General features: G+C 58.6%; 2 protein-coding genes across 3 annotated transcripts; both read left to right on the plus strand.

The window, feature by feature from the left end:
- The first annotated feature begins 7858 nt into the window (after window positions 1-7858).
- On the plus strand, window positions 7859-22121 carry SECTM1 (secreted and transmembrane 1). 2 transcript variants are annotated; one of them, XM_010354365.2, is made up of 5 exons: window positions 7859-8157; window positions 15482-15639; window positions 18297-18605; window positions 20104-20257; window positions 20796-22121. In XM_010354365.2, the coding sequence occupies exons 2-5, from the start codon at window positions 15546-15548 to the stop codon at window positions 20971-20973; spliced, it is 735 nt and encodes a 244-aa protein (XP_010352667.1). In that variant the 5' UTR covers window positions 7859-8157; window positions 15482-15545; the 3' UTR covers window positions 20974-22121. The 2 variants fall into 2 exon arrangements, with proteins under 2 accessions (XP_010352667.1, XP_010352664.1); XM_010354362.2 differs by having other exon boundaries at window positions 20104-20237; window positions 20780-22121.
- Window positions 22122-24306: 2185 nt separating this feature from the next.
- CD7 (CD7 molecule) lies at window positions 24307-27100 on the plus strand. Its single transcript, XM_030923505.1, has 4 exons — window positions 24307-24510; window positions 24931-25245; window positions 25503-25717; window positions 26488-27100. Exons 1-4 carry the CDS (start codon window positions 24429-24431, stop codon window positions 26596-26598), a joined length of 723 nt encoding a protein of 240 aa, XP_030779365.1. The 5' UTR covers window positions 24307-24428; the 3' UTR covers window positions 26599-27100.
- The last annotated feature ends 23707 nt before the right edge of the window (window positions 27101-50807 follow it).

Raw genomic sequence — 50807 nt, forward strand, 5'->3', positions numbered from 1 at the left:
GGATTACAGGTGTGCACCACCACACCTGGCTAATTTTTGTATTTTTAGTAGAGATGGGGTTTTACCATGTTGACCAGGCTGGTCTTGAACTCCTAATTTCAAGTGATCTGCCCTCCTTGGCCTCCCAAAGTGCTGGGATTACAGATGTGAGCCACCGTGCCTGGCCTTTTTGTTTTTGTTTTTCTTTTCTTTTTTTTTTGGAGTAGAGGGAAAACTTACAGGACTCACAAAGAACTGAAATGTTCACAAATGTCAAGCAAAACAAGAGTTGACTAAATGGATGGCACTCAGACAGCAACCTTTTTGACTTTTGCTTGGAATATTGCTGATCCTTATCTTGTTTTTCAGAGTCAAGGAAACTTGAACTATTCACGGCCTTTAATAATTGAGCAAAGCAAACTCCTGTGAACGAAATTTGGAGCATGTTTATTTCTCTGCCGGGTTCCTCTAGAATTTGGAAACTATCTGTGAGTACTCTGATGGCAATACAGTTGTCTGCATCAGTGCAATAAGAATCCATTTTTCTTTTTAACAGGATGCAGTTGGAGAAACTGGTTATTTTATCAAGGCTTTGACTGGAAAAGTATTGACTGGAAGCCCTTTAAGGACTCAGTCTTGACTTGCAGAGCCGATAAAAGCCCCATGGTGAGAACTGGCCTCATACCTGTCTACACAGTCCCTGTACAGGATTCCTAACCTGTGGTCAGTAAAGAATGTCACTTTCAGGCCGGGCGCGGTGGCTCAAGCCTGTAATCCCAGCACTTTGGGAGGCCAAGACGGGTGGATCACGACGTCAGGAGATTGAGACCATCCTGGCTAACACGGTGAAACCCCGTCTCTACTAAAAAATACAAAAAACTAGCCGGGCGAGGTGGCGGGCACCTGTAGTCCCAGCTACTCGAGAGGCTGAGGCAGGAGAATGGCGTGAATCCGGGAGGCGGAGCTTGCAGTGAGCTGAGATCCGGCCACTGCACTCCAGCCCGGGCGGCAGAGCGAGATTCTGTCTCAAAAAAAAAAAAAAAAAAAAAAAAAAAAAGACTAAAGCTTATTCTACAAACAACATGGTCCTATCGTAATTTGTTTTTACCAAAAATGAGGACTGGAGAGATAAATTGTGCCCCAAAACTTATTTGCCATTAAATCCTAGTCTCATGAATTGTTTTTCAGCTTTTTGCCGACATTTTAGATGAACCCTGCTTACTCCCGTGAACCAAGTGGTGATCTCCTGCAGCTTGGAAGAAACAGAAAGGGATGGGTAACGTAAAAACCGGGATCAGTATGCTAGTTCCGGGCAATTCTCCTGCAAATTCTGCCAGGTAAGGAAAGTGAGTAGGGTACCCATAACCCAGGGGTTTCTCTGTTTGGAAAAATAAAACCACAGAACTTTGGGGCCGGGCGCGGTGGCTCACGCCTGTAATCCCAGCACTTTGGGAGGCCGAGGCGGGTGGATCACAAGGTCAGGAGATGGAGACCATCCTGGCTAACATGGTAAAACGCCGTTTGTACTAAAAATACAAAAATATTAGCTAGGCGTGGTGGCGGGTGCCTGTAGTCCCAGTTACTCACTCAGGAGGCTGAGGCAGGATAATGGCGTGAACCCGGCAGGTGGAGCTTGCAGTGAACCGAGATAGCACCACTGCACTCCAACCTGGGTGACAGAGTGAGACTCCATCTCAAATAAATAAATAAATAAAAATAAAACCAAGGAACTCCATAGATCCCCCCAAAGGGAAATGCTATGTCTTGGCCAGTCAGATTTTAGACGGAAATAATCCACTACATCACCCTTGCAGGAATTGCTACAGTCACTCTACTATTCACAGTAGGGTTTTGCATGTGGTGGCTCATGCCTGTAATCCCAGCACTTTGGGAGGCCGACGTGGGCAGATTGCGAGGTCAGGAGATCAAGACCATCCTGGCTAACACGGTGAAACCCCGTCTCCACTAAAAATACAAAAAATTAGCCAGGCGTGGTGGCAGACGCCTGTAGTCCCAGCTAGTCGGGAGGCTGAGGCAGGAGAATGGCGTGAACCTGGGAGGCGGAGCTTGCAGTGAGCCGAGATAGCACCACTGCACTCCGCCTGGGTGACAGAGCAAGACTCCATCTCAAAAAAAAAAAAGTATTTTCTCTCTCTCTCTCTCTGTCTCTGAGACAGGGTCTTGCTCTGTTGCTCAGGCTGCAGTGCAGTGACCTGATCTCGGTTCAATGCTGCCTCGACCTCCCAGGCTCAAGAGATCCTCCTACCTCAGTCTCCCAAGTAGCTGGGGCTACAGGCACGGCTACCACGCCCAGCTCATTATTTTATTTTTGTGAAGATGGGTCTCACTGTGTTGTCCAAGCTGATCTCAAATTCCTGGCCTCAAGGGATTCTCTCACTTCAACCTCCCAGAGTGCTAGGATTACAGGCATGAGCCACCGCACCCAGCCCTAACAATGCCATTCTTTCTAAAATTAAGCTATAACGTCTGGGCTTCGTGGCTCACGCCTGTAATCCCAGCACTTTGAGAAGCCAAGGTGGGTAGATCATGAGGTCAGGAGTTAGAGACCAGCGTGGCAAACATGGCGAAATCCTGTCTCTACTAAAAATACAAAAATTAGCCAGGTGTGGTGGTGCATGCCTGTCATCCCAGCTACTAGGGAGGCTGATGCAGGAGAATCACTTGAACCTGGGAGGCGGAGGTTGCAGTGAGGTGAGATCATGCCACTGCATTCCAGCCTGGGCAACATAGTGAGACTCCATCCCCAGAAAATAAATAAATAAATAGAATTAAAATAAAGTTAAGCTATAAAGACAGTAAGATCCCAACAGAAATACCAAGAAGATTGGCAAGTGAGAGGGGGCTCAGGGCAACATAACTGGATGTTCGAGGAGCACAGCCTTTTCAGGTGGAAAATAACAAGCTGATTTGTGGATTCCATCAAAAGCAGAAACACGTGCTGGGTAAGAATTTAAAATTAGCCTCACATTTTACAACTTCCAAATATTATAAAATAGATAGAATTAGGTTAGCACAAGACAAGAACAAGAGGAACAAAATGACAAAGACCCAAAAGCAAACATTTGAGATAAGATTTTTTATCTGTGGTGTCTGCCTGTGGTCCCAGCTACTCAGAAAGCTGAGGCCGGAGGATTGCTTGAGCCCAGGAGGTCAGGGCATACTAAGCTACGATCCTGCCGGTGAACAGCCACTGCAAGCCAGCCTGGTCAACTACAGGAGACCCCATCTCTTAAAAAAAAAAAAAAAGCCTCCAAATATATGATTAAAAATTCCTAGAACAGGCCAGGCGCAGTGGTTCACGCCTGTAATTCCAGCACTTTGGGAGGCCGAGGTGGGCGGATCACAAGGTCAGGAGATCAAGACCATCCTGGCTAACACGGTGAAACCCCATATCTACTAAAAATACAAAAAATTAGCCAGGCGCGGTGGCGGGCGCCTGTAGTCCCAGCTACTCAGGAGGCTGAGGCAGGAGAATGGCGTGAACCCGGGAGGCGGAGCTTGCAGTGAGCCGAGATGGCGCCACTGCACTCCATCCAGCCTAGGCAACAGAGTGAGACTCTGTCTCAAAAAAAAGAAAAAATTGACAAGTATATAAAAGACCTAACCTACCCCACTGACGCCTTGACAGCAGGGACACCTGCAGAGACCCCTGCTCTCAACAGTCAGAGAATATTACATGTCGCAAGGACCCGTGAGACCCTTCCAGTCAGTGAGCAGTGGGTATGACTGAGTCATGCACAAAACTGCAGGGCTGGTTGGCTCATCTCCCAAGAGGCTGCAAGTCTGTGCGTGGGCCGAGGGCTGGAGAGGCGGCCCCCAGGTGGCCAGGGGTGCGCGGGCAGAATGAGCGGGACAGCGGGAGGGTCAGAGACCCTTCCATAAAAGCGCTCAGAGCAGAGGAGCGATCCCCCTAGATCCCCTGCAGAGGGTCCTGCACCTGCAGCCCCCGCCTTCAGGCATCCTGTGGCCCCTGCGGAGGTGCTGGCCTGGCCAGTCTGGGAGGAGGGGCCCAGCCTGTTGGGGCAGGAGATGGGGTGCGGGTGGAAGGCTCCAAGATGCATCTGGGCTGGGAACGCACAGATATCCCAGGTGGGTTGGAGGTGGGTTGAGGAGGCCTGGAGGACCCGGTGACTGGGTGGGTGGCAGGTGGGCCACGTCCTCCACTAGAACCCGAGGTGGTGGCAGGGTCAAGGATGAGGAGGTCTCTTCGGGACATTAGGAGGAGGCCCCACAGGCTGCAGTCATGTGGGCAGGCAGGGCTGAAAGGCAGGGAACCCAGAGAATCAAGTTACAAGTTGATAACACAAAGAAAAGCAAATGTGGCCTGCGGGGTGGCTCACGCCTCTAATCCCAGCACTTTGGGAGGTTGAGGCGGGCGGATTGCCTGAGTTCAGGAGTTCAAGAGCAGCCTGGCCAACATAGTGAAACCAGTCTCTACCAAAAATACAAAAAAAAAAAAAAAATTAGTCGGGGGTGGCGACAGGCGCCTGTAGTCCCAATTACTCAGGCGACTGAGGTAGGAGAAACGTTTGAACTAGGGAGGCAGAGGTTGCAGTGAGCACTACTGCACTCCAGCCTGGGCGACAGAGCAAGACTCCGTCTCCAAAAAAAAGGAAAGCAAATGCTCCAGGACCTTGGGGATTTTAATTATATGCTGCTGAATAATTTGGAGAGTTAAATAGGAAATCACAACTGAAATCTACAAATTCCTAGAACAGAAAGGAAATGAAACTCCACATGTCACCTGGCACAGCAGAGGCTGTGATTCAAGGCCAGGCCAAGGGTGAAGGAATGAGCCACGTACCCACCCTAAGATGCCTGATCCCAGCATTGTGTAGAAATGGAAAGATATGGCCCAGCGCGGTGGCTCACGCCTGTAATCCCAGCACTTTGGGAGGCCAAGACAGGTGGATCATGAGGTCAGGAGATCGAGACCATCCTGGCTAACACGGTGAAACCCCATCTCTACTTAAAATACAGAACAATTAGCCAGGTGTGGTGGTGGGTGCCTGTAGTCCCAGCTACTCAGGAGGCTGAGGCAGGAGAATGGCACGAACCTGGGAGGCGGAGCTTGCGGTGAGCCGAGATCACGCAACTGCACTCCAGCCTGGGCGACAGAGCGGGACTCTGTCTCAAAAAGAAAGAAAGAAAGAAAGAAAGATACTGCCCAGACGTAGTGGCTCACACCTGTAACCCCAGCACTTTGGGAGGCCAAGGCAGGTGGATCACCTGAGGTCAGGAGTTCGAGACCAGCCTGGCCAACATGGTGAAACCCCATTTCTACTAAAACTACAAAAATTAGCCGGGCGTGGTGACACATGCCTGCAATGCCAACTACTCAGAAGGCTGAGGCGGGAGAATCAGTTGAACCCAAGAGTTGGAGGTTGCAGTAATTGAGATCACAGCACTGCACTCCAGCCTGGGCAACAGAGCGAGACTGTCTAAAAAAAAAAGAAAGAAATGAAGAAACATGAGTGGATGACTGTGCTGTTTGTATGGACCAGGAAAACTTCTAGAAGGATAAGTGAGGCAGTGTCCATAACTCAGCCCTGGGAATTGAAGCCAGGGTGGGGAGGAAAAGGCAACAGTTGGTTTCATTCTATTTTGTTTCTGTGCCTGTATTACTTTCAAAGTAAACAAAATAAACTAGTTTCACTTTCACAACAGGATTGCTTTATCAGGATATGCATTTTCCTCCAACTCGCAAAGGTGTCCCATCACGGGACAAAAGTCTGCCAGCCTTCAGCTGCCCTCCAGGTCCTCACGGTGCAGGTGCTCCTACCTAAGCAGCCGGAACCCCCGCCCCGAGGAACTGGAGCCCCCTCTGAGTTTAGAGACCTAGCGGGCAGGAAAAGAGGAGAAGGAAGCTGTGGCTGCCGGGGCATGTGGCCTCAGAGACAAGCCCCTCTGTGCAGGGGATGTGGGCAGGTGGGATTTCAGCCCCTTCTCCAGCATCTCACTGGCAGCCAGGGTGGCTGGGGGTTCCCCGAGGGCGGGAGCTGGGGAATCTGACCTCTGTGCCCCGGCCATGGTGCCATCTTGCTGGGAGGATGACAGGCTGTGTTTCAGCTGCCAATTTGGTGACACCCTGGGGACTTTGTTGGGTGCTATCCACCTCTGGACCCTGGGTCTGATGGCCGGGCTGCAGGCCCCAAGGTTCAGCGTCCAGTCTGGCCCTGCTCTGTCCATTCCCCAGATTTGAGGGTTTCACAGAATTTGGTTCTGCTTCTTCCTCTCTTCCACGAAACTGGGGGCATTGCCCACACCCCGGTGTCCCCCACCATCTCTCGGGTGGGGACTTGCCCGCTCACGTGACTGCAGCCTGTGGGGCCTCCTCCTAGTGTCCTGAAGATACCACCTCATCCTTGACCCCGCCCGCACCTGCCCGCATGCCCCCTCGGGTTCTAGTGGAGGATGTGGCCCGCCTGCCACCCCGCCATGCACCGGGTCCTCCAGGCCTCCTCAACCCACCTTCAACCCACCTGGGATGTCTGTGCGTTCCCAGCCCAGATGCATCTTGGAGCCTTCCCCCCGCACCCCATCTCCTGCCCCAACAGGCTGGGCCCCTCCTCCTGGACTGGCCAGGCCAGCGCCTCGGCAGGGGCCTCAGGACGCCCGAAGGCCGGGGCCGCAGGTGCAGGACCCTTGCGCGGGAGCTGGGGGGGTCGCTCCTCTGCTCCGCGCGCTTTTATGAAAGGGCCTCTGACCCTCCCGCTGCCCCGCTCACTCTGCCCCGCTCACTCTGCCCCGCTCACTCTGCCCCGCTCACTCTGCCCGCGCACCCCGGCCATCTGGGGGCAGCCCCGCCGCCCCCGCCGCCCCGTCGCCCCCCGCCGCCCCCCGCCGCCCCCGCCGCCCCCCCCCGCCCCGTCTCCCCCCCGCCCCCCGCCGGCCCCGCCGCCCCCGCCGCCCCCCCCGCCCCCGCCGCCCCCGCCGCCCCCCCGCCCCCCCGCCCCCCCGCCCCCCCGCCCCCCGCCGCCCCCCGCCGCCCCCCGCCTCCCCCCCTCCGCCCGCCCCCCCGCCCCCCCCGCGCCCCCCCTCCCCCCCCCCCCCCCCCCGCCGCCCCCGCCGCCCCCCGCCCCCCCGCCCCCCCGCCTCCCCCCCCGCCCCCCCCCCCCCCCCCCCCCCCCCCCCCCGCCCCCCCGCGCCCCCCCCCCCCCCCCCCCCCCGCCCCCCCCCCCCCCGCCCCCCCCCCCCCGCCCCCCCCCCTTCCCCCCCGCCCCCCCGCCCCCCGCCCCCCGCCCCCCCCCCCCCCCCCCCCCCCTCCCCCCCTCCCCCCTCCGCCCCCCGCCCCCCCGCCCCCGCCGCCCCCCGCCGCCCCCCGCCCCCCCCCCCCCCCTCCCCTCGCGCCCCTCCTCCCCCCTCCTCCCCGCCGCCCCCCGCCTCCCCCCCCCCCCCCCCCCGCCCCCCCCCCCCCCCCCGCCCCCCCCCCCCCCCGCCCCCCTCCCCGCCCCCGCCCCCCGCCCCTCCTCCCCCCTCCTCCCCCTCCTCCCCCCCCCCCCCTCCCCCCCGCCTCCCCCCGCCCCCCCCTCCCCCCTCCCCCCCCCCTCCCCCCCCCCCCCGCCTCCCCCCGCCTCCCGCCGCCCCCTCCTCCCCCCCTCCCCCTGCCCCCCCGCCTCCCCTCCCCCCGCCCTCTCGCCCCCTCACCCCCCCTCCCCCTTTCCCCTCCCCCCGCCCTCCTCCGCCCCCCTCCCCCGCCCCCCGCCGCCCCCCGCCTCCCCGCCTCCGCCCCCGCGCCCCCCGCAGCGCCCCCGCGCCCCCGCCGCCCCCTGGACCCGCCCCGCGCACAGACTCGCGGCAGCTGCGAGCGGAGCCAACCTGCGCCGCGGGGAACGCGCGCCGCCCCCTGGACCCGCCCAGGCGCGAACTCTCCGGGAGAAACGCCCCTGGCCGTTTTCCTGCTGCCTTTAGCGTGAACCGCGGGTGCAGTGCCTCGCGTGAAAACAATAAATTCCCTGTCACGCTTGCTGCGAACGCGGGGTGTTCCCGAAACTCGGCGGCTTCCCGTAAACCCCGCTCCTTCCTCCTCGGGGAGGTGGGTCCGGCGCGGGTCCGCCGCCTCCTCCCCGGCCCCTCCCTCCCGTCTGTTTCATTTTCCTGGGGCTCCGGGGCGCGGAGAAGCTGCATCCCGGAGGAGCGCGTCCAGCAGCGGACCCGGTGAGGCGCGCAGAGGGACGGGCCGGGGAACCAGAGCGGCGGTGCTGGGGGCTCGGTGCTGAGGACTCGGTGCTGGGGGCTCGGTGCTGGGTGCTCTGTGCTGAGGGCCCGGTGCTGAGGACCCGGTGCTGAGGACCCAGTGCTGGGGGCTCTGTGCTGAGGACTCGGTGCTGGGGACTCGGTGCTGGGTGCTCTGTGCTGAGGGCCCGGTGCTGAGGGCCCGGTGCTGAGGACCCGGTGCTGAGGACCCAGTGCTGGGGGCTCTGTGCTGAGGACTCGGTGCTGGGGGCTCGGTGCTGAGGACCCGGTGCTGAGGGCCCGGTGCTGAGACCCAGTGCTGGGGGCTCTGTGCTGAGGACTCGGTGCTGGGGACTCGGTGCTGGGTGCTCTGTGCTGAGGACCCGGTGCTGGGTGCTCTGTGCTGAGGACCCGGTGCTGGGGGCTCTGTGCTGAGGACTCGGTGCTGGGGGCTCGGTGCTGAGGACCCGGTGCTGGGGGCTCGGTGCTGGGGGCTCGGTGCTGGGTGCTCTGTGCTGAGGACTCGGTGCTGGGTGCTCTGTGCTGAGGACCCGGTGCTGGGGGCTTGGTGCTGAGGACTCGGTGCTGGGGGCTCAGTGCTGGGTGCTCTGTGCTGAGGACTTGGTGCTGAGGACTCGGTGCTGGGTGCTCTGTGCTGAGGACTCGGTGCTGGGGGGCTCGGTGCTGGGTGCTCTGTGCTGAGGACTCGGTGCTGAGGACTCGGTGCTGGGTGCTCTGTGCTGAGGACCCCGTGCTGGGGGCTCGGTGCTGGGCGCTCTGTGTTAGGGCCTCTCAGTGCACTGGGGTAGCCGGTCCGCGCAGGGATGGGGACTCTGGGGCTGCAGCGCCTCTGCCTCGGGGACCGTCACCCCCCGCTGGCGCTCAGGCCAGGCGGGCGGGGGCGCAGCGGGCGCGCTCCGGGAGGGGCGGGAACGAGCTGCAGGCCGTGTGGGGACCCGCGTCTCTGCCCTGCGCCCCGGGCTTGAGTCTTGAAGGGACAGAGGCGGCGTCTCGGACCCGGGGTTCCCCTAAGTCCAGTGGGTCGGAGCGCCCTCCGCCTTTCCTGGTCCTCAGCCTCACCCGGGGTTCCCTGCGCCGTCGCTGCGACCAAGTTGGGAGCAAAACGCCCTCGTTCACACGAGTGCACACGAGCTGGTGGACACATGCACACATGAGCACACGCAGGCACGCGTGGACTGTTGCACACTCCACAGGCACAGCTTCGTGTGCACTCAGCAAACTCATGAAACAGGAACCGTGAGGCTTCCCCTCACCCAGGCAGGCCCTCAGCTGCCCCTTCTCGCGCTGGTTTTGCTGACTCCGCAGTAATCTCCACATTCAGTTCCTTGCCCACTACTGGTCATTCACCTGCAGCTTGAGAAGCACATTTTCTGCGCGTCGTTGGCAGAAGATCCTTGGCTTCTGGGAGGCCCAGGGTGACTGGCTGCGGGGGCCAGGGCAGGAGGCCTGTCTCCAGCAGGGCAGGGGGTGGTGGCAGGGCCTCTCCAGGGGGCCGCTGCTGAGGCCAGAGCAGGAAGACGAGGCCACCAACGGAGGGGACAGGTGAGCAAATGCTGAGGAGGAAGGGTTAGCCCGATCTGGCCCCCAGGCCTGAGGGGACTTTGCTGACCACCTGGGGTCCCCTCTGGGCCTGCCCCAGCAGAGACCAGGTCAGAGACGTCCACACCGTGGGCCTGGGTGGGCTCCATGGCCTCTGTAGGCTGCAGCTGTCTTCTGAGAGGTGTTGGTGTGCTCATTCTCTCTAGAGACGTGGGGTCACCTGTGTTCCCTGAGCCCCTGCAGCAGCTGGGAAAGCACTGTCAGCCACCCCTCAGGTGCTGTGGGGGTAGAGTCTGCTGATCACACAGGAGGACCCCAGTGAACCCAGCCCGAGGGGACCTGAGCTTCCACACACCCAGCACCTGTGGGAGCCGGGACAGGCCGGCGCCCGGGGCACCAAGGAGCGGGAATAGGCGCGCACAGGCGTGCTGGGTGGTGCATGAACTTTCCTAGGCGTGTCACTGGGAGCGACTCCAAGCCTGTGCGTCAATCCTGGTGTGGGAGCTTTCAGACCCTACTGTGTCTGCTGCCAGCTCCTCAGATGGCAACCCCTGTTTTCGTGGTTTGAGAGAATTCTGATTGCTGCCTCCATCTTTTCCCACTCCAGAAGTTTGTTTTTTGTTTTTGTTTTATTTGTTTGTTTGTTTTTTGAGACAGAGTTTCGCTCTTGTTACCCAAGCTGGAGTGCAGTGGCACGATCTCAGCTCACCACAACTTCCGCCTCCTGGGTTCAAGCAATTCTTCTGCCTCAGCCTCCCGAGTAGCTGGGATTACAGGTGCCCACCACCGCGTCCGGCTAATTTTTTTGTATTTTTAGTAGAGACTTGGTTTCACCATGTTATCCAGGCTGGTCTCAAACTCCCGACCTCAGGTGATCCACCTGCCTCAGTCTCCCAAAGTGCTGGGATTACAAGCATGAGCCACCGTGCCCGGCCCACTCTAGAAGTTTTGAGGCTCCGTGCGCCTAGTCTCCCTGAGCCTGGTCTCCTTGTAGCATAAATGGAGCTGCTGGGCCGGTCCCCGCCTACCTGGCCACTTTCCCTGTGGCTGCACCCTGCCGCTTGCGCTGTCTCTGATTTTTAGCCACTGCACGGTTTTCAACTCGAGCCCATGCCTCTGGTCAGGAGGATGGCAGGAGATAACTCAGGCAGACAGGGGCAGAGTGACAGGGCTGACACAGGATACCCAGCAACATCTGAGTTTGAGATCATTAATCGTGTTTTAATATAAGTGTGTCCCAAGTGTCCCACGGGACAAGCTTTTACGAGGACATCGTTGGTTGTTTCTCTGAGACTCAGATGTGACCAGATGTGCAGGTACACTGATGCCTGATGACCTGAGCGGGGCTTGTGTCGCCAGGGTGCGTTTTCTTCTAATAAACGGAGCAAATTCCCTGCAGCAACCCAATGTCGCTGACACCTGCTGCCCAGACAGAGCTGGGGCCACGCACAGTCCGCAGCCTGAAGCCTCAGAGTAGAGCCAGATTGCCACTCTCCATCCTGTCTCCCCTCAACTCCCTTCCCCCTGAGCCCTTCAAAGTCATTCTCAAGCCAGACAGGGGTCTTCCAGGCCTGGGGCACCCCTCCACGGCTGACTCATTCCACACCTTTCCCGCCACCTGCCGGGTGTGGACCGATGGGGAGGGCACCACCACCTGCTCCTAGTACCCTCCAGCCCAGCCCTTCTGCCCTTCACCCCTGGCTGGGCAAGGGTCAGGGCTGCCAACATCGGAGGGCGCTCAGTGGGGAGCTGGTGAAGGTGCTGGGAGGAAGGGAGGACCCAGGAGAGGCAGTGAGAGGATCCACGTGTGAGAAGCAGCAGCCACCACCATAGCTGGACTGAAGGGACTTGGCGGGGAGGCAGCATCTCCAGAACGGTGCAGTCCAGGCCGCCAGGGGCTGAGACCATGGAGGGGATGAGGCCAGAAAGAGGGACAGTGCCAGCTTCTCACTCCCACCCCCTTCTCCCCAACGAGGGCAGCCCAGGACCCTGGGTCTTCGGGAAGCAATCGGGCAGGGAGGCTGGGAGATGGAGCTGCAGGGTCCACCCGCGGCGGCAGAGGCATCTAGGAGCCGCTGTAGCCCCCGAGAGCAGAGGTTCCACCGCACTGCTGGCCCCATGGAATGCAGAGCGGGCAGACTTGGGACACTCAGGGTGGAGGGGAGGCAGACACAGCCACTGCTAGGTGGGAGGAGCTTGGCATGAAGCCAGGTGCATGCAGCTGGCCCTCGGGGGCCTTCAGGACCCAGCTGCTGAGGTCTGGCTCAGGGTGTAGCTCTTTTCTGAGTCAAGGCTGACTCAGGACACAGACAGGTGGCAGAGTTAGCACCTGGGTGGGCAGGTGGGGTGGATGCAGCACTCTCGGGGCTCTGGGGATCTGTGACCTTTGGCTGTGTGCCCAGAGTTCCCACCCTTAGCACAGTGGCAGGGGCAGTCCCTGGAAGCATTTATGAAACAGACTCAGATGGCCTCCGGGCTCTAGGTGAGGACAGGACCCCCCAGAGCAGCCTGGGGAGAACAGCAGGGCACCCCTCCCGGACACGGTCAACGGGGTGGTGCGAAGAGCAGTGGGAGAGCCCCCAGCAGCCCCAACCCTCCCTGCTGTCCATCTGCATGGCTCCAAGGTGGGCCGGCATCGTGGAGCATGGGGTGAGGGGAGCCGGACCCAAGCCCAACTGCGGTCTCCTTGTGTGAATCTAACCTCCATGCGGGGATCTCCAGGTGGCCTGGGTCTCCCACTGCATTGGGGATGGGGGTTCTGTGGTCGGCTGTCAGTCCCCAAGGATGTCATGTCCTCATCCCAGAACCTGACATGGCAAAGGGACTGTGCAGATGGGATGAAGTCTCAGGTGCTGACCTGGGGCGTGTGTCCTGGGTCACCCAGGGGGGCCCTTGATGCCACCACAGGGTCTCCAGGAGAGGGAGGGAGGAGGGGGAGTCAGGGAGACAAGGAAAGCAGCTGGGGGGAGGTGGTGGGGAGGTGGCAGAGGGGCCGTGAGCTGAGGGATGCGGATGCCTCTGGGTGCTGGAGACTGAGGGACAGATTCTGCCTGGAGCCTACAGAAGGGACCACCCTGGGCCACCCCTTGATTTTAGCCCAGGGAGACCCCATCGGGCTTCCAGCTAATCCAGAATGCTGGATGCATGACGGGAGATGGGGCCCTAGCCTGTCTCCAAGCCCATCTGAGCAGCCCTGAGGGGTCACAGCAGGAAAGGGGGTGTTAGTGAGAGGCCACAAAAGGTCTCAGGTGTGGGTTCCCTCCCCTTGAACCCAGGCCCTGGCAGGGTGGGGTGGGGTTTCTGACAGAAGGGACTGGACTCATCCTGAGCGCAGTAGCTGCCTGGAGTGGGGAACCCAGACCTCGGGACACCCCCACCCTGCGCCAACGTGGGACCATCCCTGAGCCTCAGCAGCACCTCAGGGTTGGTGACGTGCCCACCTGCAGGGACAGTGTCCGCACACCTGCACTCCGCGGCTGGCAGGGGTTTCCGTGTGGAGGCAGGACTATGGTGAGAGTGTGGGAATGACCGGGCGGCTGCCTGTGGCTGTGCAGGGCCCAGAGATGACTAGAGGTAGGCTCAGAGGGGGCTGGGACACTTGGGGCAATGGGACAAGAAGGCCGGAGCCCATCTGCAAGCCTGGTCCTCAGCAGGCCCAGACTCCAGCCTCTGGGAGGACCCCGGTGACATGGGGTCCCCAGGGTTGGTGACGTGTCCTGCTGTGACACTTTCTGGTGGTTTGTTTGTTTGGAGAAACGCACATCTAAAAACTACAGACATCTATAAATAGCTCGTCTGAAGGTCGCTTTACACAGTTCCCTCATGGGAATTCCCTGCAGGTCACCTGCACTCTGGTGTGTGGGGTGCACTGGGAGCTGGGAGAGGCAGGGCTGGAGTCACCACCCTACCGAGGGACTTTTCCCAGCAGAGGTGCAGGGACCCGAGAGGCAGGGCAGCCTGGCCAGGAACCCTTGCCCCAGCCTCCTTTGAAGGCGGTGTTCTCTTGGCTGAAGGGCAAGTCCTGCCAGGGCTCCTGCTGGGCCTTGCCCGCTGCCCTACCTGGAACAGACCCAGGCTGCCTCCCCTCATTTTCCCTTCCCTGGTGCCTTTCAAAGTCCAGCAGGCATGTCAGCAGGTTCATGCAAAAGCACGTCACCTGGTCCAGGTGAGGGCCTGACCTTTGACCAGCGCGGGCATTGGCCCAGACCCCACCAGAGGGACTGATTGAGTTAGGGTTAGGGCACTTTCCTGTGCAAAGCTGAGCTCCTGCGTGGGGGCAGGTGGGGCTTTGTGGAGCGTCCACACAGGGACCTTCATCCCCCAGCTGCTCTCAGGGGACCCAGATCCACATATATCCAGCACCTACTGTATACAGGGCTTGAGTGGGGCCCCATGGGAAGCACAGAAGCTGGGACCTCGCTGGGGCCCTTAGAGGCTCATCCCTGCCTCTCTGACCCTGCCCCTGGCGTGTGTGCACTGCAGCTGCCTCTGCCTGGCGGGAGAGGAGACACACAGCTAGGCGGCCCCTAGCCTTTGCAGGCCCAAGGCAAGATAGCAAAAGGAGGCTCGCATGCTGGAAGCTGCCCAGCAGCCTGCCTTGCCAGTGAGAGCAGCAGAGGTAAAGCTGACTTGTGTGTTAGGAACGCACAGAGGTGTAAACGATGGATTCGAAAGGAACGCAACTGAGCGTTGCCCCGGGAGGGGAGCCGGTGGACGGGCGGGGGGTGGGGTGCCTGTGGACTGGCAGGGGGGGCCAGTGGATGGGCGGGGAGCCGGTGGACAGGCAGGGGGTGCCGGTGGACGGGCAGGGGGGGCCAGTGGACAAGCAGGGGGGCGGTGGATGGGCAGGGGGCCGATGAACAGGCGGGGGGGGCCAGTGGACAGGCAGGGGGGCCAGTGGACAGGCAGGGGGGCCAGTGGACAGGCAGCGGGGGCCAGTGGACAGGCAGGGGGGACTGGTAGATGGGCTGGGGGGTGCTGACTATAGGCTGTGGCCAGCACTGGGCTTGGCTGGGGGAGGCGGACGGTGGGTGCTGGTCATGTGAGGCTCTCTGTGAGTGACTGGAGGTCTGGACAGCACCAAAGAGGAGACAGACACCCGAGGATTGTAATGACGAAGCTCTGTGCTCTGGGCGTGCAGCGATATCACACACGTGCTCCTAAGTAGACGGATAAGTAGGCGGAGGAGCATTGGTGAGGGGCTGGGGTTGTGCCCTGGGCGTGCAGTGATGTTACACACGTGCTCCAAAGTAGACGGAGAATCGATTTCGTGCTTCACGTTGGTGAGGGGCTGGGGCTGGAAGCTGGTCTTCGTACAGTGTTAGGTAGAGGTGGCCACCAAAGCTTCCACCTGTCCTGACCCATTTCTACAGGAAACACCCTCAGGCACAGTCATGAGTAATTTATTGTAAAACAAAAGGACTGACCCACAAGTCAGATGTCCCGGTCGTGCTTCGGGCGACTCTGTCTCCTGCCCCCAGCTCCCAGTGCACCCCACACACCAGAGTGCAGGTGACCTGCAGGGAACTCCCATGAGGGAACTGTGTTTTCGCGCGCAGCCAGCATCGTACACCCTCTACAGTCACAGGGAAGGGAAGGAGGGTAGAGGCTCTGGCATCCCAGGCACAGCCGCTCAGGAAAGAAGTGGGGACCCCCAGCCTCCCAGCCCCCGCCAGGCGACAGCCGCTCCCACTGTCCCCTTTGGCAGCCACAGAGGGCTCTGACCCACGGGCTTTCCTTCCTCCAGGGAGTGTCCCGAGAGCCAGTGACAAGGACCAGGGGCCCCTGAGGCTGCCGAAGTCCCACCAGCCATGCAGACCTGCCCCCTGGTGTTCCCTGGCCCCATTTCCTGGCCCTTTGGGGCCCTCCTGCTCCTGGCTGCCTCCTTGAGTGCTCAGAATGAAGGTAAGTCTCAGGGTCCTGCCTCTCTGCTGGGGAAAGGGGAGCCCGGTGGGGACGTGGCAGGGGTGGGAGGGTTGGACTGAGGTTGGGTCCAGATGCCACCAGGCCCCCGATAATGACTGACTCTGCAGACCCAGGGCCCAACCATGCGGAGCTGGGCTGCTCCAGGTGGTGGTGAGCGGGCCGTGTCCCGCCGTGGATGGAGGGCAGTGGTGGGTGGGCTGTGTCTTGCCATGATGACGGGAGGCGGTGGCCACTGTGGTACCTGGTGGTCACTGTCAGAGCAATTGTGGGGAAGGACCAAGATCATGACCAGTTTCTAAGCGAGAGGGTCTGGGTCAGTTACGACCTGTGCTGTGGCCGGGAAACGGACAGCAGCCCTGGCCTGGGGGTTCCTTAGGCGCATCTCAGGCCTGCCAGGAGTGGATCGGCATTTGAACAAGGTCCCCCAGTGAGATCCTCCCCAGCTCTCTAGACCCCCAACCTGTGCAGCAAAGTCACCTGAGGGGCTTTTCTTTTCTTTTTGAGACAGGGTCTACCTCTATCACCCAGGCTGGACACCCAGGCTGGGGTGCGGTGGTGCAATCATGGCTCATTGCGGCCTTGACCTCCTGGGCTCAGGTGATCCTCCCACCTCAGCCTCCCGAGTAGCTGGGACCACACATATGCACACCCTACCTGGCTAAATTGTGTATTTTTTGCAGAGACAGGGTTTTGCCACATTGCTCAGGCTGGTGTCAAACTCCTGAGCTCAAGTGATCCTCCCACTCGGCCTCCCAAAATGCTAGGATTACAGGTGTGAGCCACTGAGCCACCCGAGGGGCTTTTAAAAGGTGTCAGAGCTCAGCCACATCCCAAACCACATCCCAAAGCAGTTCAGTCAGAATCCTAAGAACAAACAAAAAACAAAACAAAACTGAAACAGAGGAATCCCAGATGGAGGAACCCAGGTTTCGGGAGATTCTGGCCCCACCCCGCAAGAGTGGCTCCAAAGTGCAACTGGCGGCCGGGCGCGGTGGCTCAAGCCTGTAATCCCAGCACTTTGGGAGGCCGAGACGGGCGGATCACGAGGTCAGGAGATCGAGACCATCCTGGCTAACACGGTGAAACCCCGTCTCTACTAAAAAATACAAAAAACTAGCCGGGCGAGGTGGCGGGCGCCTGTAGTCCCAGCTACTCGGGAGGCGGAGGCAGGAGAATGGCGTAAACCCGGGAGGCGGAGCTTGCAGTGAGCTGAGATCCGGCCACTGCACTCCAGCCCGGGCGACAGAGCGAGACTCCGTCTCAAAGTGCAACTGGCTGGGGCCCCCCCGACAGCCGCACGCTGCCCTCTGGACAGTGCGAATTTTTGCAATGGCCTGTAGAGGCCCTGCGGTCCCTGAACACTCAGAGCACCCAGACAGGCAGCCAGCCTGCTCGTCTGAGGAAACTCAGTCTAGCCTGAAGGCCAGGTGCCCCTGAAGCCCACCCCCTCCCATGGGTACCAAGGCCCCTGGCACTTGCCAGCATGTGGCACCTGCCATGTGGTTTTGTATTTAGTGAAATGTGGCCAAATGGTGGCTCCACCCAGCATGCTGTGTGCTCCCCAAGAGCTCACCCTGCCGTCCATCCGTCCGTCCGTGTCCAGTCACAGTGGATGCTGGTGCAGCAGGGACAGTGGCAGCACCAAGACCCCAGGCTGGTACCATGCTCAGGGCCACACAACCTGAATCTCAGGCATCCTTGAGCTGGCTGCTGGGGCAAAGGCCCTGGACCTCTGAGGGAAGCAGCTGCACGGGTTGCTATTGGGCAGGGTGCACCCAAGAGGCGGGAGAGAGAGACTGACACACTGGCTTGTTACAAGAACTTGACCTCCCAGGACTGTGGAGCTGTGTGTGGAGCTGGCCCAGCCGCCTGGAGCTGAGTGGGTGCCCGGGAGGGGAAAGGGGATGTTGGGGACGGCGCAGGCGGGGTCCCACAAGGACAGACTGGAACCTGTGTCTGCTCTGCTGGCCTCTGAGGCTGGCCTGTGGGTGTCTGCAGAAGTCCTGCCCTTTCTCACACAGCCAAGCACCTGCACCTGGCCTAGGCCTTGGAGAAACTGAGGGAGGAGCTGAGGGAGGTGGGGCTTGGTCACTGCTTCCCATGAAGAGGGTGATTCGGCAGGTCAGCAGCAGCACTCCTGCCACAGCGCAGTCGCCCGGCACACCCCGGAGGGTCTGGCTTCGCCCACCCCAGTGGAAATGTACAGGGGAGGGAGTTGATAGGAAATGTCTTCATCCAAGCTGACACACCCCAAGGAACAGACATGGGTATGAGTGCACACACAAACACGCGCACGCGCACACACACATACGCGTGCACACACACACATACGCGTGTGCACACACAAACACGCGCACGCGCACACACACATACGCGTGCACACACACACATACGCGTGTGCACACACATGCACACACACACACAAACACACACAGAGAGCCACCCTTCTTTTTTGCTGCGATTTTATTCTTCCCACACAAGACACATGTGCTGATTGGGTCGGATGGATGTATACATAGTTCATCGTGTCCCTTAGAGGCCCTGTCTCCTGCCCCGGCCCTGGCCCTGGGCACAGCAGCCAGCCAGTGCCCTGAGGCCCAGCCCTGATCTGTGCGTGCCCCTATCCGGCCCCACAGGTTGGGACAGCCCCGTCTGCACAGAGGGGGTGGTCTCTGTGTCTCGGGGCGAGAACGCCATCATGTCCTGCAACATCTCCAATGCCTTCTCCCGTGTCAACATCAAGCTGCGTGCCCACGGGCAGGAGAGCACCATCTTCAATGAGGTGGCCCCAGGCTACTTCTCCCGGGACGGCTGGCAGCTCCAAGTTCAGGGAGGCGTGGCCCAGCTGGTGATCAAAGGCACCCGGGACTCCCACGCTGGGCTGTACACCTGGCACCTCGTGGGACGCCAGAGAAATAACAGACAAGTCACACTGGAGGTTTCAGGTGAGGGGAGGCTCGGGGAAGCAAGGGGGAGGGGAGTGAGAGGGGACACAGGGAGGGGAGGGGGCCTGGGCAGGGGGAGGGCTGAGACTGAGAGAGAAGGAGGAGGAGGAAGAGCAGGCATAAGCGGGGCTGCCAGGAGACGGGGTGCCGGGGTGGAGAGTCGGGGTGGAGGCCTCTTGACCTCCTGGGACAGTTCTCCCTTTGGGAGGGGCAGGAGTCAGGCCGGAGGCTCAGGGGGCACAGACCCACAAAGGGCAGCCAGAGCCCCACCAACAACACAGAACACAAAGCCTCTGCTCCTCAAAGGAGCCTGTCAGGGGTGAGGGCTGCACCCTGCAGCCAGGAAGCCCAGGAACCCCTCGCCTCCCCGTCACTCCTACCCCGGCTGTGTGGGGAAGCTGCATCCCAAATGCCTGTGCTCTGAGAGGCCCTCCAGACCCGCAGCGCCCGGCTTTGAGGCACCTGCCCTCCCTTTACTGGGGTCACCCAGAGGTGCTCAAGATCACCCGCCCACCACCCTTGTGACCATGAACAGGGGCCTCCCAGGCTGCCACGGTCCTGCCCTGCATCTCCCACTCCCATGCTGTCCACCTCAAAAGCGCCTAGACCACACCTGCCCTCGCCCCTCCTGTCTTCAGGGCTGGGACCATCCCCACCCTTCCCTGTCCCCACCCCTCTCCTCCTGCCCTCAGGGGATGCTGACTGCCCCACTCTCTGCCTCAGCTCCCCCAACACAGGCATGACCACCCCCCACCCATGTCCCCGCTCGCCCAGCGCACTGCTCCCTCTGCCTCTTCTCCCCCAACTCAGGGCCCACAGCCGCCACCACCAGCTACTTATTTGGTTCAACCAGAAAGCAGTGATGGCCAGCAGAGCACCCCCCGGCCTCCGTGCTGCCCTCCAAGCCCCTCCCACCTGCTCCCTAGGCCCTGAGCAGCCACACCACTGTGCAGGGCCACAGACCCCTCCAGTCCCCAGACCCACTCCCCACCCCTCCCCTTCCTTTCCTGCAAAGTTCAGGAGCCTCCATGGCCCCTCCCAGCCCTCCCACCTTCACCACACCCGGCTCTGACTCACCCGGGTCACCCAAATTGGGTTCTGCTTTGCTCCCCACCCCCAGGGCATCTGGTGAGCCCTTCCTGGACTCAGGTATGGGGCTTCTCAGATACCTGGCCCTGTGGGGGCCGCATCAGGGCAGGCCCCTCACCTGCCCTTGCATCTCTTCCCCAGAGCCCCAAGGCCTAAAGGACGAGGCCAGCGCACGTCCAGGGGTAGATGTTTCCCTCCCTGCCCCAAGGCACCTGTGCCCCGGGTGTCCTCCCACCTCTGTGGTCCTGCGCCTCCTCTCCTCCTGGCTCCCTCCCACTCCTGTACCTCCTGGGCAAGGGCGGTGCAGTCCTCCGGGGCTCATTCTCACCCCCGGGGAGTGTGCAGGAGGAGGAGGTTGGGGGTGGGGGATGCCCAACCCACCTGTCCACCGCTGAATTGCCTCCTTCAGGTGCAGAACCCCAGTCCGCCCCTGACGCTGGGTCCTGGACTGTGCCTGTGGTGGTCACTGCTATCTTCATCCTCTTGGCTCTTACGGTCATGTTTGCCTGGTACAGGTGCCACTGTTCCCAGCAACGCCGGGAGGTAGGAGGCCCTGCACCCCAGTATGTGCAGGTGGGGAGTCTTGGGTGGGGCTGCCCCAGGTTGAGCTCAGCCTTACTGTCCTGCACCTGCCGGGGCTCCAGGAGAGGGTGGGGGGAGCACCAGTCCCAGAGAGCCCGTCCCCGCCAGGGGCCCAGCCAGCTGTGGTCAAGAATACAGAGCCAGGTTTCCCAGACCCACCCTGCCCTCCCTGCAAGCCCTCGCTGTCCCCAGGACTCCCTGGAGGGCAGCATGGCAGGGCATGTGGTCTCCATCAGGAACAGAACCTGGAGTTTCTGAGCCAAGGGAACCTCTTGCTTAGGGTGCTGTGGGAAGTGGGTTCGACCTCCAGCAGGCTCAAAACCAAAGTGAGGGCTGGGGGTGTGTGGAAGGGGGGTGTGTGTTGTGAGGGCACGTGGTGTACCTGGGGGTGGGAGTGTGCATGTGCATGCAAGCATGCCCATGAGTGTGAGCGCACGCCTGAGGGCAGAGCTGTGGGCACAGGGGATGCAGCTCACACAGGCACCTCCTTCCTCCCCCCGCAGATGAAGGCCTTCCTAGAACCCCAGCCCTCAGACTGGGAGTACAGCAGGGCCTGAGGAGAGCCTCCCCTGGCCTGTGGACCCCAGACCCCAAGCCTACTCCGAGGCCGCCGGCACTGGTGGTCAAATCCTCAGCACTTGGAGCCCTGGAGCTGCTGTCTCCCGAACCCTTGTTTCCAGATGCCGTAGACCCATAACTACCTATAAGGCAGAGAGGACACAGGAGAGCCGGCCCCGAGTGCCGACCTTGGGGGGCAGGGCCTGGGTCTCTAGTCCCACCCAGAGGGCACAGACACCGGCTTGCTTGGGAGGGTCTGGGAGAGCTGGTGGCAGGCTGGGCCTCTGTGTCACCCACTCCAGGGCAGGTGCAGACCCTTCCCCTCCACCCCCCCAGGTCTTCCAAGCTCTGCTTCCTCAGTTTCCAAAATGGGAACACCTCACCTCTGCAGCATGCGACCTACCAGGACCCATGCCCCTCCCTCCGCCCTCATCAAACCCAGAGACCCGGGCTCCCTTTCTGCCACCCCAGCCTGAGTCCAGCCCTAGGTATGGGGTCTGCTCTCTCCACTCCCGGGGCTCCGCACCCAAGTGAGGGGGCCGCTGCTGGAACCTCAGACACACTGCATTTCAGGGCTGTAGAGGCCTTGGCCGCATACGCCTATGACCAATGGCAGGCTTTGGGGGCCCCTCTGCAGGAGCCCCAGGGGCCAAGGTGGGGTGCGGGGGTTAGAGGCTGGGATGGCTCCTGGCCCCACCGCCAGGGGGCAGTGCAGGCCGGGCCAGGAGGAGGCGGTGGCCGCTCGGGCTGGGGGTCAGGTGGACGCTGCCCTCCGGGGCTTGACATGCATCCCTCAGTCTCTTGGTCGCCCGGGAATCGCTCCCTCGTGCCCACCCCACCTGCCAGGCCTCCTTGGACCCAGATCTGTTCCTGCTTTTGTCTTCGTCACTGCGGCGGAGCCCTCTGACGTCTTGATATGTATCGGGTGAAAAAATAACTTCGGGAATCCCCCTTCAGTTCTTTGAAAAAGTTCCATGACTTGAATCTCTGAAATGAAGAAAACAAACTGACTCACAAACCTGCAAGTAGCTGGGAAATGCAATTTTTAAAATGAAAAACAAAAATCTGAAAGAAACGTCTTCAGTGGCTTTAAGCCCCCAAACGTCCCTAAGGTGTCCTCAAGATGAAGACACGGGGAGCCCCCAGCCAGCTGGAGACCCCGCAGGGACACCGCGTCGCCCGGTGACCAAGACCTCGCGGAGCCGGCCGCCCGGAGGGTCAGGGCTGTAGCCAGGGTCCAGAAGATGCACGTTTGTGTCTCAGGTTAAAATAAAGTTCCCGTCCGCGTGCTGGGTTCGGGACTCTGCTGGGTCAGATCATGTCCTGTGGGCACAGTGCCCGGGATCCCCATGCGGCAGGGACCCCCGTGCACCCGGGACCCCTGTACGGGGATCACACCTGCCTACACAGGCTGAAGAGCATTGGCGTGTCTTCAGGTCAATCAAAGTTTTCTTTCTCTTTTTTCTTTTTTTTTTTTGGAGATAGGGTCTAGATCTGCCGCGTAGGCTGGAGTGCAGGGGCGTGATCACGGCTCGACCTCCTGGGCTCAAGCGATTCTCCAACTCTGGCCTCCCAGAGTGTTGGGATTATAGGCATGAGCCCCTGTGCCCAGCCTCAAGGTCATTTTGAAATCGGTGGTCTGGGTGGGGCACACGGTGGTCGCCATGTCCCCTGCATACCCAGGCAGGAAACCCAGGAGGAGAGCCTGGGGCTGGAGTCCCTGAGGATCTTCATCTTTTCCTGGTGGCTTATCTCTGTGTCTGTTTTCCCTACTGGGATTTACTGCTGGTCCTCACGCTGCCTTCCCCCGCGGTGTGTGGGGGTCTGTGTCTCCCTCTGCACCCCCCAACCCTACCCGGCCCCATGCTGTCCTCAGACACCGGGCACGTTCTGGCCTCAGGGATTCTGCCCTGCTGATCCCTCTGCCTGGAATGCTGTTCTCCGGGGCCCCGGTTGGTTTCACCCACGACCCCTTCTTGGCTTGGCCTTTGAGGGCTACACCCACGTCCCGTGTCCTGCTGGCTGTCCACCTGGCCTCCCTGAGGTCAGCTCCAGGCGGGAGGGCCCCTGGTCCACACTGTCCCCTGCTCCTGGCACAGAGGCTGGCATAAAGACGCTCGGTGAACACTGGTGACCCAATGCATGCATGGAGCAGAGGCCAGAGGAGGGGCTGCTCTGTAAAGCGCAGTTACCCACCGCCTCGCGCCACCGCCTCACACCACCGCCTCGCGCCACCGCCTCACACCACCGCCTCGCGCCACCGCCTCACACCACCGCCTCGCACCACCGCCTCACGCCACCGCCTCGCTAGGGTGCTCCAGGGCCTCTGGGCAAGATTCTGTCCCCCAAATCCTCTGTCTCTTGTTTATGGAGAGCCTGGGGGTAGGAAACCGGCTCCTGCAGGACCCTCAGCCCAGCAGAAAACCTGCACCACCCCGCAGCCCCACCAGTGTCTCCACACCAACTGCTGTGGCTGGGACCTCCGGGGAAGCAGCTCAGGGCTGCAAGTCCATGTGTGAGTCATGGGCACGTGTCTGCACACATGCGTGAGTCACGCACACCCGTCTCTGCACACACACGTGTCCACACGCACCCATCTGCACACATGCGTGGAGTCACGTGCACCCGTCTCTGCACACACACGTGTCCACATGCACCCGTCTCTGCACACACACGTGTCGACACGCACCCGTCTCTGCACACACGTGTGTCCACACGCTCCTGTCTCTGCACACACGTGTGTCCACACGCACCTGTCTCTGCACACACGCGTGTCCACACGCTCCTGCTCATGTGCTGCACCTGCTGGCTTGGGCACCGACGTCAATGCTTTGTCATTGAGGCTGTCAGGACAGAGAAGTGCCCTGTCCCAGAGGACTCAGTCCCCTTGGGGTTAGAGGCCAGGCACAGGTCTCCCTCAGCCCCTGAAGCTGGGCACTATGGCCTGATACACTCCTCCCAGGGAGGTGGGGGAACCTCAGGCCTGGACCACGGCTCAGCCCTCTCGTCCCCAGGACATGGAACACAGAGCCACGGTTGGCTGGTCGGCTGCAGTGTTGGGCAGGGGCACAGGCCCAGCCTCCTTCCCCACGGCTAAACCGGGGGGTGCTAATTCTGGCCTACCCTGCACTCCTGTGCACTGTGTGGGTGACTCATGGGTGACTCCAGATTTCTGGGCATAAATTGGGTTCCAGCAGAAAGTACCCCAGAGGACCAGGCAGGCTGAGGGGGGGCAGCCCTGCCCCTCACCTCCAGACCCTGTCGCCCGTCCCCAGCCAGGGGGTCCCTTCTCTGTCCTTTCGTCTGCCCAGCCCCAGGCCTTGACCTCCTCCCTGTGGATTTGCAGGGGCGGGGAGGGACAGGGACACCCTGATCTCAGGGCAGCTCTCGGGGAAGCAGTGCTGGGGAGGGGTAGGTGAGGCCGCCCCTCCCACCGGGCCCACATCACTACCCTGGTCTGAGGCACCGCCTCCAGGAAGCCCTCTCTAAGCTCTGAGCGCCTGCGGTCTCCTGTGTGCTGCTCTCTGTGGGGTCCTGCAGACCCAGAGGGGCTCAGGTGCACTCATCAGGCTGGGAGAGCTGGGTGTGGGGAACATGGCCAGGCCCCCGAGGCTCCTGCTGCTGCCCCTCCTCCTGGCACTGGCTCATGGCCTGCCTGGGGCCCTGGTCGCCCAAGGTAAGAGCTTCCCAGACCCTCCATGGCCACAGCTCCGGAGCTCTCCCTGCCCCGTGAGCTCAGTGACCCCAACCTGGGCCACAGCACAGCCCCCAGGAAGCGGGTGGGGTGCCGAGCGGCCTCTAGTGTCTGGGGACTTGTTTAAGAGAAGGAAAAAGGGTGGGCCCCGTTGGGGAGTGGCCGGGGCTGTCCAGGCAGGGCCGCTGCTTTGGGAGGAAGAAGCCTCTCAGTGCCTGAGCACAACACCGCTGCGGGTGCCCAGGTCTGCTCCACGCCCCTGAAAGGCACCGACCGTGTCTGTGGCGACATGTCATCCCTGGGCTGTCCCACGGCCCCACCGTCCCCACCACTGTCCCCTGCAGGAAGGACATTCTCTGTCCTTCTGGCCAGACTGGTGGTGACAGCCCAGGTCCTCCCTAGAGGTGCGGCAGTCTCCCCACTGCACGATTGCCCCCGCGGGAGGCTCCGTCAACATCACCTGCTCCACCAGTGGGGACCTGCATGGGATCTACCTAAAGCAACTCGGGCCACAGCCCCAAGACATCATTTACTACGAGGACAGGGTGGTGCCCACTACGGACAAACGGTTCCGGGGCCGCATTGACTTCTCGGGGTCCCAGGACAACCTGACTATTACCATGCACCGCCTGCAGCCGTCGGACACTGGCACCTACACCTGCCAGGCCATCACGGAGGTCAATATCTACGGCTCTGGTACCCTGGTCCTGGTAACAGGTAGGGAATGCGCCTATCCCAGACCACCCCCCCCAACCCAGGCTGCTGGCTAGGCTCTGCTCCCCCAGCCCTTGTTGGGGGACCCTCCCTCCTACACGTGCCTGAACTGTTCCAGCTCCCAGCCCACCGCCCCCAGCCGCCTCCTAGATAGCTGCCCCTCCTCTGCTCCACAGCTTTCCCTGCCCTGAACCCCAAACCCCGGGGGCTCTAACAGGTTCTCCATTGGGAGGATCCCTTCCTTCCTTCTTCCTTCCCAGAGGAACAGTCCCAAGGATTGCACAGATGCTCGGACGCCCTGTCGACAGGCTCTGCCCTCCCTGCCCCGCCGACAGCCTCTGCCCTCCCTGCCCTGCCGACAGCCTCTGCCCTCCCTGCCCTGCCGACAGCCTGTGCCCTCCCTGTGGCCCTTGTGGTGATCTGCTTCCTCCTCGGGCTGGGCCTGGGGGTGGCATGTGTGCTGGCGAGGACGCAGGTCAGTGTGAGCCCCAGCTGCCACTGCACCCCCACAGATGGTTCCCTCTCCTGAGAGCAGTGTGGAGAGCGCCAAAGCCCCAGAGGAAAGCCCCAGTACCCGCTGCCTCCTTTGCAGGCCCTGGAGCTCTCAGGGTGGAAGTGGCCTTGGCAGGGAGGGAGGGAAACCAGCACCAAAGCGACCCGAGGGGGAGGGAGAGGCCCAGGTGCTGGTCCCGCATGTGCACGTGTGCGCATGTGCCTGTGTGAGTGTGGGGGGGGTTCTCTGAGGACTGTGTGTGCTTGTTGGAGTGCGTGGGTGGAGAAGGGAGCGCCCAGGCTCTGGGCCCACACGTGCACGTGTGCGCATACGCAGGTGTGAGTGTGTGGGGGCTGGTCTCTGAGGACTGTGTGTGCACACTGGAGTGTGCGGGCGTGCTGTGTGGCTGTGGGAAGGGAAGGGAGCCTCAGACAGACACAGAGTCTAGGCCGTGGCCCCTGCCCTCGGTCCCTGCTGTTTGTCTGGGGCTGGAGTAGGGGCCCCACTTGGCCTGGCTGCGGGGGCCAGTCCAAGCTGCTTCCACTGTCCTTCTTCAGAGGCGCCCTGGGGTCTGACCCAGCCCTGTCCGGGGAAGGCTCTGCTGGGAGGCCCTGGGGCTCAGGAAACCTGGGGGCCGGCCCAGAGGAGTCCCATGGGGGTCTCGCGTTAAAATGAGAAAGCTGACCCGAGTGGGGTGGGGTCCAGGACACCACGCTGGCCACTGGTTGGAAACAGCAGGTCCTGTCTTTCAGATGAAGAAACTGTGCTCGTCGCGGGATAAGAATTCGGCGGCGTGTGTGGTGTACGAGGACATGTCCCACAGCCGCTGCAACACGCTGTCCTCCCCCAACCAGTACCAGTGACCCAGTGGGCCCGGCCACGCCCCACCCATGGTTCCCCAGCATCTTCACTGCCCCACCATGCCCCCCACCCTGCCGCGCCCCCCCCACCCCACCACACCCCCACCCAGCCACACCCCTTACCCCGCCACGTCCCCCACCCCGCTGTCCTCCCATGGCTGCAGCAGAGTTTGAAGGGCCCAGCCCTGCCCAGCTCTGAGCAGACACACAGGCAGTGGCCGGGCCCCACAGTGCTTCTCAGTGGACAATGACACCTCCTCCGGGAAGCCTTCCCTGCCCAGCCCCGCTGTCACGAGAAGGAAGCCTGACTGTCCTTTGGCTGCATCTCCCAGCCATGGCCAAGGAGGGCTTCTCTGTGGGATGGGCCTGGGCACGCAGCCCTCTCCTGTCAGTGCCGGCCCACCCACCAACAGGCCCCCAAGCCCCGGCAGCCCGGCAGAGGACTGGAGAGCAGTCCGCCACCCAACCGTACCAGAAATAAAGGCTTCTATGCTTCCTTTTCTGACTTCTGCATTTATTTCTTATCCAGCAGGAGCCAGGGAGGGCAGGTGGCTGAGACTGCAGACCCTCCCCAGGCCTCCGCCTGGGGCTCTGCAGCTGCAGCCTTGAAGGTGGGGAAGGGAGCACTTTCCCACCCCAGCCCTGAAAGGAGCCCTGGGGGCCCCTGACCCTTGAGAAGAAGCACATCCACCAGTCCAGGTGGAGGCCAGACCCAGGGGCCCTTCAGGAGCCTCAGAACAGCCTCCCCATCCCCCCATCCCCCCCACCTCCACTCCAGCAACACAGCCTCTGAGGCCAACCCCAGGGCACACTGGGACCAGCAAGCTGAGCACAAGGCCTGCCTCACTGGAGCAGCCTGGTCGCTTCACCTCTCTGCCCCGAGGTGCAAGGTGCCTCCTCCTCGTTCTCAGAGGCATGGGGGAGATGCAGCCCGACTCTCCGGACCTTCCCTGGCCAGCGCAGCTCCCATGCTGCACGTGAGGATGGGAGCCACCATTCGCCCATTCCTGGGGGAGACAGAAGCACTGGCCCTCAGCCACTGCCGGGGAGCTGCTAGGGCCCCAAACACTGCACTTCACTGCCGCCTGTGACACAGGCGGAGAGCAAAGGTGGGGCCTTTGTGCAGGCCCCTCACCCACCCCTCACACCGGCCCCTCACCCACCCTTCACCCACCCCTCACAACTGCCCCCACCCACCCCTAACACCTGCCCCTCACCCACCCCACACCCACCCCTCACCCACCCCTCACCCTCCCCACACCCGCCCCTCACCCACCCCTCACACCTGCCCCTCACCCACCCCTCACACCTGCCCCTCACCCGCCCCTCACCCACCCCTCACACCTGCCCCTCACCCAACCCTCACCCACCCCTCACACCTGCCCCTTACCCACCCCACACCCACACCTCAAGCCCATCCTCCTGCCACACTGGCACGTTAACCCGGGGTCCTCCTTGTGCAGGACACCCCCACAGCCTTGTCCAGCTGCCTCTGTGCAGGCTCTACGCCACTGTCCTGGTGTCCAGGACTCATGTGCAGGAGCTGGCCTCTGGTCAGCATCCCCAGCCTCACATAGGCAGCCCGGGCCGACCTCCAACCTTGAATGTGGTCTCTGTGACACCTGGAATACCTTCTGGGCCGAGGACCAAGTCCTCTCCAGCCCATCCAGGCCCACCATCAGGAGAAATCAGAGTCCCCTCCCTCCCTAGGCTGCCTCATCCCAGGCCTGCAGGGTTGGGGCCTGCTAGCATCCCAGCCAAGCTCAACTGGTGGTCCACCTTGGCCGCGGTGGTCTCCTCGGTCCTGCACACAGAGGACCTCCATCAGTACGAGAGAGTGCCTGGCTGAGAAGACAGCTGCAGACCCAGACGCTCCTGAGCCTCTGACTGCAGTCACCATCAAACCATCCATCGAGGTCACAAAGACAAAAAACTAATACAATCAGCTGCACGGTGGGAAACTATGAAACCCTCTATAAAAACACTGCAAACAGAAATAAACAACAAACGTTTACAAACCAGGGTGAAATATTTGACAAGTAAATTACAGATCAAAGGTTAGTATGTTTAATCCATACAGAGCCGTATCAATCCATGGGAAGAAAACACCAACTAAAAATACGCAAATACCAACAATGAGCAACAAATACAGACAGCCATTCCCATTGCTACGCGTCAACGCAACACCAGCTGAAATGAGGTAACCTTTCGCCAGCTGGGTTTGCAAAGATGTAAATGTTATTAAAATATAGTACGGCCAGGTGCGTGGCTCACGCCTCTAATCCTAGCACTTTGGGAGGCCGAGGCGGGTGGATTGCCTGAGCTCAGGAGTTGGAGACCAGCCTGGGCAACATGGTAAAACCCGGTCTCTACTAAAATACAAAAAAAAAAAAAAAAAAAAAAGCCAGGTGTGGCAGCGTGCACCTATAGTCCCAGCTACTTGGGAAGCTGGGGCAGGAGAATTGCTTGAACTAGGGAGGTGGAGCTTGCAGTGAGCCAAGATGGTGCCTCTACACACCAGCCTGGCGACAGAGCGAGACTCCGTCTCAAAAAAAAAAAAAAAAAAAAAAAAAAAAAAAAAAAAACAATAAAATATAATGCCCGTTTTACCTGGAAATTCCACTTCTATAAAAGTTTCTTTGGGAAATTATCTTTAGGCACAGAAGCAAGTTTAGAGGTATAGTGATATTCATTGCAATGTAACTTTCAATAAAAAAATTTAACAACTGAAGCTGGGTACTGTGGTGTGCACCTGTGGTCCCAGCTACTTGGGAGGCCAAGTTGGGAGGATCACTTGAGCCCAGGAGTTTGAGGCTGCAGTGAGCTGTGACTGTACCACTGCACTCCAGCCTGGGTGGCAAAGCGAGACCCCATCTTTATCTTTATCTTTTGTGTGCGTGTGTTTTTTTTTTTTTTGAGATGGAGTCTTGCTCTGTCACCGGGCTGGAGGGCAGTGGCGCAATCTCAGCTCACTGCAACCTCCGACTCCCTGGTTCAAGTGATTCTCCTGCCTCAGCCTCCTTAGTAGCTGGGACTACAGGAACCCGCCACCACGCCTGGCTGATTTTTTGTATGTTTAGTAGAGACAGGGTTTCACCATGTTGACCAGGATGGTCTCGATCTCCTCACCTCGTGAGTATTTTTATGTTTCATTTTTTAATATTTATTTTAATTTTTAAATAGAGACAGGGTTTTGCCATGTTGCTCAGGCTGGTCTCAAACTCCTGGGCTCAAGCAATCTGCCCGCCTTGGCCTCCCAAAGTGCTGCTGGGATTACAGATGTGAGCCACTGTACCCAGCTGAGACCCCATCTTAAAAATAGATATAACAACTAAGGAAGGATGTAAGTCTCCAAGCAGGAGAGTTTTGCTATAGTGATTATGGCACATGCAGCATGTGTTAAAAAGGCACCATGGGCCAGGCGCAGTGGCTCACGCCTGTTATCCCAGCACTTTGGGAGGCCAAGGCGGGTGGATCACTTGAGGTCAGGAGTTCGAGACCAGTCTGGCAACAAGGTGAAACCCCATCTCTACTAAAAACACAAAAACTAGCCAGGTGTGGTGGTGGGCGCCTGTAATCCCAGTTACTTGGGTGGCTGAGGCAGGAGAATCGCTTGAATCCGGGAGGCGGAGGTTGTACTGAGCTGAGATCGCACCACTGCACTCCAGCCTGGGGGACAGAGAGACTGCATCTCAAAATAATAAAAATAATAATAATAAAGTAATAATAGTAATATTAAAAAAGTAAAAGGGCACCATGGAAAAATCTGTGACTTCACCCTAGGACCTCACATGACCCAGTGAAGCCACACAGACGGTTGTAGAATAGACGTATGAGGCACATTTATTACTGTATGGATGGTGTACGTGCTGCTTACAGGGACACATTCTGAGAAACGCATCACCAGGCAGTGTCATCACTGTGCGGCCGTCACCGACTGTGCTCACATGACCTAGACGTAGAGCCCAGGCCGCGCCCAGGCTTCCTGGTGGAGTTGCTGTCCTCGTATGGGACCACCAGGGCATGTGCGGCCTGTCGTTGACCAAAACGTCTTTATGCTGAGCATGGCGACGCGTGTATGCATGTTTATTTCTGCATGACTAAAATAATGGAATAGTCTTACAAAGTGCTAACAAAGGTTCTCTCTGGGTGATGAGCTGTGGGTTTAGTTTCTTCTTTCTCAGCACTTTCTCAGTACTTGCATTTGACAACGGTGTGTTAGCCGGGGCAGGGAGTCACCAGACATGATGGACTTGGCATTCCAGGATACACTCCCCAAGTTCTCACGGGTTCCCAGGGCTGCAGCCAGTAGTGTCACACTGTCCCAAGGCCTTCATGGTGGCCTCTGTGGTGTCCCCGGCCACTGCTGCTGCCTCTGCACCTGACGCTCAGACCCTCAGCGCCAGGAGACCACCAAACTCTTCTGTAAACATGGATAAGTCACTAAGGTACCCGCATTTGGGGAGCTCCTGGACCCGTTCACCAGCAGCTGTGTGCCTGCCCGGCTCATGCTGGCTCCTGTGCGTCCAGCACTGACGGCTGGAACCCAGACAGTGACCAGGGAAAAGCTTAGGGGATCCAGGGATAAGGGGTTAGGGCTTGAAGTTCCAAGGACCCAGGCACTCCACACAGGGGACCTCTGTCAATTCGAGAGGGAGCCCGATGGCATTGAACAAGTCACTGCCCCTCTGGGCCTTAACTTGCCATCTGTAAGTGAGGGAGGTAGGTTTGCACTCTCCTCAACGGCAGGACTCTGGTTTCCAGGCCATGCCGGCCGGCCTGCCCACACCCTCACCCTCAGTTCCCACCAGGGTGCTGTCTCCACGTCCCCTGTCCTCTCATCCCAGATAAGCAGAGAGCACCACGAGGCCGTCAGCAGAGCTCCTGTCATCTGAGGCATCCCCCGCAGCCTGACCTCACCCCAGGGACCAGAGGTCATGCAGGGACAGGTCATGCTCCCCAAGGTCCTCCTCTGCTCCTCATTCCCCCCGTGCTCCCCAAGGTCCTTCTCCTCTCCCTTAATCTCCTCCAGGCTCAGGGCCATGCTCCCCGAGGTCCTCCTCCCCTCCTCATCCCCTCCATGCTCAGGGCCGTGCTCCCCAAGGTCCTCCTCCCCTCCTCATCCCCTCCATGCTCAGGGCCATGCTCCCCAAGGTCCTCCTCCCCTCCTCATCCCCTCCATGCCTCCACCACTCATTTCGGTGCCCATAATCATCTCTCCACTTCTCTGTCCACAGCCAGACTGCAAGGACCTGGAGGACAGGGAGGGTCCCTCATGGTGTGTCCCCCACCGCCACCCAGGTCAGGTGTAGAGGGCCTCTGACAGCACTCTGTGTCCTGTGCACACCTGTCAAATTCTCTCTGCCTGAGTCCTGCTTCCCCCACCGTCTATTTCTGGGACTGAGCCTCTCGGAGCTTGGTTTTCTCATTTGTAAAATGGGGACAAGACAATGCTTGTGAGAGCAAACGCTCCCCAACTGTACAGGCTTGGCAGGACGCCGCAGGAGACGGGAAGAAAAGCCCTTGACCATGAGGGGAAACCTTTCCGACTTGGAGAAACACAGTGAGCATCGGCCCAAGGCAGCCCTGTGCTTTGAGGAGTGGTGGAAGCCCCCCCAGTGTGGAGCACTTATCCCTCACCCCAAAGCCCAAGGATGGCCATGGAGCCCCCACTTCAAGGTCTTAAAGCCAAGCTCCCGGCCGGGCACGGTGGCTCACGCCTGTCATCCCAGCACTTCGGGAGGCCAAGGTGGGCAGATCACAAGGCCAGGAGATCGAGACCATCCTGGCTAACATGGTGAAACCCCATCTCTACTAAAAATACAAAAAATTAGCTGGGCGTGGTGACTCATGCCTGTAATCCCAGCTACTCAGGAGGCTGAGGCGGAAGGATCACTTGAACCCGGGAGGCGGAGGCTGCAGTGAGCCAAGATCACACCACTGTACTCCAGCCTGGGTGACAGAGCAAGACTCTGTCTCAGAAAAAAAAACTAGGTTCCCAACACAAGGTACTGGCCAAGGAACCGTGGCTGACAGGAAGGGGTTGGCAAGGCGGGCAGAGGGCTCTGAGGGGCAGGGTCTGTGCCACCCAGGGGCTCACCCCTCCGACTCCAAGCTTGGCCCAGCCCCAAAGCCTGGAGCAGGCCTGGGTGCCCTTGAGGCTCATGGCCTGATAGCTGGCATCCTGAGCCGGGTGCTCTGTCCAGGAAGGAGACGGCCACATGGGCCACACGCGTCTCAGGGAGTGAGGGCAGAACCATACCCGTCACGGCCAGCAAAAGGCACACCCTCAAAGGACAGGAGCAGGAAGAAAAAGCTGTCAACACCCACGCGGCATGCCGGGGACGAAAGCCAGATCCCGGACCCAGTGAAACCGCGGACAGAATGAGCAACAGGAAAGCCGCGTTAGGGAGGGGCAAGATCCAGCTGAGAAAGTCTCCCAGAAGGGAAAAATCGAGAGAGAAAAAAAATAAAAAGCTAAGAGACACAGATAACAGAAGAGAAAACATATCCAATAAAGGGATGAGAAAGAGAGGGAGAATGATGCTAAATCTCCCAGAAGCAGAGAAGAGAGAGCACTCACATCCCAGCAGCACGTAGAGGGCCACACAGGAGAGAGAAGGAAAACCCGCTAGACACATTCAGGGGACTAGAACGTCAAAAGCAGAGAGAATCCTCAAACGCAGATGATCTCAGAATTCTCCGTGACAACTCTGGGTTCAAGGAGACAATGGAAGGAATATTCTTCGGTACTGAAAGAAAAGAAGTGTGTACCTGGAATGTCACCTCTGACTAAATTATCATAAAATTTAAGTATATAATAAAGATATTCTCAGGCATAGAAGGGTTTTTGTTTTTTGTTTTGTTTTGTTTTGTTTTTTGAGACAGAGTCTCACTCTGTCACCCAAGCTGGAGTGCAGGGGTACAATCTTGGCTCACGGCAACCTCCACCTCCTCGATTCAAGTTATTCTCCTGCCTCAGCCTCCTGGGTAGCTGGAATGACAGGTATGTGCTAATGCGCTGGGCTAATTTTTCTATTTTTATTTTTAGTAGAGACGGGGTTTCACCATGTTGGCCAGACTAGCCTCAAACTCCTGACCTCAGGTGATCTGTCTGCCTCCCACAGTGCTGGGATTACAGGCCTGAGCCACCGCGCCCAGCTGCATATAAGGTCTTAAGACACATCAGAGAAGTTGACTTTGAAACCCCTCTTGGATGCAGGATCCAAGTAAGAAGAAACCGAAACAAGATCCTTACAAGAGAAATAAGAAGCAATCAGATAGAGTTTATTTTGTCCAAAATAGAAAAAGCAATGACCAAAAAAAAAAAAAAAAAAAAAAAAAAGCACAGGCCCTACAATGTATGTTCAATCTATGTAATAATCTAGAATCAAAATTCTAGATAGTACCAACGTCATGGAGAGAGGGAGGCGGAGTCCGAGGAATGTGGCAACATGTGAAGACACTTCTTCTGTCACAAACAGGATGTAGATGAAGATGAGATTTAGAAATCAAGCTGGGCGGCCGGGTGCCGTGGCTCACACCTGTAATCCCAGCACTTTGGGAGGCCGAGGTGGGCGGATCACTTGAGGTCAGAAGTTGGAGACCAGCCTAAACAACGTGGTGAAACCCTGTCTCTACTAAAAAATACAAAAATTAGCCGGGCGTGGTAGAAGGTGCCTGTAATCCCAGCCACTCGAGGGACTGAGGTGGGAGAATCACTTGAACCCAGGAGGCGGAGGTTGCAGTGAACCAAGATCGTGCCATTGCACTCCAGCCTGGGCGACAGAGTGAGACCCTGTCTCTAAATAAATAAACAAATAAATGTAAAGATTCAACAATTTGTTGTCTACAGAAGATATCTATTTTTTTCTTTTCTTTCTTTCTTTCTTTCTTTCTTTCTTTCTTTCTTTCTTTCTTTCTTTCTTTCTTTCTTTCTTTCTTTTTTTTGAGACAAGTTCTCACTGTCGCCCAGGCTGGTGTGCAGGGGCTCAATCATGGCTCTGTGTAGCCTCAACCTCCCAGTCTTAAGCAATCCTCCTCCCTCAGCCTCCTGAATAGCTGAGACTACAGGTGTGCACCACCACGCCCAACTATTTTTTTTTTTTGAAGTATTTGTAGAGACTGGTCTCACTGTGTTGCCCAGGCTGATCTCAAACTCCTGGCCTCAAGCGATCCTCCCACCTCAGCCTCCCAAAGTGCTGTGATTACAAGCATGAGCCACCAAGCCTGTAAACACACTTTAAACAAGAGGACACCAATGGGTTGGAAATAAAAGGATAGGAAACTTATGAGGCAGATGGGAACCAGAAGAAAACAAAAGTTATCAATCTTATGTTCTGACAAAATGGAACAATAGAATAAGATACGACCAACATGAGCACAGGTGAAACTAAAGATCAAGACAAAACATGCAAACCAGGAATGACGGAACTACAGAGAAAAACAGATGCGCCACCCATTTAAGCCCAAGCTTTCAAGTGCTCCTTCAGATCTAAGTCATGAAATTAGTTAACATGGACCTCTACGCTTGTGAAACAGAAAACAGACACTAGCATCAGTGTATGTGAAACTTTGTTTAAATGCTCATTTACTGTCATCAGGAGCTAAGGAAGACGATGAGAACCAGGCTGGGCGCGGTGGCTCACACCTGTCATCCCAGCACTTTGGGAGGCCAGTCGAGTCCAGGAGTTCCAGACCAGCCTGGGCAACGTGGCGAAACCCAGTCTCTACAAAAAATACAAAAACGAACCAGGCTTGGTGACGCGTGCCTGTAATCCCAGCTACTCGGGAGGCTGAGGTGGGAGGATCCCTTGAGCCCAGGGTTTGAAGTTGCAGTGAGCTGAGATTGCACCACTGCACTCCAGCCTGGGTGACAGAGCAAGGCCCTGTCTGAAGGAGGAGGAGGAGGAGGAGGAGGAGAGAATAAAACTTCTTAATTCCTCCACACCCTAAGATAACCATACTTGACCACACAGACAGGCAGGAAGCTGCCTCTGGGGTCTCGCACACAGTGTGGTAACGGAAGCCTGCACGCAGGGCAGTGCAGAGGGTCGGGGGGAGCAGCCGCTCAGCAAAGCCGAGCCTCAGCTTCTACAAATTGAGGGGGCTAAGAAAATAAAAAATTAGAAATAAACAATTATGTACACAAGCGAATGTTTATTTAGAATGAGAAAATCTCAAATTTTTAAAAAGCATCAACAATATCCAGGAAATAACAATATTTTTAAGTTAACGGGCGCCACAAATTGTATTTTTGCTGCTTCATTTTGCTGCCTGCTCTCTGGCCGCCTCTTCAGATGGCCACGGTGTCGTGACATTTGTTCCCCTCCAGAGGCTCTGAGGGAGGACGGGCTCCAGGCCTCTCCCAGCTCCTGGGGCTGCTGGCGGCCCTGGAGTTCCCGGCTTGTGGCTGTGCCACTCCAGTGGCTGCCTCCGTCGTCACGTGGCCTTCTCCCGGGCCTGTGGTTTCTCTCTTCACATCAGGACACCAGCCGTGTGGGATTCAGGGCCATCCAGTAACCTCAACGGGATGACAACTGCCAAGACCCTGTTTCCAAATAAGGCCCCATTCGGAGGTTCCAGGTGGACCCGAATCTCGGGGGACACTATTCAATCCAGGGCGACATCCCTCTCTCGGACAGCTGGAAAGAATATCCTCAGTCTTGGAGCAACTGCACAGCCATCAACAGACCCCACTAAGCTAAGCCCAGCTAAACACCTAGCTCAGCGTCCCTCAGCCGGGCCCCAGAAATGCTCTGGGCACCTGATGCCAGAGGAGATGGCAGTCTGGACCAAGCGCTGTCAAAACAGCTTGAGCAAATTGTATACAACCCCTTGCCAGGCCCCCTCCAGGGCCTTCAGAGGGCTGAGGTCTGCGGTCAGGTGTTTCAGGGTGAAAGGGCCCCAGCCAGGTCCAGCCAGACAGGCTGCCTCGTGGAGCCGGGGGGTGTGCACAGCGTCAAAGGCCCTGAAGGTGGGGTTGTTATTTCTGTGTGCTGTGTTGCAGGAGAGGAGGGCGCCAGCAACAATCCCATGTCAGAGACCCCATCTGCTGCAGCTTCTCCAAGGGTCGACCGGAACTCAGGGGCAGGCCTAAAACCTCCCTCAAGCCCCATGGCAGGAATTTCCAGCCCCCAGCCTTCCACATGCACCATTTGCCCTGGAGCCAGTGCTGGGCCTCCCCAGGCATGAGGACCTCCAGTTGAGTGGTAATGGGAGCTTGGGGCCTGAGTAACATCCTCAAAACCAAATGCCAGGTTAGGAGCAAAGCTGGAGCCAGGAGTAGGTTCTTGTTCCTCGGAATAAGTGACTTTTACACTCATTCAACTTTTTTGTTGTTTTTTTTTTTTTTGAGACAAGGTCTCTCTCTGTCGCCTGGGCTGGAGTGCAATGGCGCGATCACAGGTCACTGCAGCCTCCACCTCCTGGGCTCAAGTGATCCTCCTGCCTCAGCCTCCCAAACAGCTAGAACTACAGGTGCACATCACCACATCAGGCTAATTTTTTTTCTGTGGTGGTGATATGGTCTCTCCATGTTGCCCAGGCTGATCTCAAACTCCTGTGCTCAAGCAATCCACCCACCTCAGCCTCCCAAAGTGCTGGGATTATGGGTGTGAGTGATTGCACCCAGCCTCATTTCCAAAGTGCTGGGATTACGGGTGTGAGCCACCGCGCCCAGCCTCATTCAACAAATACTGACTCAGTGGCTCCTTTGCCCAGGGTGGTGGTCTAGGTGCTGGGGATACAGCAGAGAATAAACAAACTCGGGCTCTTGTCCCAGGGCCCTGGGGGAGGCAGGGCGATAAGTGACATTCGTAAGGCAGCATCTGAGATGCTAGGCAGCAAGGGAGCTGATGAGAAGACAGCAGGAGAGCTATGAGGGGTTGGGAGGAGGGGAGGGCGCAATGCCAGGGCCCAAGCCAGGGGCCAGCCTGGGAGTACCAGGGCTGTGTCCAGGAGAGGGACAGGAGGGCCGAGGTACTGGGGCGGGAGCTCACAGTGTGTTTGCTGAACTGGCTGGAGGCACAAGTGCAAGAAGGGGAGGTGGGACAGGTGGATGAGTTGGGACAGGTGGGTCGGGTGGATGAGGTGGGTCAGGTGGGTCAGGCGGGTTGGGTGGATGAAATGGGTCAGGTGTGTCAGGTGGGTCAGGTGGATGAGATGGGTCAGGTGTGTCAGGTGGGTCAGGTGGATGAGATGGGTCAGGTGTGTCAGGTGGGTCGGGTGGATGAGGTGGGACAGGTGGGTTGGGTGGGTCAGGTGGATGAGGTGGGTCAGGTGGGTTGGGGTGGGTTGGGTGGGTTGGGTGGATGAGGTGAGTCAGGTGGGTTGGGTGGGTTGGGTGGATGAGATGGGTCGGGTGGGTTGGGTGGGTTGGGTGGATGAGGTGGGACAGGTGGGTCAGGTGGGTCGGGTGGATGAGGTGGGACAGATGGGTGAGGTGGGTCGGGTAGATAAGGTGGGTCAGCTGGTACAGGTGAGACACGTAGGTGAGGTGGGAAGCTGGGCCACATGTTCTCTCTGGGAGAGGTGAGAGAAAGCTTCAGGTCTGTGCACTCCTGAGGGCTTGGAGTACAGCCAGGGCCCTGCTCGTCATTTTCTGGGCACTGGGTTCCAGGGTCCTGGGCCCAGAGAATGGGTTTCATCCCGGATGAGGTTAGCAGGGCAAGGTTGGGGAAGCACCTGCTCGGGCCGTCGTACTCCTGAATCAAGTACCTGGGGGTGAGCAAAATGTTCCCTTCCCTGCTACCACCACCACACAAAGGCAAAGAGACAGATGTCCGGGGCTGCCTGAAGGCCAGGACCCGGGGGCCGCACCATGCAGGCAGGGGCCTCCCAAGGCAGGGGTTACAGACAGGGGTCACAGGTGGGAAGTCACAGGCGGGGGGGGCTCAACAGTGGTAGTCACAGGCGGGGGGTCACAGGTGAGGGGGTCACAGGCGGGAGTCACAGGCGGGGGGTCACAGGTGGGGGGGGTCACAGGTGAGGGGGTCACAGGCAGGGGTCACAGGTGGGGGTGCCAAAGATGGGGGGTCACAGTGGGGGTCACAGGTGGAAGTCACAGGTGGGGGTCACTGATGGGGGTTATAGGTGGGGGTCACAGGCCAGGGTTACAGGTGGTGGGTCACAGATGGGTTACAGGTGGGGAGGTCACAGGCAAGGGTTACAGGTGGGGGTCACAGATGGGGGGTAACAGGTGGCGGGTCACTGGTGGAGGGGTTACAGGTAGGGGTCACAAGTGGGGTCACAGGTCAGGGGTCACAGGTGGGAGTCACAGATGGAGGGTCACAGGCAAGGGGACCACAAGTGGGGGATAACAGATGGGGTCACAGGTGGGGGTCAGAGGTGGGGGGTCTCAGGTGGGGGTCAAAGGCAGGGGGTCACAGGTGGGGGTCACAGGCGGGGGTATCACAGGTGGGGGGTCACAGGTCGGGGTCACAGCTGGGGGTTACAGGCGGGGGAATCACAGGTGGGGGGGTCACCCATTCTCTCCATTTTCCACTTGTCTACTGTCAGCCTCTGCCTGGTGGAAAGGGGTTACCAACGCTGTTGGGAAAATAGCCTCAGAGGACAGGACAGGCAATCACATTGTGGCCTGGGCAGCTGGAGTGGGGACCGGGAGCTGGTGGTGGACGTGGGGAAGACAGGAACGGAGGAGGGAGAAGGAAGGGGATAAGGGGGCAAGGAGCAGAGGGGCGGGGAGCAGGGGGAAGGGAGGGGATGGATGGGGCCGGGCCACCCCTGGGCTCGCAGAGTCAGCAGGGAGAACACACATCGGCTCGGCTCCCACCGGCGTGGGTCGGCCACCGGGGAGCCTGGGGCTCTTGGTGCTCAGAGGCCAGGGGGCTCAGAGGGCAGCTGGAAGAAGGGCAGGAGCTACGCAGAGGGGCACTAGCCTCCCTGTGACCGGGCCGGGTCGCATCTGCTCCTCTCTCTTCCCTTCCTCCCCTCCCCTCCCCTTCCCTCCCCTGACAAGCCCCCCTCCCCCAGGGCTCCTTCTCCTTCCCACCCCCAGCCCCAGGGGCTCCTTAGCTCCCCCACTCGCTTGAATGGTGAAGGACGGTGGGCTGGGCTGACGGATGGACGGCTGCCGGGCCGGGAGCTGCTGTCCGGCTGAGACTCTCAGTCTGCCCTGCGTCCAGCGGGCAGCCTCCAAGACCCCCAAGCCTCCCGGTCTCCAGGCTGTGGCAGGTGGCTGGCCTGCTCGGAGACACCCTGGGTCTGGGGCTCCTCATGTGCCCCCGAGCACATCTGCCTCTCTCTCAGGTTCAAGCCAGCAGCTTCACCCCATTGTTCAATGCATTTAATCTTCATGGGCCTGCAGGGAGCCAGGGAGACCCTGCCTCTCTTTTAACGAAACCAGGCCTGAGCCAGGAAGAGGTGGCCCAGGCCAGGACAGCGAGGTCTGAGGGGCAACCGCCTGCCCCAGGTAACAATGATGGGGAAGGAGAGTTCCCCTCAGGAGAGACCTCACCTCCCCGACCCTGCAGAAATGGGGAGTCGCCACCAGGGCCTGTGGCCACAGTTGGATGAGCTCTTCAGGAGCTGTGCAGGTTGGAGGAGGGGCACAGTGCAGTGCAAAGACCCACAGGACATGGTGCCCCCGACACAGGGACACCGCAAATGGCCAGGGCTGTTCCCATACTCAGCCTGCCTGCCCCAGGTGCCCCACACCTTGAGACCACACAGTGGGTATCCCACCCCTAGCTGGGGGAACAGCCTGCACCATCCTGTGCATGAACTCTTGGTGCTTCCTGAGTTGAAGATCAAAGTCTGCCGTAGACCACGGAGGAAGATGCCAGAAACCGGGGGAGGGTGAGGACGCTGTGGGCGCTGGCCACACAACTGCCCCTCTCCTTCCTCACCCACAGACTGGGCTGCTGTGGGATGTGGGAAATGGCTCCCAGAGGCCTGAGCAGAAGGCCAGACACCAAGGCTGGAGTGCCTGGCCATCCGTGGCCACAGAGGGAAAGCCATGGTGCAGAGGCGTGGAGCCGGCCAGACCCACGCCCCCGGCTGCTCAGTATGGTCAAGCTGAGGCTCGGGCCGGGGCTGACCCCGCTGGGGGCTGAGCTTCCTGTTTCTCACGTGGGCGCGGAGGCGGCATCCTGCCTCTCTCTCTCTTCTGCCACAGCATTCACCCCTGGAGCAGGGCTCCAAACCACCACCTGCCCCTGGCCTGGGGCCTCCAGCAGGCGCCCATGCTACCTGGGACACCTCCCACTGCAGGACTCCCCGTCCTAATAAGACCCCTGCCCGGGTTTCTACCCCAGCAGCCCCTGACGGCCCCTGTCATGAAGGATGGCACTTCCCAGCCCTGCTAAAGGCTCAGCACCCAAAAGACCACCTTCAGCTTTGGGCCCAGCCGCTCCCAGTCCCACGGTGCAGGCCAGGAGAGGGCGACCCAGACAGAGGACACCCGGCCTGCCTCAGGCCTCCTGGATCACGATGCCGGTGGGTGACTTGGAAGAGGGCTTCTCTGGGGAGGGGCCCCAAGCCCCATGGAAGTGGTTTTGCTTGGGTGAGGGGCTGCATCCCCTCACCCTCCCCAGTCTCCCTCCCAGGAGCAGGAGCTGGGAGCCAGGTCCTGGGACGGCACCAGGAGAGGGTCACTGCCAGTACTGGCTGGCTCTGGGACCAGGCTGCCCGGCTCCCTGCATCTGCCCTCACCCCGGGCTTCAGAAACCTCAGTACAAGGGAGTGATCTGTAAAGGGATCGGGGCTTTTCCAACTCCCTCTCCCTGTGGCAGGCCCTAATTTCACATTTTCTGGTCTTCAAAGTCCCAGCCTGGGAAGCTGAAGAGACCCACTTCTCATGAAGGCCTTGGGCCTGGCCACTCGGCCACCGGCCTCTCTGAGCACACCTCACACTCGGAGAAGCGGCTGAGCAGCCTTTGTGGACGGGTAAACCGCGTTCCCACCAGTGCAGACACCACTTCCTACCCTGCGCGGAGGCCCCTGTGCCAGCTGCTGCTTAGCTTCCCAGAGAGCCAGCCCCACCCAACCCCTCCTTGAAGACAAGAGGGGTCCGAGAAGAGCAGTGGCGGGGAGCCCCAGAAATTGGGGTCCCTGCGGGGGAGACAGGGTGTGTGCGAAGTGGAGTACAGGGCGTGTGGGGTAGCCCCCTTCTCACCGAGATGTGAGAAGGTCCAGGCCCTCCCTGGCACTCTCAGGAGAGACCACCTTGACCCTCAGAGTCCTCTACCGTTCCTTCCCACATCCTCAGTGGTGCAGGACCGAGATCTCAGACTCCCCAGGCCCCAGGCGCCTGCCTTTCCCACACCTGGGGGTGGTGGCTAGGGACCGGGCTAGTCTGCACAGGCTCCCTACTGCTCTCCCAGCTCCATGGGCCCCAACCTCCCTGCTGAGGGCTGTCACTTGCTGGGGGAACATGGGCCAGAGAGCAGGGGTCCACCCCGGAAGCCCCGGCACTCCTGCCATCTCTGGGACCAGCTATGGGGCCCCAGCACGGACATGCACCCCCTGGTCCTGGTCACCAAGCTCTGTGCGGGGGACCTTGAGACAGCACAGTGGGGGGCCTTGAGACAGACAAAGTGGCCAGTCACATTGTTCCCAGAGCTGCCAGGAAGGCCATTGTGTGCACCCCAGGGCTGGCTGTCAAGCATGCCGGGACCCCTGCCCGGGCCCTCTCTCCACACCAACCCAGGGCTCCAAGGCCCCTGCCCCTTTCCCACCATCATGAGCCACCCCTTCCACTGCCCTCAACACCCTGATAAGAAAGCCTGTGTCACTTTCTCCCCCCTCCCCGGGAAAGCCCTGAGCTCAGCCTGCGCTGATGTGACCCCCGGCCCTGCTCCCTGGTGTCTGGGCTGAACCTGACTGCCCACCCAGCCGTCTAGTGCACTGTGGCCGGAGGTCCCCAGGGATGCACTTCAGCGGTGCCCCTCCTGCCCAGCCCACCCGTCCTGGTCGTTCCCCGCCTGGGTCCATCAGCCTGGTCACCTCAGTGCCCCCCGATCTCCTTGCTGGGCACGTCTGGGTTTGTGGGACCTGAGGCTTCTCCACGTCCAGGGGGTAAGGGAGAGGCCCAGGAGGCAGCTTCCGTCACACGCGCCCTGCACACCTCCCCCCGGCCTGCCTGGAACCCCTTCCTCTCTGCTGAAATCGTCTGGGCCAGCCCCAGCCTGCCCTGACCCAGGATGGGCCTGCCTCTGAGGCCTCTACTGCTGGAAGGGCAGCCTCAGCAGGTGGCCTCCTAGCACCATGGGCCGAGCACCCTGCAGGAGCAATGCCAGCTGCGCCAGGCCGGCCCCGGGCCGAGAAGGGCTGCTTGCCCTCTGGTGGCGGGACAGGGCATGGGCGGGAGACTGCCTGCCAGAGCTTCCTGGCCTGCAAGGGAGTTGGGCTAACAGGTGGGGAAACTGAGACCCAGAGGTAGCAGAGACTTTTGACAAGAGATGGAGCCCTCCTCCCCGCCCTCAAGGTGAACTCCCAGTGGGCTGGGCGGTCATGGACCAACAGGAAGGTCCCCCCAGGGCTGTTGCCCTCTCACAGAGAAACTTGCATCCCACACATTCTGCATGATTTGGGGAGAGTCCAGAGTATGGGATTTATTTATTTATTTATTTATTTATTTATTTATTTATTTATTTTGAGACAGAGTCTCGCACTCTCGCCCAGGCTGGAGTGCAGTGGCACCATCTCAGCTCACTGCAACCTTTGACTCCCTGGTTCAAGCGATTCTCCTGCCTCAGCCTCCCGACTAGCTGGAACTACAGGCGCCTGCCACCACACCCAGCTAAATTTTGTATTTTTAGTAGAGACGGGGTTTCACCATGTTGGCCAGGATGATCTCAATCTCCTGACCTCGTGATTCGCCTGCCTCGGCCTCCCAAAGTGCTGGGATTACAGGTGTGAGTCACTGCGTCCAGCCCAGAGTATGGGACTTTAAGAGCCAGCCTGAGAGCTGGGTTTTGTTGGCAGCAGCAAGGCTCACACCCCAAAGTCAGCGGTGTGTGGAACTTCATGGGACAGCAGGTAAGCAGCCCATCTTCTCAGCACACAGAGAGCTCCCGAAGCCACTAAGGAAGAGAAGAAGGCATGGTCCGGTCTCAAACAAGGTAACAGCTTAGATACATGTGAAAATGCCTGACTGCACTCATCGTCACAGAAAGGCAAAGTGCAATTTTCACCCATGAAATTGTAAGCTTCAAAAATCCGTAGTCCAGTATTGATGACAGCGTGGGAACGTGGACAGTCTCCTACACCAGGTTCTGGTCACAGAATAGAAGAGGAATGCAAACAATACAGGAAGAGAATAGCAACCCGGCCAGCGCAGGACTCAGCCTGTAACCCCAGCACTGTGGGGGGCCAAGGCAGGAGGATCCCTTGAGCCCGGAAGTTCCAATCCAGCCTGGCCAACATGGCGGAACCCCGTCTCTACTAAAAACACAAAAATTCACTGGGCATGGTGGCAGGTGCCTATACTCCCAGCTACTCACTGGGGGCTGAGGCAGGAGGTTCACTTGGGCTCCAGGAAGTTGAGGCTGCAATGAGCTATGATTCTGCCACTGCACTCCAGCCTGGGTGACAGAGTGAGACCCTGCCTTAAAAAAATAAAGAAAAGGGCCGGGCGAAGTGGCTCAAGCCTGTAATCCCAGCACTTTGGGAGGCCGAGGCGGGTGGATCACGAGGTCAGGAGATCGAGACCATCCTGGCTAACATGGTGAAACCCCGTCTCTACTAAAAATACAAAAAACTAGCCGGGCGAGGTGGCGGGTGCCTGTAGTCCCAGCTACTCAGAGGCTGAGGCGGGAGAATTGCTTGAACCCAGGAGGCAGAGGTTGCAGCGAGCTGAGATCGCACCACTGCATTCTAGCCTATGCGGCAGAGTGAGACTCTGTCTCAAAAAAAAAAAAAAGAAAGGAAAGGAAAATAGCAACCCACCAGAAAAGTGGGAGGCGCCTGAGGAGATGCAGAGGCCGGGACGTGCCCCTCACAGTGTCGGGGACCTCGCGGCCTCAGAGCCTGGCCACCCATTGGTCCCGTGAGGGAGAAAGACCCGACCTTGGCAGATGCTGTCCAGGTTTGGGGGCACTGAGTTCTGCTGCCCGGTGGAGGGGACAGAGGTCACTTTTCCGGCTTTGGAGAGGAAGACCCACGAGGTCATCAACCTGCATCCTGCTGTCCGTGTCTCAGAGGGGAAAGCACTGAGAAGGCGCTGAGAAGGAGTCTGTGCGCTGTGGGAGACCCGTCATCCCAGACACTTGAAGGATGGCTGCAGACATGTCTGAGGAAATGGCCCCATCAACCTCCATGGTCAGTGACTCAGCAGAGGGGCCGGCGCAGGCCCCAAGACGCTGTCAGTGCTGAATTTGTAAGGAACAAACACCATAAGAAAGAACAAGCCTTGGTGAGTGCGTGGCCAGCAGCCTCCAGCCTGTGCAGGGTATTAACGTGTCAGGGCTGAGTGTTCTGGGATTGCTCTAGAGGCTGGCAAGGGCTCCTGAACCAGTGGTTTCTGTCCTGCCAGTCTGTCAGGGTTGGAAAGTCCAAGCCGTGGGACCCAGTTTCCTTTCTTAGCTGTTGTTTTCCTGTCAGAACACTGTGGGCGATGACTTGTCTTGAGTTGGAAATGGTTTGTATTTACACCTGTAAATGAATTCATCCTTTTAATTTAATTTGTTTGTTTGTTTTGTTTTGTTTTTTGAGACAGAGTCTTGCTCTGTTGTCCAGGCTGGAGTCCAGTGGCGCAATCTCAGTTCACTGCAACCTCTGCTTCCCGAGTTCAAGTGATTCTCCTGCCTCAGCCTCCTGAGTAGCTGGGATTACAGGTGCCCGCCATCACACCCAGCTAATTTTTGTATTTTTAGTAGAGACAGGGTTTCACCATGTTGGCCAGGCTGGTCTCAAACTCCTGATCTCAAGCGATCTGCCTGCCTCGGCCCCCCAAAGTGCTAGGATTACAGGCGTGAGCTGCTGCACCTGGCCAAATTTTGGTTTTCTAATGTTAGGTGAGAACATTAGGCCCCAGTAACGTATCATTGTGTAAGGAAAAATAGAAGTGCTGCCGTAACCAAAAAATAAATAAAAAATTAAAACAAGAACAAGCCGGCCTGAGTGTTGATGCTGTGAGTTCTTAGTGATAGCCACGTATGTGAGGATTATTCTCCTCTCCACCCTCCCCTGTGCGTCTCAACCTTCCTGAAGTTAAGAACAGAGGGTAGGGGTGAGGGGTCTCTCCGCAGTGACCGCGAGAACAAGGTGGAGCCCCAGGCGGGACAGGGACTGGCTCCGAGTGAAGAAGCAGGGGGCGTCATGTCGCCCATTTGGGCGAAAAGAATACAGATGGTTCCAAGGAGGGGCACGCACCTGTGCTGGCCTCGGAGGTCGCAGCAGGAGCCGGAGCCAGGGCTGCTTCTGGGCAGGAAGCGGAGCTGGAATTCCCATCGTCCAGCCCCTTCCACCTCTTGAATTTTTACCATGAACCTAGGGCCTTTTCTGGGTTTGTTGGTTGGTTGGTTGGTTTTGTTTTACTGAGTTACTCCTGGAAGGCTGGCAGGAACTTAGGCATTCACTTGGTTCTTTCCACAGCAATTGTGGGGACTTTATTTGCCTGGCCCAGGCTCAGTGTTGGAGACGGGACCCAAATCCCTGCCCCGCTGCCCTCCCGCCGGCCTGCCCTGTGACCTCCAGCTCCCACGTGGTTTCCCAGAGACTCCTCAGCCAGCCCCACAGTCGCATCAGGCCAAGGCCCCTTAACAAATCCCCCATTTTATAGAAACCTGCAGGTGCCCCCTAGAGCTTCTGCTGCTCTGAACCGACCCTGGTGCATGGCATCTCTCTGCACCACGTGTGCCCACCTGCTCCTCAGACGGACTTCTGCGATCTTCATGACCCCACATTCAATCCCCTGCAGGGCCCAAGGGCACTGTCCGGTGAGGGGCGTGCCCTGGGTCCCGTCCTCAGGGACTTTACCAACATTTGGTCACTGTGGACACTGGGGTTCCGGGGTTTTTGCTGACAGAGTGGAGAGCTCCTCTTTTTGAACCCGGTTTCCAGTCCCATCTCCCAGACCTCCGGCTTGTCACCCCAGGCCCTTCAGGAGTGAAAATCATGACCCCGCCCACTGGGTCCATCTGCAAGCCCGGAGCCAGTGTTCCGCAGGTAGACAGTGGCTGTCCTGTTTCCCAGAACTCCCTGGGCCCGCCTGCCGCCCCCCGGAGCCCTACTCTGCCTGCTGGCAGCCTCCCCCTCTCCTCTGCTGTCTGGAAGGTGTGGGAGCCTCTGCGGGGTCCCGCCTCTCCCTCATGCCACACTCTCCCCTCTGTGCCCTTGCTCAGCCCCAGTCCCCTGGTCACATCGCAGGCGGCAGGCACTCACATTGCCTCTGCCAGCCCCAGAGCCCGGCCCTGGGCACCTCCGCCACCTACGGGGTCCTCAACTGTAGCTCTGCCCCTTGAGGGCTGTGGAAGGCCGCTCTGGCTGGAGTGAGCCGCCAGGTCCAGGGATGCCCTGCTGGGGCAGGGAGGAGCTTGGGGAATGGGCGTCCTCAGGAAGGTTGCCCAGTCGCTCACTGCAGCCCTGGGGTTTGGCAAAATTTCCACTCTGCCGGGCTGGTGTTTGTGTGATCATTTCCTTGCAATGACGTGGTTTCCACTGCTCACGGTCCCTGGGGCATGTCATCTCTCCCAGCCCATGACTTCCGGGTAGATGTGCCAGGAACTTACTGAAGGAGACAATCAGGGTGTTTGATGGAAACCTGTCCCTCAGGGCAAGCATCTGGGGTGAGGACACAGTACATGCAGCCTCCAGCAAACACGAGGGGCCCGGAAGGGGCTCAGGCCCAAGTGAACCCTCCCCAGACCCGCTCCCTGCACGCACACACACAAGCTTCCTACACACACACGCTCCCGCACCGCACGCCCGCCCCAGCCCTGCGTGACTGTCCCCCAGCCTCGCCCCTCCTGGCCGGCCGTTCCTGCTCCAGCACCTCCTCCTCCTCCCCAGCCTCACTGGTTCAGCCTTGCTGAGCAATCAGCCCTTCTGGCCTCTGTCCAGGAGGAACCTGGGGCCAGGCGCTTCCCGCACCCGGCACAGCAGCTCTCACCTCACTGTACCGGGAACCGGAGATGAGTCTCTGTTTTTATATTTCGTCAACGTATGAATAATTTACAAATATAAACACAAGGACAATAAGAAAAACCTTTATTAAAATGTTTAATATGACTGTAAGCATAGAAAACCTTCTTGTACCTGGAGCCAGTAAGCACAGACGTCTTAAGCAAAGAAGAAAGCCCTTCTGCTCACGTGAGTTGTGGTCCAGGGGCTGGTCACGAAATGGTGTGTGATGACGTCCTTCCTGCCACCAACTGCAGGAGAAATCCACCGTCCGCTCACTCACAGATCACTTCCAGGACGTTGTGTGTCCCCACCGCTGCCGTCACCGGCCATGGGCTCCTGGCTCCGTCTGACTCGTCTTCTCCCAGCAGGTTTCTTCTCTTTGCCACTGTGGGCAGCAGTCGGAAGATCCTGAGCTCTCGGCTGTGTCCTCGTTCCACCTCGAAGAGGATGCAGGACCCAGGGCAGCTTGTGGCAAAGCTGCAGGGTGGCACGGTGTTGGGTCATCCTTCCAGAATGCTCTCATTTCGTAGGATTCCAGTCATTGTGGCATAGCCAGGAGCCACGGATGCGTGATAATTCCTAGGATGATGGACTATAGCAGACATCTCATGATAGGAAAGCTAAGACCACTGGGATGCCTGAGTCATATGTTTCACAGGTTTATGAGGTGTTTTTCTGCCTGACAAGATTCGTGCTTCTTAGGTCAGGATAGGATGCGTTTTACTCTATTAGAAAAGCAAAAGTAACTTTGTGTTCTCTTTGCACTTTGGAAGACCCGTAAGAATATTAAACTCGTAAGGTTAACAATCCGTACAAAAGAACTGCTCCAAAAAGCCATTCCAAAACTAGCTTCATGGGGCGCTGGGGAAAGGGGGAAGGGAAGGAAGGATGGGAGGACGAAGGGGAGGCTGAGGGGGGTGGAGAGGAGGGAGGCGGGGGGGCCAGCAGCTGGCAGGCAGTTGGGAGCTCAGGGTCGGGGGCTTCCAGGCATCGTGCAAGCTAATGTTTACATCCCCAGGCAGAAATCGAAATATAGGTTCTTTTCATATGTAACATTTCATTTGGCCTACTTGACAGATGGTTAAATAAAATGTCCATTAAACCTCATCACTACTGAGTTGCTAACACTCTCCTTGCAACATGGCTAAAACCAGCAGTGGAGGGAGCTGCCCAGAACCAGGAGACCGGAAAGCCATCCTTAGCAACGTCATCTGCAACACAATTTAAGTGGTGCCTTTAGGCCAACTGCACTGTTGGTATTTTACCCAAGGTTTTGGGGCAGAGAGGCACTGGAAGATTCATTTTCCAGATCATAAGCCACTTCAAACACCCTCCTGTAATAGTTCATTACCAATAAAATGCCACTAGGGCAGCATGAGTCACTGCAGTCAAGGTATGGAACCCGCCTAAGTGTCCGTCAACGAATGAATGGATAACGAAAAATGCCAGGTCTGTCCTGCAGACCCTGGCCGATGGGTGAAATGAGTACTCAGACACAGGTATGCAGTGTAAGAGCAGCTAGGGGGCTGCCTGGCTCTAGTGGCCAGAGAGCAGCTCGGAGAAGGTGGAACTGCTTGCTTTTTTTTTTTTTTTTTTTTTTTGAGACGGAGCCTTGCTCTGTTGCCCAGGCTGGAGTGCAGTGGCACGATCTTGGCTCACCGCAAGCTCTGCCTCCCGGGTTCATGCCACTCTCCTGCCTCAGCCTACTGAGTAGCTGGGACTACAGGTGCCTGCCACCACGTCCACCTAATTTTTTGTATTTTAGGTAGAGATGGGGGTTTCACCATGTTAGCCAGGATAGTCTCAAACTCCTGACCTTGTGATCCGCCTGCCTTGGCCTCCCAAAGTGCTGGGATTACAGGCGTGAGCCACTGTGCCCGGCCACTGTCTGCTTTTATTCAGTGCAGGCGCAATGCCAAAAACCTAGAGTGCACACAACCTGTAGGTAATTAACATTTATTATACCCCTTTCAGGGAACATTGCACACATGATCAAAGGTTAACATAAGTAACCTGGTTAACATAAGTAAACAAGCCTGTTTAAGATAAATTCCCCCACACTCCTTTGTACCAACTACTTGCCCTCTGCCTCAGAGTTCTAGGACAGCTGCCTTCAGCTATTCTCCCCCAGGGCTCTGCAGAACCTTCCACCCTTTCAGAAGGTTTGCATCCTTTCCCTACAGTTTTTCCCACCACTCTGACCCATGCCCCACAGAAAAAGCACATTTACACCTTAGAATACACCTTTAAAAGAAGGAAATCTTGTCATTGTTGACAACATGGATGAACCTGAAGGACATCACTAAGTGAGCCAGGCACAGAAAGACAAATCTGCATGATCCACTGAAATACATGTGGAGTGCAAAAAAGCAGAATTTGTAGGAGACACTAGAATGGTGGTTACCAGGCTGGGCATGGGGGTTGACGTCTATAATCCCAGCATTTTGGGAGGCCGAGGCAGGTGGATCACCTGAGGTCAGGAGCTCGAGACCATCCTGGCTAACATGGTGAAACCCCATCTCTACTAAAAATACAAAAATTGGCCGGACACAGTGGCTCACACCTGTAGTCCCAGGACTTTGGGAGGCCAAGGCAGGTGGATTACCTGAGGTCAGGAGTTTGAGACCAGCCTGATCAACATGGTGAAACCCCATCTCTACTAAAAATACAAAAATTAGCCAGGTGTGCTAGTGCATGACTGTAATCCCAGCTATACAGGAAGCTGAGGCAGGAGAATCACTGGAACCCCGGAGGTGGAGGTTGCAGTGAGCTGAGATTGCGCCATTGCACTCCAGCCTGGGCGACGGAGCGAGACTCCATTTCAAAAAAATAAATAAAACGGCTACAACACACACACACACACATGCTGGCATTACCAAGTGCTGTGAGGATGTGGAGGAAATGGAAGGTTCAGACTCCACTAGTAACATGGAAACAGCCATGTGGGAAAATCTGGCAACTTCTTATAAAACTTAACATACTCCTTTCCTTTGACCCACGCCTCAGTATCTGCCCGGAGAAATAAGAACATGTCCACACAAAGACTTCAAAAAGAAAGTCACCAGCAACTTTATTCATGATCGCCAATAGCTAGAGACAGCTACAAGTGTCCATGAATTCAGCAG

Source organism: Rhinopithecus roxellana, chromosome 19 (genome assembly GCF_007565055.1).
Source record: "Rhinopithecus roxellana isolate Shanxi Qingling chromosome 19, ASM756505v1, whole genome shotgun sequence".
NCBI classification, from domain to species: Eukaryota; Metazoa; Chordata; class Mammalia; order Primates; family Cercopithecidae; genus Rhinopithecus; species Rhinopithecus roxellana.

Bases quoted from the DNA above. Each gene is read 5' to 3' on its own strand.
- SECTM1 (XM_010354365.2), top strand. From the start codon at position 15,546: ATGCAGACCTGCCCCCTGGTGTTCCCTGGCCCCATTTCCTGGCCCTTT. The intron at 15,640-18,296 runs GTAAGTCTCAGG...CCGGCCCCACAG, and splicing joins CTTGAGTGCTCAGAATGAAG to GTTGGGACAGCCCCGTCTGC. The intron at 20,258-20,795 runs GTATGTGCAGGT...AGGCCTTCCTAG, and splicing joins GTAGGAGGCCCTGCACCCCA to AACCCCAGCCCTCAGACTGG.
- CD7 (XM_030923505.1), top strand. From the start codon at position 24,429: ATGGCCAGGCCCCCGAGGCTCCTGCTGCTGCCCCTCCTCCTGGCACTG. The intron at 25,246-25,502 runs GTAGGGAATGCG...CTTCCTTCCCAG, and splicing joins TACCCTGGTCCTGGTAACAG to AGGAACAGTCCCAAGGATTG. The intron at 25,718-26,487 runs GTCAGTGTGAGC...CCTGTCTTTCAG, and splicing joins GTGTGCTGGCGAGGACGCAG to ATGAAGAAACTGTGCTCGTC.